The sequence below is a fragment of the Coregonus clupeaformis genome, chromosome 34 (assembly GCF_020615455.1).
Source record: "Coregonus clupeaformis isolate EN_2021a chromosome 34, ASM2061545v1, whole genome shotgun sequence".
NCBI lineage: Eukaryota > Metazoa > Chordata > Actinopteri > Salmoniformes > Salmonidae > Coregonus > Coregonus clupeaformis.
Window position 1 is genome coordinate 180,089 of NC_059225.1, and position 72,089 is coordinate 252,177.

The 72,089-nt window shown below is 43.4% G+C and overlaps 1 protein-coding gene and 2 long non-coding RNA genes across 4 annotated transcripts; all 3 read right to left on the reverse strand.

The window, feature by feature from the left end:
- Positions 1–19,811: 19,811 nt before the first annotated feature.
- On the reverse strand, positions 19,812–23,846 carry LOC121550109. Of its 2 annotated transcripts, none has more exons than XM_041862266.2 (6): positions 23,760–23,846; positions 23,558–23,669; positions 23,246–23,469; positions 22,983–23,154; positions 22,722–22,849; positions 19,812–22,596 (listed from the first exon to the last, which is right to left on the reverse strand). In XM_041862266.2, exon 6 carries the CDS (start codon positions 22,263–22,265, stop codon positions 19,839–19,841), a length of 2,427 nt encoding a protein of 808 aa, XP_041718200.1. In that variant the 5' UTR covers positions 22,266–22,596; positions 22,722–22,849; positions 22,983–23,154; positions 23,246–23,469; positions 23,558–23,669; positions 23,760–23,846; the 3' UTR covers positions 19,812–19,838. The 2 variants fall into 2 exon arrangements, with proteins under 2 accessions (XP_041718200.1, XP_041718201.2); XM_041862267.2 differs by having other exon boundaries at positions 20,267–22,596; positions 23,760–23,840.
- On the reverse strand, positions 23,840–24,255 carry LOC123482486. Its single transcript, XR_006657750.1, has 3 exons — positions 24,221–24,255; positions 23,976–24,112; positions 23,840–23,851 (listed from the first exon to the last, which is right to left on the reverse strand). It is a non-coding gene; the product is annotated as an uncharacterized LOC123482486 (long non-coding RNA).
- A 3-nt stretch (positions 24,256–24,258) lies between these two features.
- Positions 24,259–26,191, reverse strand: LOC123482485. The gene is made up of 4 exons (XR_006657749.1): positions 25,944–26,191; positions 24,878–24,966; positions 24,486–24,632; positions 24,259–24,365 (listed from the first exon to the last, which is right to left on the reverse strand). It is a non-coding gene; the product is annotated as an uncharacterized LOC123482485 (long non-coding RNA).
- Positions 26,192–72,089: the final 45,898 nt, after the last annotated feature.

A 72,089-nucleotide genomic window follows, 5' to 3' on the forward strand; every position in this document is an offset into this window, starting at 1 on the left:
CAAAAAGCTCAATTTTAGTGTAATCTAATAATAATAATAATAATAATATGCCATTTAGCAGACACTTTTATCCAAAGCGACTTACAGTCATCTGACCAGAGTACCTTCTTCCATATGTTTGGGGAGTCTCCCACATGCCTTTTGGCAAACACCAAATGTGTTTGATTATTTTTTTCTTTAAGCAATTGCTTTTTTCTGACCACTCTTCCGTACAGCCCAGCTCTGTGGAGTGTACGGCTTAAAGTGGTCCTATGGATAGATACTCCAATCTCCGCTGTGGAGCTTTGCAGCTCCTTCAGGGTTATCTTTGGTCTCTTTGTTGCCTCTCTGATTAATGCCCTTCTTGCCTGGTCCGTGAGTTTTGGTGGGCGGCCCTCTCTTAGCAGGTTTGTTGTGGTGCCATATTCTTTCCATTTTTTAATAATGGATTTAATGGTGCTCCGTGGGATGTTCAAAGTTTTTGATATTTTTTTATAACCCAACCCTGATCTGTACTTCTCCACAACTTTGTCCCTGACCTGTTTGGAGAGCTTCTTGTTCTTCATAGTGCCGCTTGCTTGGTGGTGCCCCTTGCTTAGTGATGTTGCAGACTCTGGGGCCTTTCAGAACAGGTGTGTATATACTGAGATCATGTGACAGATCATGTGACACTTAGATTGCACACAGGTAGACTTTATTTAACTACTTATGTGACTTCTGAAGGTAATTGGTTGCACCAGATCTTATTTAGGGGCTTCATAGCAAAGGGGGTGAATACATATGCACGCACCACTTTTCCGTTATTTATTTATTTTGAATTTTTTGGAACAGGTTTTATTTTTTTTCACTTCACCAATTTGGACTATTTTGTGTATGTCCATTACATGAAATCCAAATAAAAATCAATTTAAATTACAGGTTGTAATGCAACTGTAGTGTATTAAGATTATGACTTGGCTAATGTTTTCAAGTGGAACCTGAGAGGATGTTTATTTAGTTTCAGAGGGAGCCGTTTTAGAGTGACGCCCCATAGAAGACAGGGAGTGTGTGTTGTAGACAGGGGATTGGACAGTAGAGGGAGCCACCCATATTTTGGGGAATATTATAAGTACTGGGTTTAAACAAAGAAGATTAGAGCAGACATTGTAATTTGGAAAACACTGCTCTCCGGGTGCTCTAGACATCTGTAAACTTATGCTGAAATCTTGTGATATGAATACAACTTATGATCAAAGTTCAGTATAAGCGGACTCCTTTGTTACAGCATAATTAGCAACATTGACTCGACACTACAAATTTGGCGACGAGTGATGAGGCGGGTCTGCGTCTCTTCAGTGTTATATTCATGAGCAACGACGTGACTCTCGCTCAAGACGCCGGCTTAAGGTGAGATTTCTCACGGTCTTGTGTGTGTTTCCTTCGTTAGCTTTTGTGTGTGCGCTCAGGAGATATACCGTACAGGACCGGTGTGTGCTTGTGTTGCTTTTATTGCTGCGAACTAGGGGTCTGGCCTAACCATTCTAAATTTATTTGCACTGGTAAACAGCGCAAAAGGGGGGAGTGTCTATAGAGTGTCTATAGAGATATTTTGCTTGAATAAGAGTTCAAGAACAATCGATTGAGAGGAATAAGGAAGGCACATGTATGTAACTTAGAACCGCTGTGGATCAACGGGAAGCCCTTTGATGAAGGCAACCTCTAAGGTGGGCCAGAAATCCTGTAACACTTTAGGTGGAATGGGTGAGTCCTGGGGACTTGAGGCCGTGGTATATTGGGAATGCATGTTACCGCTCAGCTGGTGGTTGACAAATTGTTTGTTTGATGTAACCACTCGTTTCAATTCCACAGTCCTCGTGGTAGCACAAATTTAGCTAACAAAGACATTTTACGGCACGGCGGAGGGAGAAATGCTAACGTGGCCTGCTAATTATGCTTCATGCTACATGCTAATGCTAATGCTAAATGCTAACTCTTGCTACATGCCAATTTTTGATGCGGGTTATGTTTAATATTTTTTCCTTGGTGGTCCATAGGAATGGGACGAGCCACCAAAAGGTGTGTTTAGATAGTTTGGGCTTGGTGCCTGATGTTTTGTGAGCTCTGTTAAGTGTTATTGTTTGTCTATAAGGGGTAAAGGAGAGGAGCTATAGCAGACTGCATTTTACATTTACGTCATTTAGCAGACGCTCTTATCCAGAGCGACTTACAGGAGCAATTAGGGTTAAGTGCCTTGCTTAAGGGCACATCGACAGATTTTTCACCTAGTCGGCTCGGGGATTAGAACCAGCGACCTTTCGGTTACTGGCACAACGCTCTTACCCACTAAGCTACCTGCCGCCCTAACGTTCTGTTGTCTGGAGTGAAGAGGGCTCCTTCCACTGTGAAATCGTAGTGATGAATGTACTGCGCATGCGTGTGATTTTACGACACTAGAGTGACGTAGGGGTAAATAGGTCACTCCTCTGCTACACTGTGCAAGGGGGGAGACGCAGACGAACATAGAGATTTAGAGTCTAATGGTGTATTCTGGTTGTTACATCGGCTGCTGTTTGAAGATGAAACTGTTTTCTTGAGACCTATTGAATTGATAAATGAGAGAGAGATGTTGACGGATTAAAAATAAAAATAATTAAATAAATAAAATTAAAATGTTATTGAGCTATTTATGGGATTCCTGAGTTAATTCTTAGCGCAAATGTGACTGGAGGAATATTGAATGGTTGAAGTAACTCAGTGATTGCATAAACTACTAAATTCTTGTCTGTTTCTTTGTTCTTTTGTCATATGAGAGATGATAAGAGGAACAACGAGAGGAGAGAGAGAGAAAGAGAGGAAGTGCTGACGTGTACATCATGTGACAGGGTGTGACGCGACAAGAGTCCGCTGCGACAGGATCAAGTCAAATATCAGGCTAGTGCTGTTCTGTTTACAAAGTCTTCCCCTACAGGATATTTGATGTTATGACAATTTGGCAGGGACTTGGCAAAAGACTGATAAAATAAAAATTGCATTTTGGAGTTTTTGTGCATGAGTGGGGTGTCACGATCGTCGTAGAGAGTAGACCAATGCGCAGCGTTAGTTGCGAACATACTTAACTTTATTATCGTTAGTGATAATATATCAACAAAACAATAAACAAAACGTGCAGTCCTACGGTTAACACAGAAACAAACCAAACGGAAACAAGATCCCACAAACACTAAGGGAAACAGACTGTTTAAATATGGCTCCCAATCAGAGACAACCAGCAACAGCTGACACTCGTTGCCTCTGATTGGGAGCCACTCTGGCCAACATAGAAATACCACAACTAGAACTCCCACACAGAACATAAACACATAGACTCTACACACCCTGGCTCAACATAAAAGAGTCCCTAGAGCCAGGGCGTGACAGTACCCACCCCCCCAAAGGCGCGGACTCCGACCGCGCCAACAGAACACCACAGGGGAGGGACCGGGTGGGCACTCCGCCTTGGCGGCGGATCCGGCTCTGGGCATGATCCCCACTCCCTCTCTAACCCCCCACAGTACCCCTGGTCCGGTCTGGCCCTGCTGGCCGGAGCTGGACTGAACACTGGTGGAGCGGATTGCTCTAGCTCCGACGTGGGGCAGCTGACCGGTACCGGACCAGGCACCGGTGGAGCAGGCACGGGCCGTGCCGGACTGACGACGCACACCACTGGCTTGGTGCGGAGAGCAGGAATGGACCGGGCCGGGCTGGCGACGCGCACCACTGACTTGGTGCGGGGAGCAGGAACAGGCCGGACCGGGCTGGCGACGCGCACCATAGGCTTGGTGCGGGGAGTAGGAACAGGCCGGGCCGGGCTGGCGACGCGCACCATAGGCTCGGTGCGGGGAGCAGGAACAGGCCGGGCCGGGCTGACGACACGCACCACAGGCTCGATGCGAGGACCAGGAACAGGCCGGACCATACTGGGGACACACACCACTGGCCCTATGCAGGGATCAGGAACGGGCCGGACCGGACTGGTAACACACCCCAGTACCTCTCGCCGTGCCTCCACACTTTCCCTCTCCTCTGTGACCAGTGGCCCCCTTAACCTGGCGGCCTCCTCTGCACACCCGCTGGACCGCTCCATCGCGGCCTCCTGCTGCCCCGTCGTCCACGGCGTGAGCCCCCCCCTAAAAAAATTCTGGGGGTCTCTCCTCCCCGTGGGCCAGGCCTCTATAGTTCTCGCCCAACTCTCGCTCTTCTGCTTCCAACTCCAGCCATTCTGCTCTTCATTTGGCTTGACCCAGTCGAGACTCTTCCTCCACTGTTCCCAAGTCCACCCTCTCTGCTCTTCACTAGGCTTGACCCAGTCAAGGTTGCCACGGAGATCTGCTAGCGATTCCCCTGGCGATGGCTCCTGGACACGCTGCTTGGTCCAGTTTTGGTGGGATCTTCTGTCACGATCGTCGTAGAGAGTAGACCAAAGCGCAGCGTTAGTTGCGAACATACTTAACTTTATTATCGTTAGTGATAATATATCAACAAAACAATAAACGAAACGTGCAGTCCTACGGTTAACACAGAAACAAACCAAACGGAAACAAGATCCCACAAACACTAAGGGAAACAGACTGTTTAAATATGGCTCCCAATCAGAGACAACCAGCAACAGCTGACACTCGTTGCCTCTGATTGGGAGCCACTCTGGCCAACATAGAAATACCACAACTAGAACTCCCACACAGAACATAAACACATAGACTCTACACACCCTGGCTCAACATAAAATAGTCCCTAGAGCCAGGGCGTGACATGGGGTTTGATTAGAGTTGTGTTGGGAATCGAGTACTGACATTATTCTGTAAAATTAAGATAATAGGGTGCTTATTAAGCAATGGGGTTTATGAGTACTGTAGTGTTGCTGGTTTATAGGTATTTTCTTTTTGGATTGCTCTGAAGTTGTCTACTTTCCTGTACTTTTCCTGATTGAAGGTGGTAAGATAGCCACTAATTGATAAATTAGTAAAATAAAATAAAACATTATTTTTGATTATTCATATTTTTATTGATTAATTTTTATTATTTAGAAGAAAAAAAATGTTTTTAGTTTATATTAATAATTAAAGGGAGGACACTATAAGCTATATATTCTAAAATAATAAAATAATTCACAATAAAGGAATATAAAAGAGTTGTTACAATGGGGAAAAAGGACATAAGGACTATGAAGGTAATTACACCTGTTGATATAGTACAAAATAGTAATCCTTTAGTTAATGGTATTGCAAGGTTATCCGGCAAATGGAACAAACGTTGGCCTGACATTGAACAACCATGGCCAGTGGAAGGGACTCTTAACCCTGATGTAATCAACATAATGAAAGTGCTTCTGTCAATTCATAAAGTAGTTCAAAAGAAAGGGAAAAAAAGGGAACAACGTAAAGAAAAGAGACAAAGAGAGCTGGGTGTTCTTAAGCTGTTTGAGAATGAAGGACAAAAACTGATAAAAGATGCCAGCGATAAAATAAACAAAGGTATAGAGAAAATGGTGAAACAAGGAAAGGCGACAGAAAAACTAATGGCAGAAGTCAGTACACCTTTCTCACATTCGGATTCAGAAAAAAGACCCCCACCTTATGAGAAAGAAGTAGAGCTTAAGGACGTCTATCCTCAGCTTCCGGTGATCGTTCAGGAGGGTGATTATTGCATCAGAGATGAAGATGAACGAATAATAGAGAGAGGACAAGCAGAAACGACCATAAAAATGACTCCAAACTCCAGAAGTAAGAAAAAACCGAGATGTCTGGAAACTAAGGGTAGAATGAGGTTCAGGAGAATGGAACCTGATGAAGAAGATGATGATGATGATGATGATGATCAGAGTGATGCAGAAGAGATCATGGGTGGATATGACCCTGTGATCAGACGGAGGTTGGCAAGAGCGGAAAGAAGGGGTGATGGATGTTTGAAGAAGAAGAATACAGGAGATTCGAGTTCTGATAAAAGCAAAGATGAAGACAGCGATAAAGAGTGGGAGAGTAAAGGTGCTTCATATTCAAGAGGATTTTATCCAGCAATGACTAGCACAGAAGAAATAGAAAGAGATATAGACCGATTCGTATCATGCCTGGATAAAGCGAATGATTTAGGAGAAGTAAAAGAACTGGAGGAACAACTCAAGAAGCTGAAGATACAGAAGAAGAAGCTGCTGAGAAAAGAATCCCAAGAATCTGAGAAAAAATATACATTGAGGCCAAGGAAAGAGGGCACTAGCAAGAAAATTATGCCGGTGATCATTCGAGGTCGAAACTTAGAATATAAGCCTTTGCAAAGTACCGATATGTCAGATATACTTGAGAAGCTGCCTACTCTTCAAGATGGAGCCTATCCTTGGATTTCAAAATTGGAAGAAATTACAGTGGGAACACAGTCTGCTATGTGTTCATGATGACACCTTGCTGTCCCCATGATGACACCTTGCTGTCCCCAGTCCGCCTGGCCTTGCTGCTATTCCAGTTTCAACTGTTCTGCCTGCGGCTACGAAACCCCTACCTGTCCCAGACCTGCTGTTTTCAACTCTTTAATGATCGGCTATGAAAAGCCAACTGAGAGACCTGAGCCCTAGGACCATACGTCGGGACTACCGGCCGTGGTGACTCCTTGCTGTCCCCAGTCCGCCTGGCCTTGCTGCTATTCCAGTTTCAACTGTTCTGCCTGCGGTTATGGAACCCCTACCTGTCCCAGACCTGCTGTTTTCAACTCTTAATGATCGGCTATGAAAAGCCAACTGAGATTTATTCCTGATTATTATTTGACCATGCTTGTCACTTATGAACATTTTTGAACATCTTGGCATGGTTCTGTTATAATCTCCACCCGGCACAGCCAGAAGAGGACTGGCCACCCCTCATAGCCTGGTTCCTCTCTAGGGAGTTTTTCCTAGCCACCGTGCTTCTACACCTGCATTACTAGCTGTTTGGGGTTTTAGGCTGGGTTTCTGTACAGCACTTCGAGATATTAGCTGATGTAAGAAGGGCTATATAAAATAAAATTGATTGATTGATTGCTATAGGAGACATTAAGAGACTTTTGGCTAATCTCCTGGGGATTCCAGGTATGGAAGACATTTTTCAGAGAGCGGGACTGAATAGATATGTGGGGACTGCAGTGAACGAACCTGAATTGTTGGCTGCAAGTAGGAATCGTCTGTGGAGAGCATTGAAAGATACATTTCCAACAAATGTACATCCTGATAACATTCTGATTGATCCACTAGGACAACATGAAAATCCGAGAGCCTATGTGTCAAGAGTTCATCAAGTGTGGAGAAATATTACTGGAAATGATCCAGATGTGAGTCAAATTGAGCAGTCAATTTTGAGAGCTAAATTGCAGATGGGACTGCCCTCACCAGTAAGGAGTAAACTGGCAGAGGTGGTTGGACTTGGAAGCATGACAAAAGGTGTCTATACAGATCAAATAGCCCATCAAGTGGATTTGTACAGAAAAAAGGAACACAACCAGAAAGAACAGGACCAAGAAACTCTCAGAAAACTCAATCAAATACAGCTGGGGGAGAAGAAGAAGGAGAAGAGAAGCTTTGGTTATGAAGAATCAGAGTGAACCGAATCAACAATCACTGCTACAGCTTCAACAGGACCAGTTCCAACCGCAATTGTATCAGCCACCAATAGCGGTTCCAGTTGTTCCATATCCACAGCCAGTTTCTGGACAGACACAGAATTGGAGAGGAAGAGGACGAGAAGGCTTAGAAGGAGGAAGAAGGTTTCAGCTACACTTCCAGCAACGTTCAGAAGTGTGTTATAATTGTGGGCAGGTTGGTCACTTTGCCTGTGAGTGCAATGCGCCAGGAGGAAACAACAGAGGGAATTTCTGAGGAAGACAAAGGAGCAAGTAAATATCATCTGGAGGACAGGTGAACCCTTAAAGGAGCAAGGATTCTAGAGTGCCTAGAAGATCCGAAGGGGGGTGTCAGCTGATAGCACCGATTAGGGAGAAAAAAATATCCAACAATTGAAGTGAAAACAAAGGACTATGAGAAGTGATGGTGATAGAGGAAAAGCTTTTATCTGTGTTGAGCCTAAAGAGGTTAAACATCTCACTATGTAAAATTAACTAATTAGGATAGGGATTTGAGGGAGTAAAACAGCTGATTACTCTTAAGTAACCAATTGAGCTCTGCTATAAAAAATCTAAGAGAAATTAAAATACACATACTGGTATCAGAACATATACCTATTGCATTGTTGGGAAGAGATGCATTGTGAAAATTGAACTGTACAATAAGATGTACACTAGACGGCTGTCTGGTAGAAGATTTAAAAGAGTAGGGTTTTTGGGAATCATATTTGCTTGAAAAGATAATATCATAGGAAGGAGGACAATCTATTAGACTGCCTATTAGACAATCTGTCTGAAAAATAAAGTTAAAAGGGGTGACTGTTATTCTTGGTTACATTCCTACACCAAGAGGGGAAAGAGATTTTAAACTAGGCTAAAAGATGTTTGATCGTTTGCCAAGTCTGTGTGTAAAGAAGTCAGAAGCAGGTGGGGACTTCCCAATCACATATTCTAAAAATAGGTGGTAAAGGGATTTTGTGAATAAATCAGTGGAATGGTTTTTTAAAAGTTAGGAGAAAAGTTAGATTAAAAAAGTTAGGAAAACTAGGGTTGAAGGAACTCTAGAACAGTTAGCTAAGTGTCAATGTTAGTAGTAGGAGAGGGTGATTGCGGTATCTATATTTACAATTCCCAGCAGGAAGATCAAGGTGATTATAAGTGTATTTTTATAATCAACAGTTTGAAAGTGAGGGATTAGAGTTAGGACTGAGAGTGAATGTAGTGACACTAGCGGTGATAGATGGAAATACAAGTCAGGAGTTCAAAGTCTTAGGGAGAATGGATGAAGTAACAACAAGGACATCAACACTTCAGCCTATTATAACAACAGTGAGAAGCAATTTAACTCTTTCAACATTGAGAGTTATTAAAGCCATAAATATATCGCATTTGATTACAAGGGAGCAGATAGCTCCAGCACCAATTTTAGAGGAATTTCTTAGTCTGTGAAGCCTATCATTGGAGGATAAGTCTAAGAGAGAAGTGGGGATTTTTTTCATGGTATGGTGTAAAATTTGGGAAGATAACATAGATAATATTGACTATACTTTGCAGGGTTTTGCAAATGAAACGATAAGAGGGTTTAACCTTCTGTCGAATACTCAAAGAAGTCACAGACTGACGCTGTTGAAACATGATATGGCTCTTGACTATATTTTAGCAAAACAAGGTGGCTTATGTTTGGCTATGAATTTGAGGGGGGGTGATTGTTATACTTTGATTCCAGATAGTTCAGATAATATCACTAGTGTTATAGATGCATTGAAGAATATAAGGGATGCATTTGATAGATCTGAAGGAGCTGGATGGTCAGCGAAGTCTTGGTTGCAAGATCAGTTAGGCCCAGTGGGAGCAGTGATGGTTCAGATTTTAGTAGCAGCTTTGATAGCACTGTGTGTGATGTTTTGCTTTTGTAATTTGTTACTGACCTTTGCGAAAGCTATGATATTGAGATGGGTTGGAGTAGTGATGCCTGGAGACAACACTCAGATGCCGTTGTTGACTGTTCCTGATCTGGATGAAGATGGACAAGTGGGACTGGATGGAGTATTGATGGATAAATATCCTTTTTGATTATTTGATCATTTTTCAAATCTTTTTCAATATTAGTGTGATTTTAGTATTTTGTTATGAATCAAAGGGGGGAAATGTATGAATGATTCATATATCATTTTATATCATTTTTATATTGATTCATATATCATTTTATATCATTTTTTATATTCTTAGTTGATATTGATGTTTTAATTTGAATGTGTTGTTTTGCAAAAGATACTGTTTGGTCTTTTCTTTTCTTCCAGAAGCATTTGGGGGAATATGTAGAGATTGAAATACTCAAACAAGGACAATATGAAGGGACAATATGAAAGGAGAATATGAAGGGAAAGGAGGAGATGGAACAAGGAAGGTGTGGAAATGTTCCAATTCCATCATCGAAGATTCATTGGAAGTCGAGACTGCTGAGAAGATGAAGTGTAGTGGACTACATTCCAGTGTCTGCAATGAAATATAGACATATTTGCATGTGTAATACATAATTTGTGTCATATTCCTAGGTATTAATTTTTGTAGAATGATATTTGATGTTATTGGATACATGTGGGGATCTTAGATGTTTTTGTTTATTTCGTGGAATGCTTAGGGACATGGAGTCTAGGCAGGGATAGAGATAATCCACAGTAGGGTCCGATGGGTCGACCAGCCTGAGAGTGGACATTTTGGATAGTATTTTGTTTGCTGGGGCTTTCATGTGTATTTAATTGCATCATAGTTTCAAATGCATTGATAAAGATTTATGAATTGATCTGGAGTACCTAGGTGGTTGCCTGGGGCAGAGGGGCCGTGAGAGAATTTTACTGTCTTGATTGATGGATGGATATTTGGAAAGAAGGCTGCCAGACAGGTTTTTCGCCCTCACACTTCATAAAGATTTGTTCATATTTCATAGAAAGGTATTTACACTCCAGAGAAAAGTGTTTTGGGTTTATTGTTAAAGATACTCAATAAGAGAAATTGTTACTTGTCATAATCCTATTCTTTTTGTTTTCGAGACTTTTAGTTAGTCTCGAAGGGGGGAAATATGTAGTGTATTAAGATTATGACTTGGCTAATGTTTTCAAGTGGAACCTGAGAGGATGTTTATTTAGTTTCAGAGGGAGCCGTTTTAGAGTGACGCCCCATAGAAGACAGGGAGTGTGTGTTGTAGACAGGGGATTGGACAGTAGAGGGAGCCACCCATATTTTGGGGAATATTATAAGTACTGGGTTTAAACAAAGAAGATTAGAGCAGACATTGTAATTTGGAAAACACTGCTCTCCGGGTGCTCTAGACATCTGTAAACTTATGCTGAAATCTTGTGATATGAATAAAACGTATGATCAAAGTTCAGTATAAGCGGACTCCTTTGTTACAGCATAATTAGCAACATTGACTCGACACTACACAACAAAATAGGAAAAATGCCAAACGGGATGAGTGCTTTTGCAAGGCACTGTAGCTTACTTCTAAAGGTAGGCCTATACCTGAGTTGGATTACATTGTAATGCTTTTTTTGGTGTTGATGAGTTACTCTGGTGATGGGAATATAAACTGTACCATTCCAGCAAATAATTAACCTAGGCTCTGAAGAGAGAGTGAGCTTCCTGCTAGCCAGCTGCACAGCAAGATAGATGGGACACATTTTCAATTCACTGGTATTTAACTATGTTTTCATTGATTGTAGGGCTGTAGCCACAGAATTCTGGTAGTTTTCAGTTGAAAGAATAAACCATCAATAACAAAATTCGCCGCTGACACAATTTGGTCGTGTTCTGCTGTGCAGTACAGTCATATGTACAGTATCTGACAAAAATTATAACATGGTGTCAGAAGTGCTTCAACCTCGTCAAATTCAAGACAGGAGAGATTATTCACAGAAAATAATAATGTTCGATGAGTTTTGTCTGAGTTTAGTGTGACAAAGTAGCTAACAGCTAGCAGAGCCCAAGCAGCCCAAGCAGAGCTGTTGCTATGGATACTAACAGACTCAGAGCGAATGCAGAGCGAGCTGCGTGCAGGAAGCGAGTGACAGACAGAGAGGAGCAGCTAATGGATTTACTAATGGAGGTAGTTATCTGATTTCGGGTTTCGGGCAGGGCTGGGCCTTAAATTTGGCAGAAGCAATCGGGCCTGGGTAGGGTAGAGCCTGAACGTTGCGGGCATGAGTAGGTAGGGCTCGGGCTTAAAATTCATGATTGATTTTTGTAGTATTCTCGCATAGCGTCCATCGTTTGTCGCATCCCCCTATCAAGAGTGTATGTGACATGTCTGTCTGTCTGTCTGTCTATCTATCTATCTATCTATCTATCTATCTATCTATCTATCTATCTATCTATCTATCTATCTATCTATCTATCTATCTATCATCTATCTCCATCTATCTATCATCTATCTATCTATCTATCTATCTATTTTATTATCTATCTATCTATCTATCTATCTATCTATCTATCTATCTATCTATCTATCTATCTATCTATCTATCTATCTATCTATCTATCTATCTATCTATCTATCTATCTATCTATCAGATCAATCACCACCAGTGCTGGTCATCACTGTCACCATCAGGCAGCACAGTGAAACCAGAGCATGGCTGCTACTGCTGGGAATGACCTGGCGATAAGAAAGATAAAACCAACAGTGATCTTTAGGTTTATACTCTGCAGCCATTCAGCCAATGCTATGGACCTCCCACCTCCTATCAACCAGCCAGAGGCCATCGACACACGTGCACACACACACACACACGCGCAGACACACACACACGCACACATGCATGCACAGTCAGACATGCATACACACACCCCTCCTCTCCTTCGTCCAGCCCAGAGGCCATCGATTGACAGGCAGCATTGGGCCCGGGGAATGAGATCCCCTGATAAAGCTACCTGCTGAGGAGCAGGAGGGAGATTGATGCTGACCTCTTGCTTGTTGCTACACAAGTGCCAATTTGACGGACAATAAAAACGTTAAGCCCAGATGTATGATTTGGGGCAGAGATATGGCACATGACATGGTGGTTTATTGGATGTTTAAAGGTTGAGTAAATAAGGTTTTTATCCACAAATGTACCAACATTTAAATTATATGTCAATAGTTTATGATTAGTGAATGCCAGATACTTCTCCCTATTAGCTGAAATCTTTTTTTCAAAGCCATTTTAGCTGTCGCGCTAGCTGTTCGGTCTGAACAGATTCACAAATCATGGGAATTTGTCACGTTATGCAGAGGTTGACTCCCTCAGAGGCACCTGTTGCTAGGCAACTTCCTGCACATGCTGGGGTAGGCCTGCTCCCTCCATGGCTAAAGCCATGGTGAGAAACGTGCTAACAAACGTTTGTGCTATGAAACTATATAAATACTGCACTCTGACCCACAAAACGTATTTGCTAGAGGGTTGTTAGGCAAAGCAAGGAAAGTGAACTTCAAAACATGATGTATTTTTATTGGAATTTGCAGTTGTTATTGGTAAGTAATGAATTAAGTATATTTAAAACCAAATACTTTTAGACTTTTACTCATATAGTATTTTACTAGGTGACTTTCACTTTTACTTGAGTCATTTTCTATGCTCAAGTGTTACAATTGAGTACTTTTTCCACAACTGCGAGAGCTCATCTCCTAACTTTGAGCCAAGTGTGCCCTCTATCCATCTCTATGGTATCCACAAATACTTTGTCTCCTCATAAATTCAACCTGAAACAGAAGCACGTCCATGAGAAACTGTTTGTCAATTGACCAGATAATAGGAAATGACAGCACCAGCTTTGTCCTGCTGCTGCATGTGGAGAAAGATGGCTTCTCATTCCAATGTAGTCTAATGTGATTATTACCTCTCAAATGCACTGTGCAAAATGCATCATTCCGCTCAAACATGGCAGAGAGTTCTTCAGGCTGAGATGCTGGTAGATTCAGTATGATGGCTTTGACAAGCTACCAAAGCGTTAAGGATTGTGTCCAGAAAATTTTGACATTGTAGAAGTCTGCCTCCACCTCTGTCTCTTTCTCTATCTCTCCCTCCATTTTCTCGCTCTCATTATTGAAGGAATATGGCATTATTTAATTAATCTTCCTTAAATGTCCAGGTCGTCATACATTTCAGACATTCAGCTTTGATGACAAGCACATTAAGCTCTCTAGTGGTAATGTAGAAGGTAATGCTATCATGTGCTATCTTGTCTATGCAGATATGTCTGTCAGCCTAACAGTAGGAGGGGTCCCCGATGACTAGAACAAATCTGCCCCCCTTTGGACCAGACATGGTAGAATCCACCGCACTGTGGGACTCTAGAACCCCCTCTAGGTTGGACATGGAACTCCACCTCCGTTTGACACACAGGGCCACAACAGGCGAACTGGGGGCCACAGGGGGAACTCTCACAGTAATTAATTGTGAGAGATTTATTCCGGGCTCACAGCGGCAAGTAGGTGTAAACCTTTTTGGGGGATATCTGAGCTGTCACGCCGAGGCAATCATACTGGCACAGCACATATCACACTCTTCTGAATCAACACAAGCTACTGGGAAGAGAAACTGTTTGCATTTGACCTTCCAGGCAGGCGCCTCCATTCCTCCGCTCCCTCAGGGGCCTAAATGTGGTAGTGACGTTTGGTATGTTTTAACAGCGTTGTGTGTGTGTGTGTGTGTGTGTGTGTGTGTGTTGTGTGTGTGTGTGTGTGTGTGTGTGTGTGTGTGTGTGTGTGTGTGTGTGTGTGTGTGTAGACATAGTGATGGTTTGAACCCACTGATGGGCTGGGCTGAACAAACAGAATCAAGGGAAATTGGAATTAATAATGTAGACTCTAATGTGTTTACTCAACTCAGATTATGGTTTCAATAAAATATGAAGAGTACAGTACACCATCAGAGCTTTCCTCTCACAGTAAATCCTAATACAGAGGGGAAACAGAGAGGTCACAACACTCATTATAGCAGTTTAGAGCTGAGTACCCTCTAACTGTGAACCAAATCACCCACAGACAAAAACTATACATAAAGATATACATATTGTATTGAAAACGTATGATAACATTTCCCACAGGTATACACAGTATTTTAAGTTGTAAACTAGTTTGAATTCCAGCTCCAATTATTTTCCTTGTTCAATGTACACTTCTTCATATTAAGGTCCAGCTCTCTATATTTAGCCTGTTGATGTATAGAGGAAGTTCAGTCAGTTACTTTCACACAGAGTAAGCAGTGTAAATTAAGGATGTGATGTATCAATGTGTGCGGACAGCTTTCCGATAAGCAGTAGACATTGAAATGTTGCCACAGAGTCACTCCGCTGATCCTGAGGAAATAAAAGAGAGAAGGTGGAGGCGGCTCGAAAAAAGCAGCACCCCTCCTCTCTCTATTCCTCTATCTGGCTCCCCCCTCCTCTCTCTATTCCTCTCTCTGGCTCCCCCCTCCTCTCTCTATTCCTCTCTCTCTCCCTCTCTCTGGCTCCCCCCTCCTCTCTCTCTCCCTCTCTCTGGCTCCCCCCTCCTCTCTCTATTCCTCTCTCTGGCTCCCCCCTCCTCTCTCTATTCCTCTCTCTGGCTCCCCCCTCCTCTCTCTATTCCTCTCTCTCTCCCTCTCTCTGGCTCCCCCCTCCTCTCTCTCTCCCTCTCTCTGGCTCCCCCCTCCTCTCTCTATTCATCTCTCTGGCTCCCTCCTCCTCTCTCTATTCCTCTCTCTGGCTCCCCCCTCTCTCTATTCCTCTCTCTCTCCCTCTCTCTCCCTCTCTCTCTCCTCTCTCTGGCTCCCCCCTCCTCTCTCTATTCATCTCTCTGGCTCCCTCCTCCTCTCTCTATTCCTCTCTCTCCCCCTCTCTCTGGCTCCCCCCTCCTCTCTCTCTCCCTCTCTCTGGCTCCCCCTCCTCTCTCTATTCCTCTCTCTGGCTCCCCCCTCCTCTCTCTATTCCTCTCTCTCTCCCTCTCTCTGGCTCCCCCCTACTCTCTCTATTCCTCTCTCTCTCCCTCTCTCTGGCTCCCCCCTCCTCTCTCTATTCCTCTCTCTCTCCCTCTCTCTGGCTCCCCCCTACTCTCTCTATTCCTCTCTCTGGCTCCCCCCTCCTCTCTCTATTCCTCTCTCTCTCCCTCTCTCTGGCTCCCCCCTCCTCTCTCTATTCCTCTCTCTGGCTCCCCCCTCCTCTCTCTATTCCTCTCTCTCTCCCCTCTCTGGCTCCCCCCTCCTCTCTCTATCCCTCTCTCTCTCTCTCCCTCTCCTTTCTCTCTGGCTCCCCCTCCTCTCTCTATTCCTCTCTCTCTCCCTCTCTCTGGCTCCCCCCTCCTCTCTCTATACCTCTCTCTCTCCCTCTCTCTGGCTCCCCCCTCCTCTCTCTATTCCTCTCTCTCTCCCTCTCTCTGGCTCCCCCCTCCTCTCTCTATTCCTCTCTCTCTCCCTCTCTCTGGCTCCCCCCTCCTCTCTCTATTCCTCTCTCTCTCCCTCTCTATGGTTTCCCCCTCCTCTCTCTATTCCTCTCTCTCTCCCTCTCTCTGGCTCCCCCCTCCTCTCTCTATTCCTCTCTCTATTCCTCTCTCTGGCTCCCCCCTCCTCTCTCTATTCCTCTCTCTACTCTCTCTCTCGCTCTCTTTCTTGCAGGGTTGGGTAGGCTACTTTCTAAATGTAATCCATTACAGTTACAAGTTACATGTCCCAATTTTTATCAGTAATGTAACCTTTCAGTAAATGTTGTATTACTTTCCCCTTAAGAGGCAATAGAAGAAGACAAAAGGGATCCATCCAACACATTTGGTGTGTCATCATAGTGGTCTCTGACTTGTGGTCAGTCTCGCTCAAATGGAACAAACTTAAACTTGCACATTTTTTCAATGCTGAATTGAATGTAATTGAGAAAACACAAAGGAGTCATGATTTAAAAAGATCATCGCAAACATCCTTTATGAATTTGATAGTAATCCAAAAAGTAAAGTTTTTCAAAAGTATCTGTAATCTGATTACCATATTTTAGCTGATAACGTAACTGATTACGGTTAGTTTTTTGTAAACAGATTATATGTAATCAGTTACTCCCTAACCCTGCCTGTAAGAAAATTTAGAATTTGTTCAAAGGTCGTAGTAAATCAATGTCATGTTGCATCATGCTACCTGCCAGGCATAGCCAGTAATTACACTTGGCAGAACAGACCGGACTGGTCCTGACCTTGTCAAACTGGACAAGACCAGATCAGACCGGGCCAGACCAGACCAGACCAGACCGGACAGGACTAGGCAACACATTTCACATTACTTACTACCCCCTTATGGTGTGTCACCCCTCCCTCTCTCCCCTTTCCTCTTCACCTCCTGCAGCCTCCCCCCTGGCAGTGGACAGGGGTGTGAGAGAGAGAGAGAGAGAGAGAGAGAGAGAGAGAGAGAGAGAGAGAGAGAGAGAGAGAGAGAGAGAGAGAGAGAGAGAGAGAGAGAGAGAGAGAGAGAGGGGACGAGAGGGAGAGGGGGGACGAGACAGGAAAGAAGCAGGTGGCTGCTTGCCTGGTAATGGAAAGGTTGCTGCACTCTGAGGACAACAGAACAAGCAGACTAACAGTCATCATCTAAATGGATGGTGAAGGGTTCTTCCATCTTGCGGCTCGCTCCCCATTTTTCTCCTCCCTACCTCCATCCTTCCTGAGTTTACAAATTGGATTGTGAGGTAATTTCTCAAGACAAGAGAGAAGGGAAGGAGAGAGGGAGGGAGGAAGATAAGGTAGTCACAGTGAAATAGAACAATGAATGACTGTTTCCACCTCCATTTTCTGCACGTTTCTAGGTAAATCATTGGGTTTCATATTCAGGAATGTAAGACCAGGAGCTTTGAGTATGTATAAAAGAGAATTAAAGCTCAGGAAGTCAGATCAATACTGTGAGATGGGAGAGACATTTGATTGGCTCTCTAAATCTTCCCTAAAGGTCACATGTCTTATTTGATGACCCGGTGGCCTTTAAGTGTCCCTGTGGAGAGTATACCCTCAGTTCCTCACCACTAGAAAAGTGAACGTTATCAAAAATCATACCCAGTATTCCTCCCCAAAGCCCATTCCAGCGACCACTTTGACTGAACACAGGTGCATCCTGTGCATTCGGAAAGTATTCAGACCCCTTGGCTTTTCCCACATTTTGTTACGTTACAACGTTATTCAAAAATTGATTTGATTCATTTTTTTCCACATCAATCTACACACAATACCCCATAATGACAAAGTGAAAACAGGTTTTTAGAAAATGTAGCACATTTATAAACAATTAAAACAGAAATACCTTATTTACATAAGTATTCAGACCCTTTGCCATGAGACTCAAAATTGAGCTCAGGTGCATCCTGTTTCCATTGACCATCCTTGAGATGTTTCTACAACTTCATTGGAGTCCACCTGTGGTAAATTAAATTGATTGAACATGATTTGGAAAGGCACACAGCTGTCTATATAAGGTCCCACAGTTGACAGTGCATGTCAGTGCAAAAACCAAGCCATGAGGTCGAAGGAATTGTCCGTAGAGCTCCGAGACAGGATTGTGTCGAGGCACAGATCTGGGGAAGGGTACCAAAACATTTCTGCAGCATTGAAGGTCCCCAAGAACACAGTGGCCTCTTAAATGGAAGAGGTTTGGATCCACCAAGACTCTTCTTAGAGCTGGCAGCCCGGCCAAACTGATCATTTGGGGGGAAAGGGTCTTGGTCAGGGAGGTGACCAAGAACCCGATGGTCACTCTGACAGAGCTCCAGAGTTCCTCTGTGGAGATGGGAGAACCTTCCAGAAGAACAACCATCACTGCAGCACTCCACCAATCAGGCCTTTATGGTAGGGTGGCCAGACGAAAGCCACTCCTCAGTAAAAAGGGACATGACAGCCCACTTGGAGTTTGCCAAAAGGCACCTAAAGGACTCTCAGACAATGAGAAACAAGATTCTATGGCCAAGATTGAACTCTTTGGCCTGAATGCCAAGTGTCACGTCTGGAGGAAACCTGGCACCATCCCCATGGTAGAGGCAGCATCATGCTGTGGGGATGTTTGTCAGCGGCAGGGACTGGGAGACTAGTCAGGATCGAGGGAAAGATGAATGGAGCAAAGTACAGAGAGATCCTTGATGAAAACCTGCTCCAGAGCGCTCAGGACCTCACACTGGGGTGCAGGTTCACTTTCCAACAGGACAATGACCCTAAGCACACATCCAAGACAATGCAGGAGTGGCTTCAGGACAAGTCTCTGAATGTCCTTGAGTGGCCCAGCCAGAGCCAGGACTTGACGTGGTCCTCTGTAGCTCAGCTGGTAGAGCACGGCGCTTGAAACGCCAAGGTAGTGGGTTCGATCCCCGGGACCACCCATACACAAAAAAAATGTATGCACGCATGACTGTAAGTCGCTTTGGATAAAAGCGTCTGCTAAATGGCATATTATTATTTATTATTATTTGAACCCGATCGAACTTCTCTGGAGAGACCTGAAAATAGCTGTGCAGCGACGCTGACAGAGCTTGAGAGGATCTGCAGAGAAGAATACAGGTGTGCCAAGCTTGTAGCGTTATACACAGTAAAAACAGAAGTGTTAATTTAACTCCTATCGAGTTGAATTTAACTCTGTTTCAGATAACATTTGGTCCCACTCAAAATCAGTGTAAAATGTACTCTTTGGTCAGTGTAAAACTTTTAGAGTTAATTCTACTCCATATTGTGTAAAAAATAACAATGAAATGTGTCAAAATATTTAACACTGTAGTTTAATCACACTGTTGAGAGTAATATGATTACACTGTATAGAGTTAAGTCAACTACAATTTTACTTCAAAAAATGACACTTTAAAGTGTAATGATATTTACTTTTCATTTCTCTACAGTGTTTTTTTTAATTTAATTTAAATCATATGATGTAGTGTTACTGAATTATAGAAATATCAATACTATCAAATAAAACAAAGCACAATAATACAAGATGAGAGCACCCACATTTATTGAAAAAAAAAAGTATAATTTCAATGTCCGTGAATTTACATTGTACACCCATTGCCTTGTCTATGACAGAAGTATAACATCATAAAAATGTTCACCAGAGAAAGCAATATGGCACAACAAGGAGAGCTGGGGCGGCAGGTGGCTTAGTGGGTAAGAGCGTTGTGCCAGTAACCGAAAGGTCGCTGGTTCTAATCCCCAAGCCGACTAGGTGAAAAATCTGTCGATGTGCCCTTGAGCAAGGCACTTAACCCTAATTGCTCCTGTAAGTCGCTCTGGATAAGAGCATCTGCTAAATGACTAAAATGTAAATGTAAATGTAATTTCCTCCATATGACCTTTGTATGTCAAAAGGTCTAGGGTAGTGCAGGTTGTCGACATGAAAAAAAACTAAATCATGCTTTGATCTGATCACCTCATATGCATGGAAATGTTCTTGAAAAGTTACTGTAACTAAAGGCACTGTGAGTAGTAACAGTTTTTCACACATTATCAGAACTGACTCAATCTGATAAAACAAGGGCACTTCAGAGTCAACTTCGCCACAGATAACCAAGTGTGGGCGATAAACATACCCATTATGTTTAGCCCAATTAACCTTCATAACCTGAATGCTACTGGGCACTTGCATTGCCAAAGCAATTTCAGAACCTCCTTTTACCATATTTAAAGCCACCATTTTTCCTGGACCAATATCTAACCGACTAAAAGTTGTTGATCTTCGCCAACTATATGCCATATGATTCTGATGCTTTTTTGCCAGCGTTTTGGTAATATTTTTAAACGATTTAAGCTGTTTTTTGAAAAAATTATGTTTGCCTTCATACCTCATACACCAACTATGAAGTACAGGCCCTATTTTCTGGATGCAGCGGGGATAGTGGATAAGAAAATGGTGCTTTGGTAAAAGTTTTTTCTGAGGATACAACTTCTTAAACAGTGTATGGTGATCAACAATCAAATGTTTTAAATATACACATAGACCTTGAGATAACATGGGCGAGAATATAATGTTAATTATTTGCAATAATAAAAGAAGCAGGCCCCAGTGTTGGTCAGTAGAAGTTACCAAATCTCCAAAGATAAGAGGAACATTCCTAAGTAAGCACCAGGACTGAATTGCATTCAGTCCCAGATCATTAGATCCTTCACTTAAATTAACAGTCACAGGCCTGTTATTTCTCTCTGTGAAACCATAATCAAAACTTTGTATTCTTGAATGTATTTCTCCTGATGTAACATGTTTTTCATTCAAATACAGAAATAATAACTTCAATTCGTACTGGCCAACCCCTTCTAACACATCATGCATCACATCAACTGAGAAGTTCTCAGTTGTGTGAAAATACCTCAATGAATTTAATATGCATGACCTTTTCACACCAAAAACATACGGAAGGGATGGATTACAAGCCATTTCTTGACAGTGAGCAGTATGCATATCTTTGGTGCGTAAAACTATTTTGGAAGAATCTTCAGAGAATTCTGTTTGAAAGTCCTCCTTTTCTGCTAAACAGAACCTGCAACAGTACCTTGCACTGAAAGACTCCACCAGACCAAACAAACTATGCAAACCCAAATTATCACCTGTTACCTGTACTACAGTGCCACGTACATAACCACTGTATAATGGAATCTCAATACCATCGCTCTCTAACACTTTAATGTCTCGAACAATGGGAGCAAAAATTTCACTAAAACCATATCGTTTAACATCTTGAGTATGAAATAAGGCGCACAGGTGTATGTTAGCCAAAAAAGAATTCCATTTTGGAGAGAAGTTTCTTAAAGTAAAATATACTCCACCCAATTTATGAATACCTCGCTTGGAACCCAATGGGTTGGCGACCTCAAAATCATCATAGAACATCTGGACCTGTATTGTCTGCTTCTCAGTTGAGAACAGGGGGTGACTTTTAAAAAAAGATCCATCACAAATATCTCTCAGTCTAGAGTTGCTGGTAGCTGAGCTTTGCAACATTTCTGCAAAATACTGACTTTTAAATATTGACTGCAGTGTAGATAAAATTGGAATATACATGAATTTATCTTGAACTACTACCTGATCATATGTTCCAGTCTTTTTATTTCGTCTTGTGTCAAATCTTGAACCAATCACACATTCAACTGGTTCTACTATTTCCCACTTGGCAGTCATAAATTTTGATCGCTTGTATTCCGAATTTAGAACTGTGAAAGGATTCTCTAACCCCTCAAAACACGCCTCAACTTTCTTGCACATTTCTGTTTCTCTTTCATTACTAAATACATGCTTTATCACTGTTTCTTTAGCATGCTGATGAATATCTTGAACAATCTCTTCCATGGAAATCACTACAGTATTTACTGTACTTTGACCAACACCTGCTGCCTTTAGATCAGAAATAACAGCTGCACAACTATTTACAATGTATGGCGAAGATAACTCTGACTCAGCCTCTAAACATTCAGTCGACACTTCAACATGAGAAATATTACTGGTGTTGACGGTACTTTGAGGGTCTGAAAGATCATCTTCTATAGAATCTACTAAACTTTCTCCGTGGCACTTGTTAAGATGTTTTCTAAAACCAGAAAAGCTACCAAAAGAACGTGAGCATCCTTCTTGACCACATTTCAGAAAAAGAGTCCTGCCTGTACATAGCCCATGAATTATCTTAAGGTGCTTAACAAGGTTGTTTGGACTTCCATGGTCACTTTTGCAAAGAAAACACTTCATAGTTTTATCTCAACTAACGCACCATTCTTGCTCGCAACTCAGCAACTCTAGGAGTCTCCTTTGTTTCCCCCATGTCGATGTTATAGATGGTTGTTTGCACAAAAGTGAAAAAGCTGCTCAAGGAAGAACTGTATGACGTACCAAATACGTAATGGGCTTTAAAGACTTCGTCAAAAGCTCCTACTGAACCTGTTGCCTTGCATGGAAGAGCATGCTTGTCAACCACAATGAAGTAGGAGTGAATGCTGCTCTGTGTGGATCCCTGGGCGAGAAGGTAGGGCTGACTGCTTTGGGTGATGTTGTCAAGATGCTGCTGCACACTGGTTCCAACCTACAAAAAAACACATTCAACAGAATTGTTTTGGTGACTAACCTCTGACAATAGATAAGATCACCTCAAACTGTGCACAAGATTGAGATGATGGAATATATATTTTAAACAACTGTTAAGCATACCTTTTGAAATCTGATGAGCTGATCTACAGCTTGATATGCAGACATCTTTCCCGGCCTCTTTCTACCTTGTGCAGATGGTGGTAGCAAATGTAGCAGCAGCAAGATGGCAGACATGTCACTGTCCCAGCCTACAAATAAGTAAATAAAAACCTGGTTAACATTGTGCCGTAGCATAACATTCTTATTCACAACTTGCACCATTATGGACATATAATGCACACCTACATTATCCACATAAAAAGTAAAACAGTTCATTCATACCATTCTCAACTTCAGCAGCTGACTCAGCATTGCGCATCAAATCCAAGAGTTCTGTGGTGGATACAAGTCCATGGCTTTCCTTTATTACTTTTGCTTTGAAAGTGGTTGGCCACTTCTCCAAGAATTTGTTGGCTGTGGCCTCACCAAACAGAAGTCTGAAATCTTGTTCTATCTGCAATGTAACACACAAAGACAGAAATAATGAGCGTTACCTTATTCTTCATTGGATATTTTTGGTGATGCAGTGAATTAAGTTGTCATACCAGTCCTGGTGTGTCCAGAAATCTTGGGAAGACCGAGAAGACATCTGATGATTTGGCTTCATCGTTGACCATTGCTTGCCGATATATGAAGGTCATTTTCATCTTCTCACGGACAGTGTTTTCATCAGCAGAGTGTCTCAAAACAGCAATAGCTGCTTCCACATCCTCATCAGATGGCTCTCTGTCATAGGTGAAGGGCTGACGATCACGGCCTGGCCCACCAACTTAAGACAAAATACAGTGTTAAGAAATCCTTTCTGTACAATTCACAGGTCACCATTATAATTACATGTCACTGATCAGAAAACATACCTTTAGGAGATTTGCTGACTGAGGCACCTCTTTCCTCTGCTGTTTTTCTTTGTATGGTCTTCAATCGCCATGCAAGGTATCCGGAACCACTCTCCGGATCGTAGTAATGATCCTATATTATTATAAATAAATTATAAAGGAGTACTATTCCCATTTCATAGAGTGAATATGTGCATAATGTTGCAATAACCCATTTACTTACATATCCATGTTGTGAGTATGGGTCTTCTAGATAGGGAAACAAAGCTACTATCCCCTGTGCATACATCACTCTGACACTTTTGGGGGGATGTCCTAGCATATGAATTCAAAGTTAACATCACACTGAATTGATATTGCACAACACATTTTACATAATTAATAACCGGAAAATAATAACAATGTTTCTTTACAGCCCATCTATATGCTTAATGCTTACCCATGTGTTTCTGTCATCTCAGCAGCAAGTATGTTGATCATCTGTCTTCTGGTGGCATCTGTCAGAGATTTGGTTTTTCCATACTCTTGCATAATGCGTTCACCACCAGGCTTTGATGTTAGGATTTTTTCAATCAGCTATAGGTGGAAAGAAATGTGCTTTCCGTAATTGTAAAACAATATGTAATGCTGTCACATGATGAAACAACATTCAGATTGGACTTAACAGCAATGTTCACCACTTACTGCTTTTGCCTCATAGTTTATGTGGCATGGCCTTTAGGCTGGCTTCCTTCGCCAGCCGCTACTTCTTCAACATCGTCACACACAGTGAAATTCAGAATGATGGTGTCATCAGATGTACCCGAGCATGATGATGAATGAGAGGTATCTGTTCATTATGAAATTTGTGCAAAACATAGAAACATATTACAATAAACTGTTATTTTTAAGACAATAAAGGTTCTCATTCTGGCCTTTAAACTAAAAAACTAATTGAATGAATGAATACCAAGTCCATTGCCCAGCATGATTCTGAAAGTTCCAGGTGACTCCTTTACTAATTCTTCAAAAACATCTGAGTCAACTTCTGTGTCAGACTGGTCATACACCTTAATGTCTGGCTTTCTGCTTTCTGGTATGTTGAATTTTAGACACACTGTTAAAAAAAGAAGAAAAAAAAGAAAAACATGCATTCCCTTCTCACAAGAATCCAACTTAAGGTTGCCTCATGTGTTCACAAAATGATGAAAGACAAGGATCTGCACCTGATTTTATGTTACTGAAAATATAAAGCACAGCAGAAATGACTATAGACCTAAATAGATATCATAAGATAATAGCTTAATGCTGTATTATTTTGTCATTAGGGTGATATGTATTGCTTTAACCTATTATACCTACCTTCTTTCAAGAAAGCATTGAATGTCAGCTCAGACAGCTTGACGTATTTCTGCTCTTCCCCGAGCTGAACACGCAACAGCATTTTGCCTCTGTTAACAAAGAAAATATATATTAAAAATCATCATTTAGTGCTGGTTCAACTAAGCGTTAGCTAACTATCCATTTATCTCAGTAGTACTAGCTACGCAATGCACTATGCATTACTTAGACGTTACACTGCAATTACAAAGGCTGAAGTAGACAAAGTTGTGCTGGTTGAATATAACGTTAAGCTGCCATTTTCTGCAGCAAATGGGTGTAGGCTAGTTCAAGTTTAGAGGCACATTGTCCCATTAGCTACCAAATAACTAGCTATGTGTCAAAGTTAGCTAGCTCATTAGCCATTTTAGTTCGAACAGTAGCTAACCATTAAAATGGTTAAGCAATGTTAAACAAACCCGTCATGCAAATCAGTGATCTAAGTTATCGTTTTATAACACCAACATTAGCTGGCTAACTATCAGAAGCATGCTAACATTACCGTTATATATAGCTTTATAAAAAACAGTTAACGTTAGTGTAAGGAAGCCTGGGAAGCTATACAATAACGTTAGCTAACAATACTATCTGTATAAATGTTTTGTTGTTAGCGAACGTTATTTTACGTATTTACCATTCTGACAAACTTCATTCGTGAAAATATTGCAACACAAAGAAAGACAGTTACCGATACTGATTGCAAGCTAGCTAACCGCATGACAAGCACAATCTGCGCTCATGCCAAACGGTGGTGTCCTTCAAACGAACTGATTAGCTAAGTTAACGTTACCTATTTTTAGCCATATGAAACAGCAAGCCATTCACAAAAATATCAAACATATTCCATGGGTATATCATATAACAGTTATTACTGTCAACCATCTGAACTTACAAGCTAATTTAGCTGGCTGATGACGAGGTCACTGCAAGGGGGACCGCCGCATGGAACTCGTGAACTTAAAATATGACCTTGACATCAGCACAACTCTAAAATTATGTAAAGTTAAAAATACCGGTTTGGTGTTGAAAAAACGGGGATGTAACTTACCTAGCAATATCTGTGGCCTAGCTACTCCTTCGCAATCTTCCTCCACCAACGTACGTGCCAAACTTCAGCAAAGCAGAGTGGCGGGTATTCATCACTGCTGTAGAGTTGAAATTGTCACTGCGTATCTGCAGATTTTTACACTCACTTTTAACTCCACTGATAGAGCAACTTTACTCTCAAAAATGTTGAAAATACTCTATCTGGGTTAAAATAACTTTACTCTGAAATATTAACACCCCATTTTTTACTGTGTACCCAAGAAGACTCAAGGCTGTAATTGCTGCCAAAGGTGCTTCAACAAAGGACTGAGTAAAGGGTCTGAATACTTATGTAAATGTGATATTTCCGTTTTTTATTTTTAATAAATTTGCTAAAATTTATAAAAACCTGTTTCAGATTTGTCATTATGGGGTATTGTGTGTAGATTGATGATGGAACAAAAACAATTTATTCAATTTTAGAATAAGTCTGTAACGTAACAAAATTAATGTGGAAAAAGTCAAGGGGTCTGAATACTTTCCAAATGCACTGTAACTCATTATCTGAGTGTTCAATATCACTGCTCTACTGATGACCCAGTCAGACAGAACTTTAACATGTAGCTACAGTCAAAGAGTATCTTCAAGAGAGAGCAAAGAGAAAGAGATACAAAGTAGATATATCGTCTTGGCAGTGATCTTGTGTATGATGAGTGGGTATTTGATAACCCAGGAGAAATCCACATTCAGTCTCTGCATCCCCCCCAGTATTTCTTTATGTACACCCAGGATTACTTCCGACATTGCCTATTCCTGTCAGAGCTCCACCAACCAAAGGGCACTTTGACCTATTCACTCGCTCTGCTTCAGTAGACTCCCTCACCATTTCCCCCTTCCCCTATCCCTCCTCTCCCCAACCTGGCCCTAAATTGCACCCTATTCCCTATATAGTGCACTACTTTTGATCCGGGCCCATAGGGCTCTGGTTAAAAGTAGTGCAATATATAGGGAACAGGGTGCCATTTGAGACGCAGTCCTAAAGATGCAGCATGGTTAATCCCTACTGCCTCTGACATTCTGGCCTGTGGTGAATATATTTCTTTATGATTAATAGACTTGAAGCTCTGCTCAGTTCTACTCAGCTCTGCTCTCCAGAAGCCACTGCAGATAGGGTTCAGTCTACCTGCTAAATACCAGGGTGGTCTGATCTGATAGGGGTAAAGCCTTCTAGGACCAGGCTTGACCCAAATGGCACCTTATTCCCTTCATAGTGTACTACTTTTGACCAGAGCCCTATGGAACATAGTCAAAAGTAGTGCACTATATAAGGAATAGGGTGCCATTTGGGACACAACGACAGTCAAGACAGATCTCTCTCCTCCCCTCTTGGGAGCTGCAGTGTGACGGGCACAGCCGGTGTTAGCGCTAAAGCTCTAGCATATGGAAGAGCTAAACCTGGATGAGATGCAGCGTTTGGGTTGGATAGATTAGGGGTTAGGGAGCTACAGCCTGGGCTGCAAGGACCAGATACCCATGAAGGATTCGGGTCTTCTCTCTCTCTCTCTCTCTCTCTCTCTCTCTCTCTCTCTCTCTCTCTCTCTCTCTCTCTCTCTCTCCTCTGTCTCTCTCTCTGCATCTCCCTCTCTCTCTCTCTCTCTCGGTCTCTCTCTCTCTCTCTCTCTCTCTCTCTCTCTCTGCATATCCCTCTCTCTCTCGGTCTCTCTCTCTCTCTGCATCTCCCTCTCGCTCTCTCTCGGTCTCTCTCTCTCTCTCTGTCTCTCTCTCTCTCTGCATCTCCCTCTCTCTCTCTCTCTCTCTCTCTCTCGGTCTCTCTCTCTCTCTCTGCATATCCCTCTCTCTCTCGCTCTCTCTCTCTCTGCATCTCCCTCTCGCTCTCTCTCGGTCTCTTTCTCTCTCTCTCTCTGCATATACCTCTCTCTCTGTCTCTCTCTCTGCATATCCCTCTCTCTCTCGATCTCTCTCTCTCTCTCTCTCTCTCTCTCTCTGCATCTCCCTCTCTCTCGCTCTCTCTCTCTCTCTCTCTGCATATACCTCTCTCTCTCTGTCTCTCTCTCTCTCTGCATATCCCTCTCTCTCTCTCTCTCTCTCTCTCTCTCTCTTCATCTCCCTCTCTCTCTCTCTCGGTCTCTCTCTCTCTCTCTCTGCATCTCCCTCTCTCTCTCTCTCTCTCTCTCTCTCTCTCTCTCTCTCTCTCTCTCTCTCTCTCTCTCGATGCATCTCCCTCTCTCTCTCACGGTCTCTCTCTCTCTCTGAATATTACTCTATCTCTCTGTCTCTCTCTCTCTCTCTCTCTGCATCTCCATCTCTCTGTGCCTCTCTGCCCCTCTCTCTCTCTCCCATCTCATGGAGTTTTGTTAAAGGGATGAAGTGTTCTGAATAAGTGTGGTTACGCTGTATAGGAGCACCATAATGTGTTTTTTTGAATCAATTGAGATATTGCCTATTTTGGGCCTATATGTATTCTAGCTACTGTACTTCTGAAGCACATGTTGTTCCCTAGAAACTCATATGTAACCCTGTACATTTGTTTATTATAAAAAACAAAAATGTTGATACAAATACCTGTTATTGTCATTTGTGGATTATTAGGTTTCTTCATTGTGTTAAATCACAATTAAGAAGATGCACTCACCTTTTACAAATCAATAAAAAATGATAAAGCTGAAATGTCTTGAGTCACTAAGTATTCACATTTTAAGACCCCTTGAACTATATATATATAAAAAGTTTTTGCCTTATTGCTATCAGCCCACACAAACGCATTGAATAACAGATTCACAACAAGGAACAACAGATAACAAATCAAGAGGAAGTTTGTTCTGAAGTATCTGTCCTATATCTGAGAGATATAAGAAAAGATCAAGAAACATTTATTTAACAATCAATCAATCAATCAATTTTATTTTATATAGCCCTTCTTACATCAGCTAATATCTCGAAGTGCTGTACAGAAACCCAGCCTAAAACCCCAAACAGCTAGTAATGCAGGTGTAGAAGCACGGTGGCTAGGAAAAACTCCCTAGAAAGGCGAAAGCCTAGGAAGAAACCTAGAGAGGAACCAGGCTATGAGGGGTGGCCAGTCCTCTTCTGGCTGTGCCGGGTGGAGATTATAACAGAACCATGCCAAGATGTTCAAAAATGTTCATAAGTGACAAGCATGGTCAAATAATAATCAGGAATAAATCTCAGTTGGCTTTTCATAGCCGATCATTAAGAGTTGAAAACAGCAGGTCTGGGACAGGTAGGGGTTCCATAACCGCAGGCAGAACAGTTGAAACTGGAATAGCAGCAAGGCCAGGCAGACTGGGGACAGCAAGGAGTCACCACGGCCGGTAGTCCCGACGTATGGTCCTAGGGCTCAGGTCTCTCAGTTGGCTTTTCATAGCCGATCATTAAAGAGTTGAAAACAGCAGGTCTGGGACAGGTAGGGGTTTCGTAGCCGCAGGCAGAACAGTTGAAACTGGAATAGCAGCAAGGCCAGGCGGACTGGGGACAGCAAGGTGTCATCATGCCCGGTAGTCCTGACGTATGGTCCTAGGGCTCAGGTTCTCAGAGAGAAAGAGAGAACGAGAGAATTAGAGAGAGCATACTTAAATTCACACAGGACACTGGATAAGACCCCTTATTTTTTGGAAGTAAACAGTCTCCATGTATACTTCCATAACTTTTTTCAACTGGTACAGGGAGACCTTCAGACAAGCCTTGTGAGGCCTGTGGGCGTCCTAGAGCAAAACAAATGACATGTTCGTGTTTGTGAGAGTCTCACCTTTCCACAGGGGGATATTAGTGTGTAGCCCAAACTGTTCGGACCCTACAGACAGAAATGTGCAGATCGGCTGTACCGACTTCAGACGAGTCCCAAGACGCTTGTGGGGGTCATAGAGCACAACGAACACCATCATGTTCGTGAGAGTCTCATCTTTCCATAGAGGGTTCATAATAGTTTATAGGCCAAACTGTTCGGAAGCTACCGACGATTTTGTGAGAAGACCGATTTTCGGGATGTCTCATGGTCTGACAAACACCGCTCTAGCTCTGTCACCATAGGCGGATGGGCGGATGTGGTGCAAAAAAAACAAATATCTCTAGCTTAAACTGACAGATTGTTATGGGGATTTTTATTATTATGCTAATCAGATTTCCGCAGGGGCGCGGACATCGACCTTAGTTAACATGTCACATAATAAGTTGCATGGGAGGGTGGGGGTCGTAGAGCAAAACGGAGAACACTATTGTGTTCGTGAGAGTCTCATCTTTGCATGTAGTGGTCATATTAGTTTGCCAAACTTTTCGGACGTGTTGTGGAAATTCTAATCAAGTGAGAAAGACTGTCATTTCTTCAAACAATTAATCTTTATTTGATATCGATTCATTATTGAAATAATGGAGCTGGTCAATGAACCACCCGTAGGTGATTCATTGAGAGCCCAACAAACAGGAAATGCTGACGTCTTATATAGTGGACCTAAAAATGCTTAGTCATGGCTGATTCCACCCCTCCCCGGCAGCTCAGGGCATCATAAGCTACCTTGTTTTCTTCCTGTGGCTATGTGTATTGGGTCATAGCGCACAAACAAGTGATAACGTTGGTTCTGTTACTCCTCTCTGTTCAAGACAGGCTCTGTTCACCACATATCTCCACACAGCTGTGCTCTTGAAAGATATGAGAAGAAACAGGATGGGCTGAGATACTCTCAGAGGGCCTTTGTCTTGACCATGTGTCTAAGTTGAACAGAGGTAGAGTGGAAAAATACCAACTCCTTCTTAAAAGACCTTCAAACAGACAGTGGAAATGTACAAGTTTAAGGCTCATACATCGCATGTGCATAACAAAGTTTAGCATTAAGAACTATTAAAGTAATTCTTCATTACATTGTCTCTGCTATACAAGCTTAAAGAGACAATTTTCGGGATGTCTCATGGTCTGACAAACACTGATGTAGCTCGGGCACCTTCCACCGCAGATGTGGAGGCCAACATAGGCGGATGCAGTGGATTGAAATGCAGCCCATGCAGAAAACATATCTCTAGCTTAAACTGATGGATTTTGATGGGGATTTTTTAAAATGTTATTACTTAGATTGAAGCACGGGTTAAGGAATTAACATGATTTTTGCATGACTACCTCATCTCTGTACCGCACACATACAATTATCTGTAAGGTCCCTCAGTCGAGCAGTGAAATTCAAACACCAATTCAACCATAAAGACCAGGGAGGTTTTCCAATGCTTTGCAAAGAAGGGAACCTATTGGTAGATGGGTAAGAAAAAAAGCAGACATTGAATATCCCTTTGATGGTGTATCAATACACCCAGTCACTACAAAGATACAGGAAGTTAGAGGTAGTTTCGCGAGCCAATGTTTAGCATGCTAGTAGTGCTGAGCGATTAACGGAAATGTTGACAATATTTGGTTTTTTAAATAACTTATTGACTGATGTCTGTTCAATTATTTGAATTCCATTTCATTCGTTTTTTTGTCTGTGAGCTAGATGCTCAGTTACTGTAGAGATAAATCAGATCAAGCCCGAACGAATTGTGCGATGTAGTAGGGAGTTGTAGTTTCCAACAGGCCAAAGTTCTACATAGTTTAGATCAGAAAACGTGGCAATGAACTACAATGACCATAATCCATTTTCCGCTTTCTTGTCTGGTCTGTGTGGAGAAAGCAGTTGCTTTGCAAGGTATCTCTAGCTGAAAATACATGATCTAAGTGATTGATAGTTGGCAGTGCTGAGTGATTAACCGAAATATCAGTTATTTTTCAGTTTTTAAACAACTAATTGACCTACATCGATTCAATTATTTGTTTCCATTTCGTTCAGGTTTTTTCTGTTAGCTCCATGTGCAGTTTCTCTAGAGCTAAATAAGATCAAGTCTGAACTGTGCAATGTAGTAGGGAGTTTTAGTTTCCAACAGGCTAATATTCTACATCGTTTAGTGCTGAAAACGTGGTAATTAACCATAATGACCATAATCCATTGTGTGCCTGCTTAAGCTTGTCCGGTCTGTGAGGTGCAGACATGGAGACTGAGAGAACAGAGAACACAAGATCAAGAGGGATAGAAAGCAGTCGTGTCACGAGCCTGAAAATACATTATCTAAGTGATTGATAGTTGGTATTCAGCAGTCATAAAAGTATGCCTTATTTACTTTGAAGAACTACTAAAATAGTGATTTTGTCAGAGAGCATAGGCAGCAGCTCTATAGAGATGAGATGATGACTTGGAATGAAATAATAGTCATCAAATAAAACAAATATTTTATTAAAGTAATGTGAATAAATGATGGTTAATAAGTCATAAGCAGTATCATGGGACTTTTACTAATTGTTGTATTCTATGTTGTTACAGCATTTAACCCACATAATGCATAGTACATTCCATGTCTAAAAAAATAACCAAAACCGAGAAAATAAACGGTGATCATTTTTAAAATAATCTAACCGAAACCAAACCGACCTCAAAAAGCACTAATCACTCAGCACTACATGCTAGATGTACCTGCTAGCTGTACCTAAAGACTAGCGCTAACACTAGTTAGCATTGGCTCGCAAACTACCTCTAGCCCGGGACATTACATCTCCGCTTGTCCCCAGCGCCCGTTAAACTGCCCGGCTCGCTAAGTTTGGGAGGACTTTTAGCAAGCCAGTTTCAACCTCTCAATAGCCCTGTCAGACCTCGTTTTCCTGCAACCCTCATGAACAAGAATTAGAGTTTAGCGATTAACGCTTTTATCGATTCAGGTGCCGATGGCAGCTTTATGGATGCCGACTTGGTGGAACAGCTGGGGCTTTCCAAGGAGCAATTACCGGAAGCCATTGAAGCTACCACTCTGAACGGCAGTAGTCTGGCACGTATCACTATGAGGACTGAACCTGTTAAGATGCTGTTGTCAGGGAATCATTCAGAGGTTATCTCCTTCTTCATTCTGCCTTCTCCTCATGTTCCTCTGGTTCTTGGATACCCCTGGCTGAGAGAACACAATCCCACGTTCGATTGGGTGTCTGGCAAGGTAAATAGTTGGAGCATGGAATGTCATGCTAACTGCCTTAAGACTGCCTGTTCCCATTCTGTTCCCAGTCAGGTCATTGATTCTACCCCCCCCAGATTTGTCCCTGGTTCCTGAAATATATCACGATTTGGGTGAAGTGTTCAGTAAACAGAAGGCTCTGTCACTTCCTCCCCACCGAACATATGATTGTGCGATTAACCTGTTCCCTGGAACTGCCTATCCCAAGGGACGTTTATACAGTATCTCTCGACCTGAACGTGAAGCTTTGGAGACCTACATAAAGGAGTCTCTAGCTGCTGGTCTCATTCGTCCCTCGTCATCACCCCTGGGAGCAGGTTTATTTTTTGTGAGTAAGAAGGATGGCTCTCTTCGACCGTGTATTGATTATTGGGGTTTGAATGATATTACGGTCAAGAACAAGTATCCCCTGCCTTTGATGAGCTCTGCTTTCGACTCCTTACAGGGTGCTACTGTGTTCACTAAGCTGGATCTACGTAATGCATATCATCTGGTCCGGATCAGAGAGGGGGATGAGTGGTTGACTGGGTTCAATACACCTATGGGACACTTCGAGTACCAAGTGATGCCGTTTGGATTGACCAATGCTCCAGCAGTGTTCCAGAGCATGGTAAATGACGTTCTGAGAGATATGATCTATTTGTGTTTGTGTACCTGGATGACATTCTCATCTTCTCTAAGGAGCTTTCCAGCCACGTCCAGCATGTCAAGCAGGTTCTGCAGCGATTGTTGCAGAACCGCCTGTTTGTGAAGGCAGAGAAGTGTGATTTCCACGCCCACACTACATCCTTTCTCGGGTACATCATCTCCAGGGGAGAGATTAGGATGGACCAAGAGAAGGTTAGGGCGGTTCTGGATTGGGCACAGCCCGGTACGAGATTGCAGCTCCAGAGGTTTCTGGGGTTTGCGAATTTATATCGTAGATTTATCCGTGATTACAGCCGTGTGGCCACTCCATTAACTGCCCTGACTTCTAGCACCAGAACCTTCTGTTGGAATCCTGAGGCAGACTGAGCATTTCTGAATTTAAAGAGTCGATTCACCAACGCCCCGATTCTCTCTCAACCTGACACTGCCCGTCAGTTTGTCGTTGAAGTGGACGCGTCTGATGTGGGGGTTGGCGCCATCCTGTTCCAGCGACACTCCACTGATGGAAAACTCCATCCCTGTGCCTTCTACTCTCGTCGTCTCTCGTCTGCGGAGAGAAACTATGATGTGGGTAACCGGGAGCTTCTCGCGGTGAAACTTGCCTTGGAGGAGTGGCGCCACTGGTTGGAGGGGGCGGAGCAACCGTTTGTCTGGACTGACCACAAGAATCTTGCTTCTGTGCAATCGGCTAGACGTCTCAACTCCCGTCAGGCCAGGTGGGCTTTGTTTTTTGGACGCTTTAATTTTTCCCTGACTTTCCGACCGGGTTCTAAGAACGGCAAGGCGGACGCCTTGTCCCGGATGTTCTCCAAGACGGAGGAGAGTGGGGCCAAGACTGAGACGATTCTTCCCCAGAACCTCGTCGTGGGAGCAGTTACGTGGAGGATTGAGGAGGAGGTTATGGCGGCCCTTCGGACGCAGCCCGGTCCCGGTAACGGTCCACCCGGTCGGTTGTTTGTGCCTGAGTCCGTCAGTTCTGCTGTCCTCCAATGGTCCTATGCCAGCAAGATGGCTTGTCACCCTGGCGTGGCTCGGACGATGGCGTTACTACGCAGACGATTTTGGTGGCCTGCCATGGGTGAAGATACCCGGAGGTTTGTTGCTGCCTGTCCAGTTTGTGTGCAGAATAAGAGTACCAATCGGCCCAGCTCTGGACTTCTTCACCCCCTACCTATTCCCCGGCGACTGGACTTTGTCACTGGGTTGCCCTCTTCTGATGGGAACACGGTCATTCTGACGATTGTGGACAGATTCAGCAAGTTCACCCACTTTGTGCCCATCTCCAAGCTTCCCTCTGCCTCTGAGACGTCCGAGATCCTTGTTAGGGAGGTTTTCAGGGTCCACGGGTTGCCCAGTGACATAGTTTCCGACCGTGGTCCTCAGTTTACCTCTGCTGTCTGGAAATCCTTCTGTTTGGCCATTGGAGCTACAGTCAGTCTCACATCTGGATTTCACCCCCAATCTAATGGTCAGGCGGAGAGAGCCAACCAGAAGATGGAATCCACGCTGCGCTGCCTTGTCTCCTCCAACCCCACCTCTTGGGTCTCTCAGTTGCCATGGGTCGAGTATGCCCACAATACTCTCCCTACATCTGCCACTGGGATGTCTCCCTTCCAGTGCCTGTAGGGCTATCAACCTCCCTTATTTCCTCCTCAGGAGAAGGATCTCTCGGTTCCCTCTGTCCAGGCCCACATTCGTCGTTGCCACCGGACTTGGCATCGGGCCAGAAAGGCCCTCCTTAGAGTTTCTGACCGGTATCAGCTCCAGGCGAATCGTCGCCGTATTCCAGCCCCCGCTTATGCCATCGGAGATAAGGTCTGGTTGGCTACACGGGATCTTCCTCTGCGGACTGAGTCGAAGAAGCTGTCACCGAAGTTCATTGGTCCGTTTGTGGTGGAGAGAGTGATTAATCCTGTTGTGGTTTGACTCAAATTGCCTAGGACGCTCAGAGTCCATCCCACCTTTCATGTCTCCTGCCTCAAGCCTGTTCTCTTCAGCCCTCTGCTGCCCCCTCCGCCTCCTCCTCCTCGGATGATCGGAGGTGGTCCTGTCTACACGGTGCGCCGCATCATGGATTCCAGACGTCGGGGTTTCCAGTATCTCGTGGACTGGGAGGGGTATGGTCCTGAGGAGAGGAGTTGGATTCCTCGGCGTCAGATCCTTGATGCTGACCTCCTTAGTGACTTCTACCGCCTCCATCCTGGCGCTCTGGGTAGTCCGCCCGGTGGCGTTCGTCTGGGGGGGGTACTGTCATGAATCCCGCTTCCTGAGTCTGTTTCTGCCTGAGTTGCCTGTTCTGTCTTGGCGTCTGTTTCCTGAAGGTTCCTGAATGCACCCTGTCTGGTTGCCGGGCGACGAAGCTAGGCGGGAGATCTCTCGATTGCCCGCACCTGCATCTCATCAGCTATCTGCACACCTGGTCCTGATCATCACCTCTTCATAAGCTCTGACCTGACATCCATTCCCTGCCGGATCGTTAGCCATGAACAGTATGTTGCGTCAGCGTATCAGCCTCAAAGTTACTAGAGTTAGTTTTGTTGTTTTGTACTTTTTGCTTGCCGTGTACTTACCTTCGTTTACTCTGTCTACAGTCATTCTCCCGGAACATTCACCCCACCCCTGCCTGGTCGTCGGTGGCTTCTGTGCAATCATTGGATCTGCCTATTCACTCCCACCAACTCACCTCCGCTGCCCGCTCCGTCTCCTGGATTATTCTGCTTCCACATTTGAATCTGTAAATAAATACTCACCTTCGTTCTACTCACCTTGTCCTGGTCTGCTTCTGGGTTCTGCTTTAGAGAATCGTGACACATTTAGGTGGGTGCTTATATTTGTCCTGTTTCACACATGTACAAGTGTATATTATATACGCCTGTGTGAATTGGAAATGTGCTTTTTGGATATCCCAACTCCCCCTGAGACACCCTCGGAGAGTGGGGTCACGACCAGGGTGTGTCCCAGCTAGTGTATGACGTTCTGAGAATCATATGTTTCTTAGAGCTTGGTAATGTTCTTGGAAGGTTCTCCAACTGGTTTGACATTGGGAATGTGGTAATGTTCTAGTAACGTTCTTCAACTGGTTTGACATTGGGAATGTTCTCAAATAGTTTAGAGAACATTAAGAAACAACGTTCTTCTGTGGGAATTTCAGTACTTCAGCATAACGTTTCCTACAGGTTTCCTCATGTTCCGAGAACATTAAGAACATTTTCCATAAAAGCCACAAGAGAACTTTAGTAACATTCAGAGAACATTCTAAGAATGATATTTAAAACATATACATTCCGTTCTCAGTATCAACTAAACTCTGTTGGATGGCCACACCTGATCTTAGTGAGTGCTTGTTTCCTTAGAAATGGGGTCTGTTTGAACAGCTTTGTATGCGTAAAAAAACATGACATACTAGCTCCATCCTTGTGGTGCAGTAGACTAATTCCATAGATAAGGAACAGAAGATCATAGGTTCAAATCTCACTGACGCCATGCCACCATAAAAAAAAAAGAATGGTTTGGCATTATGTGTTTCTATCTGTGCTTGGAGTTCAAAACAGTTAAGCTAAGCTAGCAGTGTTATTGAAACATCTTCCATTCTCAGAACGTTTAAAAAATGTTCACTTTTACCGGTCAGGAAAAGTATGGCTTCATTCCCAGAACCAATGGGAAATCAGAAACTTACTTTCACTCAACTTCCAAAGAACCAAATGTGCCAGCTGGGTGATCATGCAGCTTCTTGAGCTTCATTATTGTACATCATATGCTGGGAGTTTTGCGAGTGGAGTGTCCCTTTAAAGATCCCCATGGTAATGTAAATGTTTTTTTTTGTGCCTTTCCAAATATATGTCTTGTTTTTATGTTTGCTGATATCAACATTGTAATTAAAATAAGTCACATGCGCAACTGCTTATTTGTCTCCCTGATCATCTTTAGTCTTAAGACACAATCACCAATCTAACAATCTCTATGTGCAGCCCGTCATAGAGAGCTGACTACCAATACCTTATCAATACTGCACGATATATTACTACACTGACATACTGACATACACACAGTTTATTAGGTACATCACCCCATTCACAAAAAAGGTTTGCCCCTACAGACAGTGAGTCACGTGGCCAGGGCTTGCTATATAAAGCAGGCAGACAGGCATCGAGGTATTCAGTTACTGTTCGACTGAACGCTAGAATGGGCAAAACTAATGACCTAAGCGACTTTGAGTGTGGTATGATCGTAGGTGCCAGGCGCACCGGTTCCAGTATCTCAGAAACGGCCGGCCTCCTGGAATTTTTACACACGACACTGTCTAAGGTTTACCGAGAATGATGAGAGAGGTCAAAGGAGAATGGCAAGAATCATGTAAGCTAACAGGCAAGCCACAAACAGACAAATAACGGAGCAGTACAACAGTGGGGGTCCAACCCGGTACAAGATGGGTGTACCTAATAAACTGGGTGTACATTATATTGTGTGTTTATGTGTGCTGTAGGCTAATGCTATTAGTGAGCGGATTAATGTAATGTATTGTATGCAAAAACTGGTTGCAGTTGAGAGCAGTTGACTTGTTTTGAACCATGAGCTCAGGGAAATAAACAATGTAGTTAGATTTTCTTTGGATTTCATTACCAGCCTCAAGTCTGTGTCAGAGGGCAAGGATGAGTCAATTTAAAAGCAAAACAACTCGACTTCCAGAATAGTGAGTCAGTAACCAGGTTTCCATCCAACCTTTTTATGCAAGTAAAGTACATGTCGGGAAAATATGTAATGACAGGCCTGATGGAAACAGAAAATGGTTCAGTCTTTCCAAACTTTCCAAATGTTGACAAGACAAAATACGCTAGACAAGGTGGGATCTTTTTGTGTTTGTAAAATGAATTATGCGAGAAATGTCAGTGGAAACACTTTTATTCACAAATATTTACATAATAACCATCATATTAAAGTAAACTTGGAGTCACGCGATGACATGTTGTGTGGTCCTCCCACTACGACTCATCAGGAAAGCATGACGTTTATTGGGCTACAGATTAAATCAATTATGATTAACTTCACAGGGTGGTGAAAGTGCAAGGTGATGAGCTTGATGCTCCTTTCCAATAAATATCGAGGGTCTTATTCTGGTGACGTGATAATCGATGCTTGGCTGCCGTTTGACAAATATAATAATCTCGCTCTTTTGTCCATATTATATAATCTCATCATGTAGGCTATACGTGCATTCGCGCTGTTGGCCCCAGATAGCGCTATTGGCTAAAGCGCACATGCTAATACCACAGTGGGCACATTCACCATATTACAAAAATAAATTGGTGAGAAAACCATCAGTAGAGTACCAATGGAAGCCCATTTAACTTGCTTTTTATTCGGTACATGGGAATTTAACCGTAAAATGTATTTTTATGTGCACTACATCATCACGCACAGCCTTTGCTCGGAAACAAGTTAATTTGATGGAAAATCTGACGCCAATTGGATGTAAACCTAGCTAGTCAGTCAAAAAGTTGTCTCATTAAACAATAATCTTCTCTCGGTGCAAGAGTCAACCTGTACATAGCCTCTTCTTCTGAAAAGACTGTTGCGGTTTTCTCCTCCCTTTAGCTGTATTACCTGGCTTGACTTTAAAGCACACCTCTGTTACAAGTCACACTCTCTCCCATTCTCCCCCATTATGCTACAAATGTGTGGACTGGCTAACTTTGTTGTTTGCCATTGATCAGCCAGCCGGTTAGTGGCGTAGTTGGCTATAAAGATAGCCCTGGCCTGGTTTTATTTTGGTAAATGCCAAAGTCAGACGTCAGGGGACCTGTATGGGGCAGGGCATCAGGGCTAAGGGCCTAATGACCTCTACCAGGCTTGATGGGAGCCTGTCTGCATTCACTTTCACTGCCCATTCAAATCTCCTTTATAGGACTACCATTTGTAATAAAGTCTGTGTTCACTGGCCATTCAAATGGCCTTGCCATACGTAATTACAAGGATATGTGGAAATCAATCCACTGTGAAACGTTATGGATCCCAGATACAATCTATCTACCACATCATAGCCAGTCTGCTCATCAGCCATGAATCTCATTTTGAATATTAGAGCAGGTATGAGGCTTGGTGGAGATAACCATTTAGTTTAGCCATTTAGTGCTTCCATAGTATAATTTGCCTCTCATATCCAATCTGAGCTTTGATCATGGTTTTGATACAGCAGATGCATCGCTTACATGCATTAACGATTCAATTTTGAGGAATGCTTTTTTCTTAATTTGTTTTACAATGTATTTCATGTTGTCTGGTTGTATTCCATCTCACATAAAATGTAAGGGATAAAACCTGAAATCTATACTTTCAAGGCAGTAAGCCAGAGATATAATGCTAGTCATGATTTGCCATCAGGCCACAGCTTGTCCAGATGCATCGTATCTTGTAAACTGACATGGCTTGTCACCTTTCCCCACAAATAAACATTCCATGGCCAGTAGGGTTAAGCTTTCCGGATTACGAGGGAACATTCATTTTCAAGAGAGGGTTTGAAAGAAAAAATACAACGATTTCATTTTGACTCTTTCAATCATGGAATGAAGGACCTTGGACTGAATGCACTGCATGGATCCATTCTCCCATTCAACACTTTTCCCTTCCGTCCTTCTCTGCTGTGAATTGCTTCAGCATTTTCCCCTGAGTGTTGCGCCGTAATCCTTTCTCTTCCATTTTTGTCTTATTATCTAGTGCAGGGAGAGATAATGGAGTGACATGGTATTAACAGTGTTGCCTAAAGCCCCCCCCCACACACACACACACATACAAACAATACCTTCCAGGTCCCTGCACTCCTCTCCTGCCTCCCCTCATCCCTGCACTCCTCCCCTGCCTCCCCTCATCTCTGCACTCCTCTCCTGCCTCCCCTCATCCCTGCACTCCTCCCCTGCCTCCCCTCATCTCTGCACTCCTCTCCTGCCTCCCCTCATCCCTGCACTCCTCGCCTGCCTCCCCTCATCCCTGCACTCCTCTCCTGCCTCCCCTAATCCCTGCAGTCCTCTCCTGTATCCCATCATCCCTGCACTCCTCTCCTGCCTCCCCTCATCCCTGCACTCCTCCCCTGCCACCCCTCATCCCTGCAGTCCTCTCCTGTATCCCATCATCCCTGCACTCCTCTCCTGCCTCCCCTCATCCCTGCACTCCTCCCCTGCCCCCCCACATCCCTGCAGTCCTTTCCTGCCTCCCCTCATCCCTGCAGTCCTCTCCTGCCTCCCCTCATCCCAGCAGTCCTGTCCTGCCTCCCCTCATCCCTGCAGTCCTCTCCTGACTCCCCTCATCCCTGCAGTCCTCTCCTGCCTCCCCTCATCCCAGCAGTCCTGTCCTGCCTCCCCTCATCCCTGCAGTCCTCTCCTGACTCCCCTCATCCCTGCAGTCCTCTCCTGCCTCCCCTCATCCCTGCAGTCCTCTCCTGACTCCCCTCATCCCTGCACTCCTCTCCTGACTCCCCTCATCCCTGCAGTCCTCTCCTGCCTCCCCTCATCCCTGCACTCCTGTCCTGCCTCCCCTCATCCCTGCACTCCTCTCCTGCCTCCCCTCATCCCTGCACTCCTGTCCTGCCTCCCCTCATCCCTGCACTCCTGTCCTGCCTCCCCTCATCCCTGCAGTCCTCTCCTGCCTCCCCTCATCCCTGCACTCCTGTCCTGCCTCCCCTCATCCCTGCACTCCTCTCCTGCCTCCCCTCATCCCTGCACTCCTCTCCTGCCTCCCCTCATCCCTGCACTCCTCTCCTGCCTCCCCTCATCCCTGCACTCCTGTCCTGCCTCCCCTCATCCCTGCACTCCTGTCCTGCCTCCCCTCATCCCTGCACTCCTGTCCTGCCTCCCCCCATCCCTGCTTCCTCTCATCCAACATCCTCGCTACATAATGGAACTCATATGCAGTACATAACAAAAGCTAGAATGGGCAAAAAAATATATGCTTCTTTAATAGGCTCTAGGCTGTTAGAAAGGCAACAATAAAAACTCCTGTTCTTTACAACAACAATAAAATAAAAATTTGCCCATCAACAAAATCCCAATTGACTTGAATCTTTAATGTGTATCATTTGGTTGTGTTTGTTTTGTTAATCAATGTGCTGTTGATGTCTTTCCCAGAGTGCTCTGTTTAGCTCAGCAAAACTATAAACACACACTGACGAGGATCTAATACAGTCGTTAGTACTGTTGCTTTAAATAATGAATTTGTCCAATCACAGGCCAGGTTTGGCACACACACACGCGCACACACACCATTCCCCTCCCCCCTGCGTGTGTGTGCAGGTGGGTGGGCGTAAAGTATGTGGGTGGGTATGTGCGTGCGTGTGTTACCTTACTTTAAGGACGACTGTACAGTGAGGGAAAAAAGTATTTGATATCCTGCTGATTTTGTACGTTTGCCCACTGACAAAGACATAATCAGTCTATAATTTTAATGGTAGGTTTATTTGAACAGTGAGAGACAAAATAACAACAAAAAAAATCAAGAAAAAAGCATGTCAAAAATGTTATAAATTGATTTGCATTTTAATGAGGGAAATAAGTATTTGACCCCTCTGCAAAACATGACAGTACTTGGTGGCAAAACCCTTGTTGGCAATCACAGAGGTCAGACGTTTCTTGCAGTTGGCCACCAGGTTTGCACACATCTCAGGAGGGATTTTGTCCCACTCCTCTTTGCAGATCTTCTCCAAGTCATTAAGGTTTCGAGCCTGATGTTTGGCAACTCGAACCTTCAGTTCCCTCCACATATTTTCTATGGGATTAAGGTCTGGAGACTGGCTAGGCCACTCCAGGACCTTTAATGTGCTTCTTCTTGAGCCACTCCTTTGTTGCCTTGGCCGTGTGTTTTGGGTCATTGTCATGCTGGAATACCCATCCATGACCCATTTTCAATGCCCTAGCTGAGGGAAGGAGGTTCTCACCCAAGATTTGACGGTAAATGGCGCCGTCCATCGTCCCTTTGATGCGGTGAAGTTGTCCTGTCCCCTTAGCAGAAAAACACCCCCAAAGCATAATGTTTCCACCTCCATGTTTGATGGTGGGGATGGTGTTCTTGGGGTCATAGGCAGCATTCCTCCTCCTCCAAACACGGCGAGTTGAGTTGATGCCAAAGAGCTCGATTTTGGTCTCATCTGACCACAACACTTTCACTCAGTTCTCCTCTGAATCATTCAGATGTTAATTGGCAAACTTCAGACGGCCCTGTATATGTGCTTTCTTGAGCAGGGGGACCTTGCGGGCGCTGCAGGATGTCAGTTCTTCACGGCGTAGTGTGTTACCAATTGTTTTCTTGGTGACTATGGTCCCAGCTGCCTTGAAATCATTGACAAGATCCTCCCGTGTAGTTCTGGGTTGATTCCTCACTGTTCTCATGATCATTGCAACTCCACGAGGTGAGATCTTGCATGGAGCCCCAGGCCGAGGGAGATTGACAGTTATTTTGTGTTTCTTCCATTTGCGAATAATCGCACCAACTGTTGTCACCTTCTCATCAAGCTGCTTGGCGATGGTCTTGTAGCCCATTCCAGCCTTGTGTAGGTCTACAATCTTGTCCCTGACATCCTTGGAGAGCTCTTTGGTCTTGGCCATGGTGGAGAGTTTGGAATCTGATTGATTGATTGCTTCTGTGGACAGGTGAACTTTATACAAGTAACAAGCTGAGATTAGGAGCACTCCCTTTAAGAGTGTGCTCCTAATCTCAGCTCGTTACCTGTATAAAAGACACCTGGGAGCCAGAAATCTTTCTGATTGAGAGGGGGTCAAATACTTATTTCCCTCATTAAAATGCAAATCAATTTATAACATTATTGACATGCGTTTTTCTGGATTTTGTTGTTGTTATTCTGTCTCTCACTGTTCAAATAAACCTACCATTAAAATTATAGACTGATCATTTCTTTGTCAGTGGGCAAACGTACAAAATCAGCAGGGGATCAAATACTTTTTTCCCTCACTGTATATCTGCAGGTGGAGAATATGGTAGTGGGATATTGATTGAGAAGGTGGTTATGCATTGCTATACATTTTGATGGATACATTCTCAGACAAATTAAGAGAACGAAAATGATTAATCCAAATAATATAATGAAAATGAAATATTGAATCAGATGTCTGTCAGGGTTAAGCACACATCTAGCATCCATTGACTCGCTTTCCATCATGTTGTGCATTGTTGTAGTTTCGTTTGAATGTGGCCCCCTGCTTGATGTTCACGTCGCAAGACGACAATGAGGAACTTCCTTGGTGACCTTTTTGTGTGATTCTTGTGGAACCGTGGGGTTCCCTGTAAACGTCAGTGGATCCGATTCTGAACCTGGTTCCGCGGCTTAGGGGTATGTGTGTTGTGTGTCTATGTGTGTGTGTGTGTGTCTGTGTGTGTGTGTGTGTGTGTGTGTGTGTGTGTTGTGTGTCTGTTTCTGTGTGTGTGTGTGTTTTCCTGGGGCTGAGGTGTGTGTGTGACAGAGAGACACAGTGACAGGGAGAGGGACCACCAACGTCTTCCAACAAGCAAATAGACAGACCTAAAGGTCACCTCTGACGCTCTGTACCGTTGTCACCTGGTGTTCTCCAGTCTGATATTGGCCTCGGACATTGAGTCAACACTTGAAGGCTATTTTAACACACCCCATGGAGATGGTATCCGCTCTCGACGAGATTGAAAACCCTTTTAGAAGATGGGCGAAAACAAGCACTACTCTGTTTGCTTTTACTTTGATATAACATAAATTGAGGGTGAAAAATAAGATAAGGCAACCAGGGTTTGAAGATAAAACTTTTGGAGCAAGTTCCTAGGTTGGGGTTTGTGTCTGGAGATTCAACATTGTCCCTTGATATTCAACCTTGCCCCAAAGTTACCCACAGTATATTGCTATATCTTTTTTTTTTTTTTTTTTGCTATATTCTGGTTTTAGGTATTCCCCAATGTAACCCTTGATAAGAAAATTACATTTTGACATAATAATCGCAGGGAATGTACAATGTTAGGGAATATTTTCAAGGTTGTTTTTGGTTTATACAGGATTTTTCCCACAAAGTCTTGATTTGAGTGAAGGGTCTAGTACTATACAGCTGCATTTCTATTCAGCTGACAAACACCTTATGCTTTGAATTCAGTCTCAAACATGATTTCAAATGTTTCACTGTGATTATATCCAACCTTGTCGTTTTGAAACAGTGTTTCCTGTGATTGTGTCCAACCTTCTCGTTTTGGAACAGTGTTTCCTGTGGGTAAGATTAGTGTTAAAAGGTTCAGAGTCACACACCAGAATGGAGACTGATTGAAGAGTTGTAGATGTTTTGTAACTTGAACGAATTGTCTCAAGTGTTTCTCTTACAGGATATGTTGTATGTTGATTGCAACAACAAGTTCCATTTATTTCAACCTGCCTAAATTGGAAATTCATTTCAACACAATAAACCTGAACTCAGGTTTTTAACAACTGCTCCAACATTTCTGTCTGACTGCATAGTTACAGTGTACAGTTACATTGAAATTATGTCTAAAGAGAAGGAGGAAGGGGTGTAATAAGCTATTATTATTAAACTTATAGTTCTATAGCAGAGAGAACGTCATTTATCCTTGAGCATTCAGCACAGTCTAAGAATGGACTGCAGGACCTAGTGTGCTTTTGATAGCGCTTCCAGGAAAGGAGAAAGGCAAGCTGAGCCATGGACATTGAAAGACGTGAACTCGGACAGCCTTGACAATGCAGTAACCCTCGCAACAAGCTTTAAAAGAGACATAGATTTTGTCAAGTTTCTTATTTTATTTCGATATAATTGTTAGATTATCCACATAATTTGTTCATCAACATGTATCCCAGTCGTGTTTCAGTGGTGATACATTTCACAGTTTGATCCCCTAACTTGAATCTGGTAAATAATTAAATATCTTTAGCTTGAAAAGGACTAAAATAGACAGGGATTGGGCTAAGCTCCCATCCCTAATAACCACTATCACTAACATGGGTTGTTGTAGCTCCCTTACCTCCAAAACAGACCCAAACATATTTAGCAGGATCAATCATAGATAATATAACGTACGGCTCTATATCTGAGGGTTCAATCTTGTTGATCAGTGCCTGTCATTGCATGTATAAAAAATGAACCGCAATACCATAAGGCCTATTTGAAATCAATGTGGTCATAGCTGTGTGGTAAATAGATAGAAAATTGGTCTGCTTGAAAGGGCTAGCAGAGTGAGCATCCAACATCAATAGCTACGCATGCCACCATCAGGAGCCTGATTGGAAAAGCAGTGCCCTTGAAATGGTGGCTCCAAATTGAATTCTATAGATAAATAAATAAATATATTGCTCAAACTGACGGAGAGGACATGAACGCCTAAACTGTGCTTCTTTTTGAGATTCACATACATTGCATTTTTCTCAATATTGGGACATTGGTTTTTGTTTACAGTACTGTGTGTTATATTCTACAATGAGAGGAGGCAAAATGACATGCTAAAAGAGAAGTAGTAGTTGAATCCGGTGCTTGGGTTGGGCTGTAGTTTCGCTAATAATCGGAATAATGGCGGTAAGAATGGCCTAAATCAGAGTTCACATCTACAGTGCTGTGAAAAAGTATTTGCCCCCTTTCTAATTTTCTCTATTTTTGCATATTTTTGATACTGAACGTTATCAGGTCTTCAACCAAAATCTAATATTAGATAAAGGGATCCTGAGTGAACAAATAACACAACAATTATATGCTTATTTCATTTATTTCACAAACAAAGTTGTGCAACATCCAATGCCCCTGTGTGAAAAAGTAATTCCCCACACTCAATAACTGGTTGTGCCACCTTTAGCTGCAATGACTCCATTGCATGGGTCCCATTATGCCTGGCGAAAAACCAAACACTGCATTCCACAGTAAGAACCAACGGTCAAGCATGGTGGTGGTAGTGTGATGGTTTGGGAATGCTTTGCTGCCTCAGGACCTGGACAACTTGCCTTAATAGAAGGAGCCATGAATTCTGCTCTGTATCAGATAATTCTACAGGAGAATGTCAGGCCATCCGTCTGTGAGCTGAAGCTGATGCGCAGCTGGGTCATGCAGCAAGACAATGATCCAAAACACACAATCAAGTCTACATGAAAATGGTTAAAAAGCAACACATTTGAGGTTTTGGAATGGCCTAGTCATTGCATCTAAAGGTGGCACAACCAGTTATTGAGTGAAAGGGGGCAATTACTTTTTCACACAGGGGAATTTGGTGTTGCATAACTTTGTTAATTAAATAAATAAAATAAGTATCAATTTGTTATTTGTAAACTCAGGTTCCCTTTATCTAATATTAGGTTTTGGTTGAAGATCTGACAACATTCAGTATCAAATATATGCAAACATTTAGAAAATCAGGAAGGGGGCAAATACTTTTTCACAGCACTGTAAGTGGTTATGTGCGGTCTCCCTTTTTCAAGGTGTTTTTGCATACTTTTTTCCCATCCATATTTGAATGAAAACTAGCAAGTAGGCTTCATAAATCTTTTGTGATTCAGTCTCTAATACCTTGTGTGCTTTTGGTTATTTTAACCAGGGTTGGGTAGGTCACGTTCACAATGTAATCTGATATGGTTACTAGTTACCTGTCCAAAATTGTAATCAGTAACGTAACTTTTGAATTACCTAAACTCAGTAATGTAATCAGATTACTTTCAGTTACTTTCAGATTACTTTACCCTTAAAAGGCATTAGAATAAGACAACAAGGAATATTACCAATTGGACGACATCTATTGCTAGATAATTGAATGTTAGAGTTTACTCTACATAGCTGGCCATAAATGGTTCTTGCATTTCACTTTATGGGTTATGTAGGCTTCTAACCTATTTCTACTTCAATGCAGATAATAATAATAATACAATTAGGCTATATATTTACATTAAAAACCAAGGTCTGTCAGATTTCCAGCCATTCCAATTAATTTAATGCACCCTGATCTTCAAGAATATGTCTTGGAAATATAGATTAGTAAAATTATTTTACCTGAACATAACCCAGAAACGAACATTTCTCCCGTAGGCTACGCCACTACTGTCGTCCTTAACTCCAAGTGTTCATTCAAATTCGATGTATAATATTTGGATGCCGACAGCAGTCACGCCATTGGAAGACATAGCTTGCAGCGAAGCCTACAAAAGCCTGTTTTCCTGCGATCCCATCAAATGCATTTGGTGTGTCATGATAACGGTCTCTGACTTGTGGTCAGACTCGCTCAGGTGGAACAAACTTAAACTTGCTCCTTTTTGCCCCTGCAAACATCCTTTCTGAATGTAAAAGTAATCCTACAAGTAATCATATCGTTTTTTCAAGTAGAAATCGGTCCACCGCTGAATCTAGTTGATGATCCCTGGGTTATAGTGTATATTGGAAGGATGCAGTGTCTCTGAGTGTTCAGAACAACATTATTAATAATGTTTTTTTCTCAAATCTCAAAATAGACTAAAATCTCACTGAAATCTTTTCCATAGGGCTATGACTGTAGATTTACCATGCATAAAACACTGTTTTCACTCCTAGATTACTCTCTGCGGAATCTAGTGATACTCTTCATCGTCGTGTTTTCACACTGTTTCATTCATGGAGGGATTGTCCATACTCACTCAGCAATAGGCGTAGCCTGGGCCTACCTCTAAAAGCTGGCATCAACAAGTCGTGGGCCACACATCACTTTAAACACCAGCATCCGGTCACTGACATCTAATACCACAATGGATGTCCTGGCATCTGGGACGTCAACTTGTGGTGAAACGATACTTTGGGCCCTGCAAAGTTTTGGACAACCACAATTCAGCGCCCACTCTATTGACTTTGCTTCACCAGAGAGGCCTGTTGAGACTCTTAGTTCCAAATGGATGTCTTGCAGGGAGAGGACCCATCTTTTATGCTCAGTTGAATCCCACTGTTGCAACGAGAGGCTATGTCTTGAAAATGCCCTTCTTGGATTCCCCCTTGTGCCCACACCAGTCAGGGTACAAGAGTCTCTTATATCTGTATAAAATGTGTTCATGAATTATCAATATAACAGAAAAATATAAACTGTTCAGTGTTATTATTATGTTACATGGTACCTATGGATATGTTTTGATTATGGTAAGCTGTCTTTCTAAAAATAAATATGAAATACAAAAATTTATTTGAGCTGAATAGACATCAACAGTGGTATCTAAGGTCACTTAAACTGGGCAAATTCCCTTGGGTATGCCGTTGTCATAGAAACACATTCTCATCAACAACAGGTTTGTCATACCTGAATGCACACTTTATTGCAGCCTCCAAAATGGAGTTGACAGATTACATGCTCATTCAAGTTCTCTATAATGAAAAATAAAAGTTATCTGGAGCCAGAGACCACAGAGTGTTGAAAGCAGAGCAGAGTTTATTGACACTAACTAACTGAATGGGAATTAGAGAATTATCTGTAATCTCCATATATTCATATACTTTCTAAAGTTCTTATAGTTTCCATAGTTTCCATATGATATTTAACCATTTAAACCTCTTCCCTCTCTTCAATACACATATACATATAATCCTAGCAGTTATCAATACACGTTACATTTTAGTCATTTAGCAGACGCTCTTATCCAGAGCGACTTACAGTTAGTGAGTGCATATCTTTTCATTTTCATACTGTTCAATGGTTTCCACAACTTCATATTTTGAACTTCCATGGCTTTGCTAAGCCCTTTTTCCTGAGAACACTTATGTTTTTTGTCCCTTTGGGGAAAGAAAAAGTCTGTAGGGCAGACAGTGGCTATTCAGTTGTGTTATCTGCTCACTGCTATAAATTACATTGTCTTAATACCTATAGATATACCTACTGTACATGTATTAGATGCACAATGCAGTCTCTTCTCAACTGTACTGAGGGAGTATTTAGTACTAGCATACCTGTGTCTATTTAATACCTGTCAAAATCCTGATTTTTTCCCCCTAGGTTTATAAAGCTAACAAAACCAGAGGGGGGAAATTATAGTTCAGACGCAATAATTGTAGGTAAGCTGTTTTCATGTGGCATTGAGTTATTCCGCTCGAAAAGGTCCTATATTCCAGGCAGCGGCTTGTTAAATGCATTCAGATAGACGCAGAGTTGAGTCTCAAATGGCACCCTATTCCCTTTATAGTGTACTGCTTTTGACCAGAGCCCTATGGGCCTTGGTCAAAAGTAGTGCACTATATAGTGAATAGTGTGCATTTTGGCATGCACACACACAGACACACACAGACAGGACAAGTAGAGCTATTGATGAGCGGCCTCTCATTCTGTCATGCCACAGCGATGTTTGTTGAGGTAGAAGTACTGATGTGACGTTGAGGGGGAGCAAATCAATATGCTTCAAAGCATTTAGCGACTCACAGTGAATGTAACTTAGATGGTTGAAAGAGCACTTGATTTTACTTCAAGAAATCACACAGGCTAAAGTTGAACACCTGAATGTAATTTTAAATAGTAACTTACACTTTTGACTTTGCACGATATTGTACAGTAACACAGATTTTGTACTAAAAGGTTTACAAATATGGAAATGATCGGCTATTTTTGAGACTGTAGAAATTAAAATGGTTTAGAGGATATTTCAGACCTCCTTGGTGTTCATAATATTAACATAGAGTATATCTAGATTGAGACCAAATCATCTGAAAATCCTCTCATGGATGTTAATGGACCATCCAGCCACAAAACATATTTAGTTGATGATGTAATGTCCACAGATTTTTGTTCTGTCTAAGTTATGATCGCATGAGGTTGAAAGGTCCATCGTTCAAGATTTAAACCCATACTGTACATACACTCTAAGATGGCTTATTTAATCATGATGACTTTAAGTGATAGTGGGCAATAAAGCTAATTTACAAGCCAAGAACACAGGGCATTGATGAGAACCTCATGAGACAGATTCAAATGACTGAGCCTGTAGCAATTACAATGCCATGACAACCTAGGTTCATGAGTATTTTAATCACTCTGATTTTTTTATCTTCAAAACGCAGAACTATATAAAATGCAGAAAAAAATACACTATACATGTTTCGTCTATGTCATTAGTGAGAGGTGAGGAGAATATATTCAAATGTTATAGATGGCAGCCTATCTATAGAACCATTCCAAACGCAATATTAGATTATACTGGATTACATTTTAATTAAAAACATATACTGTATACTGTGTGTTTTTCCTTATATGATGACTCATATTGGGCTCACGAGTGGCGCAGCGGTCTAAGGCACTGCATCTCAGTGCTTGAAGCGTCACTACAGACCCCCTGGTTCGATTCCAGGCTGTATCATAACTGGCCGTGATTGGGAGTCCCATAGGGCGGCGCACAATTGGCCCAGCGTTGTCTGGGTTTGGCCGGCGTAGGCCGTCATTGTAAATTAGAATTTGTTCTTAACTGACTTGCCTAGTTAAATAAAGGTTAAATAAATATTGAGAATATTGCTGCTAGCATTGAACAAACCCTATACTTGAGCGCATGCCCTGGCTGTGTGTTCTATATTAATCAGCAGGCAGGCACAGTAGATTGCAGAACTCCATTGTTTGCTGTGTGATGGTGAAAGAGCCCCTCATTTAGTTTAGTTTTACTCTATGCTATACAGCTTCAGGGAGAATGTGAGATGAGACTAACTTCCATCCTGTAGCCATGGGTCCTGCCAACACTGGAGCTCAAGGAGAGATGAAGGGACAGACGAGGGGAAGAGGGGAAGGGAGGATGATGGGTGATGTGTTACAGTGTGACTCTTTTGATTAACACGTCCCACCTACAGAGGACTAATCTACCGTCACTCCAGGTATCACCTGGCGGAGGGAGATACTGTCACCCACGGTGCGATCGCAAGCTGTCTCTCCCTCTCTCCGATGAGCTCTCCTTCATTCCTCAGACATATTTATACTAAACAGACATAACTAGGAAAGGAAAGACATTCATGTGTGTTTGCAATTCAGTACCTTACTGTCAATGGTGCAGCCCTTAATTGAGCTTTACATTACATTTCTACCTCAGCATTGACCTTGCTTTCCTGCTGAGAGAGAGAGAGAGAGGGGAGAGAGAGAAAGACAGAGAGAGAGAGAGAGAGAGAGAGAGGGGAGAGAGAGAAAGAGAGAGACAGAAAGACAGAGAGAGAGAGAGAGAGAGAGAGAGAGAGAGGGGAGAGAAAGAAAGAGAGAGAGAGAAAGACAGAGAGAGAGAGAGAGAGAGAGAGAGAGAGAGAGAGAGAGAGAGAGAGAGAGAGAGAGAGAGAGAGAGAGAGAGAGAGAGAGAGGGGAGAGAGAGAAAGAGAGAGAGAGAAAGACAGAGAGAGAGAGAGAGAGAGAGAGAGAGACAGAGAGAGAGAGAGAGAGAGAGAGAGAGAGAGAGAGAGAGTGAGGGGAGAGAGAGAAAGAGAGAGAGAGATTTAATAAGTAAAACCATACTGGCAGTGTTAATGAACTGGGGAGGGGGGTTGACAAGCAGAAATTAAATAATAATGCAGTATTATTTCAGTAAGTTCACATATTTCCCATTTCTAATTTCAGAATCTGTTTAATTGCCATCCACATATATGCCTTGTAGGCTCCCTGTATAAGAATCATATTGGGCCTCTGCAATGGGAGGGACTGCTGCTCTTCACTTCTCCATCCTTCAGCTCAGTTCAGCTTACATATTTTCCATTTCCTTCCAGTGGATTTATTCTGTCTCCTTTCTCTAAATCTCAGCCTCCCTCCTGGGATCCCAGTGTCCTATCCAGTGAGTGACTGAGATTGCATTTCAGAGAGACAGAGAGGGATCCCAAGGAGGGATCAGAGTGTGTCAGGTTCTCAGGTCTGCGGGTGGCAGCAGGCAGCAGGGTCTTCGAGACAAACACTTAAAGAAGAAACTGTTGGGGTTGTTGGATGAGGCGACAGGCAGACCTGTCTGTCTAGGGTTGTGTGTGTGTGGGGGTGATGGGGAGATATAGTTTAAGATGTGGTTCGCTGGGTCTCTTCAACACTGGCCTTCGAGTCTCACAGCTGTTTGAGAGACTTGCTGCACACACACACACACAAACACACACGATTATGAAACAGGGTCACTCAGGACCAGAGGAGAACATTCACAGCCTCTCAGTTGACTATCATCACTCATCTCTCCATTCTGTGTACTGCAGTGGCATATCATAACAAACACCTTGCCTGTGGACCCTTCCAATACAGGAGTCTCTGGCCCAAAGCCATGTATTATGGAGATGTTTGTCATTCTGTTGACTGACAGCTTAATATTGTGTAATGTCTGCCTTAAGCTGAGGAGTGTCGCAGAGGATGTCATTGGTTTTTTCTTGTGTTTTGATTGACAGTATGTATTTACAGTATGTGGCAGAGAGCGGTGTGGTTTTGGAGGTTGGAAATCACCTTGCATAGCAAACACCAAAACAATGGATTAATACATGAGGAAGGAAATTAATGAATTAATTGATAAATTGATCAATCCAACCGATCAATGCAGGAGTCAATGAAAAGGTCACAGTAGTATTCTCGGACTTGGTGACATTGATACCAGTTCTAGAAACAATCATTGAAAGTGGTCTTGTGACACATTTAGACTTACACACAAGCAAAATCACAAGCACACACAGATGCACACGCACACACACACACAACCTGCACGAAGAAGAGGTAAACAGCTACACTATATATACAAAAGTATGTGGACACCCCTTCAAATTAGTGGATTCGGCTATTTCAGCCACACCCGTTGCTGACAGGAGTATCAAATCGAGCACACCGCCATGCAATCTCCATAGACAAACATTGGCAGTAGAATGGCCTTACTGAAGAGCTCAGTGACTTTCAACGTGGCAGTTCATCAAATTTCTGCCCTGCTATAGCTGCCCCGGTCAACTGTAAGTGCTGTTATTGTGAAGTGGAAATGTCTAAGAGCAACAACGGCTCAGCCGCGAAGTGGTAGGCCACACAAGCTCACAGAACGAGACCGCCGAGTGCTGAAGCGCTTAGCGTCTGTCTTCGGTTGCAACACTCACTACCGAGTTCCAAACTGCCTCTGGAAGCAACGTCAGCGCAATAACTGTTCGTCGGGAGCTTCATGAAATGGGTTTCCATGGCCGAGCAGCCGCCCACACAAGCTTAAGATCACCATGCGCAATGCGAAGTGAGGGCTGGAGTGGTGTAAAGCTCACCGCCATTAGACTCCGACGGACTAATCTGGGTTTGGCGGATGCCAGGAGAACGCTACCTGCCCCAATGCATAGTGCCAACTGTAAAGTTTGGTGGAGGAGGAATAATGGTCTGGGGCTGTTTTGCATGGTTCGGGCTAGGCCCCTTAGCTCCAGTGAAGGGAATTCTTAACGATACAGCATACAATGACATTCTAGACGATTCTGTGCTTCCAACTTTGGGGAAGGTCCTTTCCTGTTTCAGCATGACAAATCCCCAGTGCACATTGCGAATTCCATACAGAAATGGTTTGTCGAGATCGGTGTGGAAGAACTTGGCTGGCCTGCACAGAGCCCTGACCTCAACCCCATCGAAAACCTTTGGGATGAATTGGAACACAGACTGGGTGCCAGGCCTAATTGCCCAACATCAGTGGCCGAACTCACTAATGCTCTTGTGGCTGAATGGAAGCAAGTCCCCACAGCAATGTTCCAACATCTAGTGGAAAGCCTTCACAGAAGATTGGAGGCTGTTATAGCAGCAAAGGGGGGATCAACTCCATATTATTGCCCATGATTTTGGAATGAGATGTTCGACGAGCAAGTGCCCACATACTTTTGGTCATGTAGTGTATATTCCAATAGGATTCACATGAAAGAGTGTTTATACGGTTATACAACACTTGATTTGAGGATTTATAAATTGAACTCAGGGTGCAAATAGGAGAGCACAAAGCCATTATATTGAAATGTCACTCTCCGCTACTGAAGTCATTGTTTATGAAATCTCTTCTAAAGGATCACAATGGGGTTTTGTTGTGCTAGCATGAACTTACACTGGCTGACGCTCCTTGTGAAATACAATGTCTGAACTCCTCCTACCCCCTGCTACAACTCCAACCTCCCCTCATTGCACGCAACATTGACAGCACTTATTTTTCTCTTCAGTAAGCATATGGAGACATGAGGTAGCCCCCATAACCATCAAAGTCATAGGGAAAATTATTCATGAAAAGAGTGAGAGAGAGAGAGCTCTGCAATCCACTTGTGACATGAACTCCCTGAGTGTGTGTGTGTGTGTGAGTGTGTGTGTGTGTGTGTGTGTGTGTGTGTGTGTGTGTGTGTGTGTGTGTGTGTGTGTGTGTGTGTGTGTGTGTGTGTGTGTGCGTCTGTGTGTGTTTGTGCGTGTGTGTGTGTGTGTGTGTGTGAGAGAGAGAGAGTATGTGTCTTGGATGAGGTAGGGCACAGGGATCAGATGTATGGTTTTCCCTGCTGCGTCGACATCACCATGCTTCAGATGGGCTATTAGTCGAACACATGTGCGCTCGCTCGCTTGTTCACATACACTCAATTCAATTTCAATTCAATTCAATTTCAATTTAAGGGCTTTATTGGCATGGGAAACGTGTGTTAACATTGCCAAAGCAAGTGAAGTAGATAGTAAACAAAAGTGAAATAAACAATAAATATTAACAGTAAACATTACACTCAGAAGTTTCAAAAACACTCTCTCTCTCTCTCTCTCTCTCTCTCTCTCTCTCTCTCTCTCTCTCTCTCTCTCTCTCTCTCTCTCTCTCTCTCTCTCTCTCTCTCTCTCTCTCTCTCTCTCTCTCTCTCTCTCTCTCTCTCTCTCTCTCTCTCTCTCTCTCTCTCTCTCTCTCTCTCTCTCTCTCACACTCTCTCACTCTTCAGTCTCTAAGGGGCTATAAGACAATACGGTCTCCACATGCTATGTGGCATGGTGGTCAAAGCCATATGTGGTTTCTGAAATGGGTGATTATCTGTAGTGTACTTAAAGATGCAGCCCCGGATCTTAAGCACTTGGAAATTTGTAACATATTGTACGAATTGGAATTCGTATCCTATTATACGAATTGCAAAACAAATATTTATCTCCCGAGTGGCGCAGTGGTCTAAGGCACTGCATCACAGTGCTAGCTGTGCCACTAGAGATCCTGGTTCGAATCCAGGCTCTGGCTGCGACCGGGAGACCAATGGGGCGGTGCGCAATTGGCCCAGCGTCGTCCAGGGTAGGGGAGGGAATGGCCGGCAGAGATGTAGCTCAGTTGATAGAGCATGGCGTTTGCAATGCCAGGGTTGTGGGTTTGATTCCCACAGGGGGTATGAAAAAAATAATAATAATGTATGCATTAACTGTAAGTCGCTCTGGATAAGAGCATCTGCTAAATGACTAAAATATATACAGTATACATTTTATTTTTGCAGGGCATAACATATCATGTGAAATGGATAACCTAGGACATAATTGTCAAACATTTTCGGGGACCTGTTTTGGCTCGTGAGCACTACTTTCAAAACTACTGGCTGAAATTATACAAAAGCTCTGCAGCATCGCCTTAATGACACAAACATGTTGTTTTAATGTTCCTATGAAATGTTTACTGTTGCTATCAGCTTACTGCAGTGTCCCCACAACAAGGTCACTGTCTTCAAATAAAAATCAAATCAAATTTTATTTGCCACATGCGCCGAATACAACAGGTGTAGACATTACTGTGAAATGCTTACTTACAGCCCTTAACCAACAATGCATTTATATTTTTAATAAAAAAGTAAAATAAAACAACAACAACAAAAAAGTGTTAAGAAAAAAAGAGCAGAAGTAAAATAAAATAACAGTAGGGAGGCTATATACAGGGGGGTACCGGTGCAGAGTCAATGTGCGGGGGCACCGGCTAGTTGAGGTAGTTGAGGTAATATGTACATGTGGGTAGAGTTAAAGTGACTATGCATAAATAATTAACAGAGTAGCAGCAACGTAAAAAGATGGGGTGGGGGTGGGGGGGCAGTGCAAATAGTTCGGGTAGCCATGATTAGCTGTTCAGGAGTCTTATGGCTTGGGGGTAGAAGCTGTTGAGAAGCCTTTTGGACCTAAACTTGGCGCTCCGGTACCGCTTACCACAGTCTATGACTAGGGTTGCTGGAGTCTTTGACAATTTTGAGGGCCTTCCTCAGACACCGCCTGGTATAGAGGTCCTGGATGGCAGGAAGCTTGGCCCCAGTGATGTACTGGGCCGTACGCACTACCCTCTGTAGTGCCTTGCGGTCGGAGGCCGAGCAGTTGCCATACCAGGCGGTGATGCAACCAGTCAGGATGCTCTCGATGGTGCAGCTGTATAACTTTTTGAGGATCTGAAGACCCATGCCAAATCTTTTCAGTCTCCTGAGGGGGAATAGGTTTTGTCATGCCCTCTTCACGACTGTCTTGGTGTGTTTGGACCATGATAGTTTGTTGGTGATGTGGACACCAAGGAACTTGAAGCTCTCAACCTGTTCCACTACAGCCCTGTCGATGAGAATGGGGGCATGCTCAGTCCTCTTTTTTTTCCTGTTGTCCACAATCATCTCCTTTGTCTTGGTCACGTTGAGGGTGAGGTTGTTATCCTGGCACCACACGGCCAGGTCTCTGACCTCCTCCCTATAGGCTGTCTCATCATTGTCGGTGATCAGGCCTACCACTGTTGTGTCGTCGGCAAACTTAATGATGGTGTTGGAGTCGTGCCTGGCCATGCAGTCATGGGTGAACAGGGAGTACAGCAGGGGACTGAGCACGCACCCCTTAGGGGCCCCCGTGTTGAGGATCAGCGTGGCAGATGTGTTGTTACCTACCCTTACCACCTGGGGGCAGCCCGTCAGGAAGTCCAGGATCCAGTTGCAGAGGGAGGTGTTTAGTCCCAGGATCCTTAGCTTAGTGATGAGCTTTGAGGGCACTATGGTGTTGAACGCTGAGCTGAAGTCAATGAATAGCATTCTCACGTAGGTGTACCTTTGTCCAGGTGGGGAAGGGCAGTGTGGAGTGCAATAGAGATTGCATCATCTGTTGATCTGTTGGGGCGGTATGCAAATTGGCGTGGGTCTATGGTTTCTGGGATAATGGTGTTGATGTGAGCCATGACCAGCCTTTCAAAGCACTTCATGGCTACAGACGTCAGTGCTACGGGTCGGTAGTCATTTAGGCAGGTTATCTTAGTGTCCTTGGGCACGAGGACTATGGTGGTCTGCTTGAAACATGTTGGTATTATAGACTCAGTCAGGGACATGTTGAAAATGTCAGTGAAGACACTTGCCAGTTGGTCAGCACATGCTCAGAGTACACATCCTGGTAATCCGTTTGGCCCTGCGGCCTTGTGAATGTTGACCTGCTTAAAAGTCTTACTCATATCGGCTACGGAGAGCATGATCACATAGTCATCCGGAACAGCTGGTGCTCTCATGCATGCTTCAGTGTTGCTTGCCTCGAAGCGAACATAGAAGTGGCTTAGTTCGTCTGGTAGGCTTGTGTCACTGGGCAGCTCACGGCTGTGCTTCCCTTTGTAGTCTGTAATAGTTTGCAAGCCCTGCCACATCCGACGAGCGTCAGATCCGGTGTAGTACGATTCAAACTTAGTCCTGTGTTGACTCTTTGCCTGTTTGATGGTTCATCGGAGGGCATAGCGGGATTTCTTATAAGCGCCCGGGTTAGAGTCCCGCTTCTTGAAAGCGGCAGCTCTACCCTTTAGCTCAGTGCGGATGTTGCCTGTAATCCATGGCTTCTGGTTGGGGTGTGTACGTACGGTCACTGTGGGGATGACGTCTTACCGCAGAAACCAACGTTTGTCCATAAACTTAACAGTGGATCTTGCGCGACCTGGATAGTCCCTAAGGGCCAAGCAATGGTAACATGTGCACACATACACACGCACAAGCACACACACACGCACTCCTGTAGTTGTTGCTTTGCAGCTAAATATTCCACGCCGATTATGAAACCCAAAATGATGTTCAATTTACATCCCAGTATGCATTGATAAAAAGAATGGCATTGAGAGTTTACTGAATGCACAGTATTGATATTGGAGACAACTGGTTGAAACATTTCACGATGTCTTTGTGCTGGTAGCTACGGCTGTGGGACCAGGCAGCTCATACTTGGTGGGTTTGAAGTGTTACCCCACACATCCTAATTACAGCTTTCACAAACAAGGAGAAATAATTGAGTAATGAACCTGTGATTTTGTATGCTCTCCAACATAGTGAGTGTACGAGTGTGTGTATGTGTGTGTGTGTGTGTGTGTGTGTGTGTGTGTGTGTGTGTGTGTGTGTGTGTGTGTGTGTGTGTGTGTGTGTGTATGTGTAGGCTCTTCAACAGAGTGGATTGTCCTTTATTGCTCTTCCCCTCCCTTTAATTGAAGGGCAGTGTCGGCATGTTGGGGTTTGAAGATGCCAAGCCACAAATACCACGCATCCTTCTTTGATGAAGTGATGTGTGTGTATACGAGAGAGAGTGTATGTGTGTACGCAAGTGTTTCCGTGTGTGTGTGTGTATGCAGGCTCATGTGTGTGTTGTGTTTGTGTGTGTACATGTGCATGAGTGTGTGCGTGTGCATTTGTGGCTTTTAGCAGAGAAATCTGTTGGACCTGGAGCTGCAGAGAGAGAGAATCGAGAATCTCTCACAGCTAATGCCTTTGCGACTCACAAGGTCAATTATCATACAAATCTGACTTCACGCTTTCTCTTTGAGAAGCCCTCTACTCTCCTCAGCACACGTGCACATTTTGGCAACCATTACCACAACCCCCCTTCACTCTCTCCTCCCACGCCCATACTCTGCTCAGAGCTGGATCCAAGAGGGAATCTGTGAGGTTTTACACTTGGTAAGCTCATTTCAGTGGTGTCCAACATGGCAGCCGTTCACTTGTATGCTTCAGTCCTTCAATCCCACCCCCGTTCAGTTTGACATGTAAATGGAAGAGTCTAGGCTCTGGTTACCCATAATGTTCTGCTCATGGCCGTTGAAGCATAAACTCCATGTTAATAGCATTTACTCCCTGTTAATGGTTACAAGTACTAGCAAATCACTTTTAATATGAATACATTCATAAAAACACATGTATTTAAGTAAAATAACTCTTGCCAGAGTGCATGAGGAGGAGGAAAGCATCTTGAAACAGCATGGACCTGCTTTCGGAAGCAGCAATGTGACTGAGCGTTCTTTCTGTGATCATGTTGGATTGAAGTCTGTAGCCCATCGGCTACTCACCGTGCACCCATGTGATACACACACACACACACACACATGCACACACACGCACACACAACACCAACTCCACCATCAAGTTTGCTGGCAGCACCACGGTTGTAGGCCTGAAAACCAACAACGGTGAGTCAGCCTATAGGGAGGAGGTAAGTGAGCTGGCATTGTGGTGCCAGGACAACAACCTCTCCCTCAACGTCAGCAAAACAAAGGAGTTGATCATTGACTTGGGTAATTCCACATTAACGGAATGTGCTGAGACTCAGATTTTTAAATGTAAATGTATGCCAAACAAAAAGCATTGATTTCAAAGTTTAACAAACTCTATGCACAAGGACTACTTTTAACAATTTCCCCTAAACATTTTACAAAAACACATTTACTAGAAGAACTGTGCAGATGCAAATTTTGGTAACAGAATTTCGGTAAAATCGCCCTCAGTTTTTTGTGTGAACTTGTGAACTAATTAAGATTAAAAGGTGTCTGCAGAAAGAATGGGGTGTCAGCTATGACATGATACCTTGAGTTAAAAATATATATATTTTAGTTAGTGAAGTGGATTTACACCCGGTAACAGAATTTTGGTAACAGAATTTAATCATCTGTCCCTGATCTGTACTATACAGAAATGCATAATTATGGATATGAAAGTCATTCTCTTCATGGTGATGTATCCTAAATATGTACAGTGGCTTGCGAAAGTATTCACCCCCTTTGGCATTTTTCCTATTTTGTTGCCATTTGATTTACACAACACACCTACCACTTTGAAGATGGAAAATATTTTTTATTGTGAAACAAACAAAAAATAGGACAAAAAAACACTAAACTTGAGTGTGCATAACTATTCAAAGTCAATACTTTGTAGAGCCACCTTTTGCAGCAATTACAGCTGCAAGTCTCTTGGGGGTATGTCTCTATAAGCTTGGCACATCTAGCCACTGGCAAAACTGCTCCAGCTCCTTCAAGTTGGATGGGTTCCGCTGGTGTACAGCAAACTTTAAGTCATACCACAGATTCTCAATTGGATTGAGGTCTGGGCTTTGACTAGGCCATTCCGATACATTTAAATGTTTCCCCTTAAACCACTTGAGTGTTGCTTTAGCAGTATGCTTAGGGTCATTGTCCTGCTGGAAGGTGAACCTCCGTCCCAGTCTCAAATCTCTGGAAGACTGAAACAGGTTTCCCTCAAGAATTTCACTGTATTTAGCGCCATCCATCATTCCTTCAATTCTGACCAGTTTCCCAGTCCTTGCCGATGAAAAATATCCCCACAGCATGATGCTGCCACCACCATGCTTCACTGTGGGGATGGTGTTCTCTGGGTGATGAGAGGTGTTGGGTTTTCGCCAGACATAGCGTTTTCCTTGATGGCCAAAAAGCTCAATTTTAGTCTCATCTGACCAGAGTACCTTCTTCCATTTGTTTGGGGAGTCTCCCACATGCCTTTTGGCGAACACCAAACGTGTTTGCTTATTTTTTTCTTTAAGCAATTGCTTTTTTCTGGCCACTCTTCCGTATAGCCCAGCTCTGTGGAGTGTACGGCTTAAAGTGGTCCTATGGACAGATACTCCAATCTCCGCTGTGGAGCTTTGCAGCTCCTTCAGGGTTATCTTTGGTATTTTTGTTGCCTCTCTGATTAATTCCCTCCTTGCCTGGTCCGTGAGTTTTGGTGGGCGGCCCTCTCTTGTCAGGTTTGTTGTGGTGTTGTGGTGCCATATTCTTTCCATTTTTTAATAATGGATTTAATGGTGCTCCGTGGGATGTTCAAAGTTTTAGATATTTTTTATAACCCAACCCTGATCTGTACTTCTCCACAACTTTGTCCCTGACCTGTTTGGAGAGCTCCTTGGTCTTCATGGTGCCGCTTGCTTGGTGGTGCCCCTTGCTTAGTGGTGTTGCAGACTATGGGGCCTTTCAGAACAGGTGTATACATACTGAGATCATGTGACAGATCATGTGACACTTAGATTGCACACAGGTGGACTTTATTTAACTAATTATGTGACTTCTGAAGGTAATTGGTTGCACCAGATCTTATTTAGGGGCTTCATAGCAAAGGGGGTGAATACATATGCCCACACCACTTTTCTGTTATTTTTATTTTTTATTTTTTTGAAAAAAGTTATTTTTTTCATTTCACTTCACCAATGTCCATTACATGAAATCCAAATAAAAATGAATTTAAATGACAGGTCGTAATGCAACAAAATAGGAAAAACGCCAAGGGGGATGAATACTTTTGCAAGGCACTGTATATTGCAAATGATTGCCTGTCATATGTTTTCCCCTGAATCAACACCTACCCTAAATGTTAATTACTATAACAGGGCTCCTAACCTCGTCCCAAGGCTATTGCGCACACCACATATAAGCCTGGGATATCAACAATTCAAAGTTAGCCTTAGTGGGAGTGACCATAGAATTCTACGGGAGTGACTTACTGAGTAAAGTATTTGTCATCATTTAATTTTTGTGAAGGCTTATGCGCCGGGAGTTTCTCCCGGTCTTTCTGTATTGGCTAACGAAGGCCAAGTTTGATGCGTTGGTCCACCAGACTCTTTGTGCAATTGGGCAGAAGTGTCTGAGAAAGAGCTTGCAGGGCTCCAGGCTAAAATTTTCCCCTTGTGTCACTGGTGCCACAAACTTTTACAGTTGGTGGCACCAGCCCATGATTCAAATCATGAGTTTCCATCTTATAAAGTAATTCATAGTGTTTTATTAAGAAGCGTAATAAATAGACTACTGAGTTATTCAAGAAATAACTTGTTTAATCTAACATGTCCAAGCAGGAATGCATGATTCAAGATATTTTTATGTGCAACCTAATCCAGTGATTGTCATGAATTTTGGGTTGACAATTAGACTATAGTTGCTATATTTTACTTTGTCACGATTGTTGAGAGACGGGTCAGACCAAGGTGCAGCGTGGTATGCGTACATGTTTATTAATACGAATAAACACTTGACAAAATAACAAAACAACGAAATGTGAAGCTCAAACAGTGGCTACAACACAACAAGCCAAACGCGAGTCAAGATCCCACAACTAAGGTAGGCAACCAGGCTACCTAAGTATGATCCCCAATCAGAGACAACGAGCGACAGCTGCCTCTGATTGGGAATCACACCCGGCCAAACATAGAAATCTCAAACTAGATCTACAACCTAAAAATACAATAACATAGAATTCAACAGAAACTCACACCTTGACCCAACCAACAAGAGTTATCTCGATCAGGGCGTGACATACTGTCAAAATAGGACTCCAGAATGTCCAGATATTTTTTGTTCATTAGAGATTAATTACTGTAAATGCACTAACTAATATCATAGGCTAATTAATTTGAGGTTCAACACCTGCCCAGACAGCACACATACATCTCGCCGACGTCGGCCTGACAGCGCTATATCGTTAGTAGATCGCATTCCAATTAGAAGGTCTGCAGGAGGGCGGCTGTGAATGTGGGAGGTCGAAATGCATGCGCTCAGCATCACAGAGTCGGCCGTAGATCGTAGACATCGAAATTGGGACCCAGATAGCACAGATAGTGGGGAGAACAAGTATTTGATACACTGCCAATTTTGCAGGTATTTCTACTTACAAAGCATGTAGAGGTCTGTAATTGTTATCATAGGTACACTTCAACTGTGAGAGACGGAATCTAAAACAAAAATCCAGAAAATCACATTGTATGATTTTTAAGTAATTAATTTGCATTTTATTGCATGACGTAAGTATTTGATACATCAGAAAAGCAGAACTTAATATTTGGTACAGAAACCTTTGTTTGCAATTACAGAGATCATCCGTTTCCTGTAGGTCTTGACCAGGTTTGCACACACTGCAGCAGGGATTTTGGCTCCTCCATACAGACCTTCTCCAGATCCTTCAGGTTTCGGGGCTGTCGCTGGGCAATAAGGACTTTCAGCTCCCTCCAAAGATTTTCTATTGGGTTCAGGTCTGGAGACTGGCTAGGCCACTCCAGGACCTTGAGATGCTTCTTACGGAGCCACTCCTTAGTTGCCCTGGCTGTGTGTTTCGGGTCGTTGTCATGCTGGAAGACCCAGCCACGACCCATCTTCAATGCTCTTACTGAGGGAAGGAGGTTGTTGGCCAAGATCTCGCGATACATGGCCCCATCCATCCTCCCCTCAATACGGTGCAGTCGTCCTGCTCCCTTTGCAGAAAAGCATCCCCAAAGAATGATGTTTCCACCTCCATGCTTCACGGTTGGGATGGTGTTCTTGGGGTTGTACTCATCCTTCTTCTTCCTCCAAACACGGCGAGTGGAGTTTAGACCAAAAAGCTCTATTTTTGTCTCATCAGACCACATGACCTTCTCCCATTCCTCCTCTGGATCATCCAGATGATCATTGGCAAATACAAATGTCTGCTTCATATACCTACAGAAAGCTGAGGCCCTCCTCTATTTGACAAGGGCAAATGGACAAAGCTTTCAAATATGTGTATTTCTCTGGCTTGCATTTTGAAATGTTATACAATCAGAATGCTATTTTCACTCGAGCGCATGGGAGGAGATGAGAGTGGCTCGCTCATCACAGCAGCAGGCACCAGCGAGGGAAGAGGCACAGGGGCAGACACTTTCATTACAGGAATCATGAGGATAATGCACTTTACTGTTTGATCAAATCATGGGACGTTTTGAGTGAGATGACAATGTAGAATGGCCAATTTCTACGTTTATAGGCACCCTTACTGTTATTTATGATCCATGATCTTGGCTATCTAACTGATGACAGAGTCAGAGCAGGTCTCTTTGCTGATGCCACGTTTGAATTTGAATGTGAGTTTGCGTGACCTCCACTCAGCCTATCAGAAAACCAGGCCAGCCCGTCTTGGTAGTGGGGCCAGCCATTGCCCATTGATCAGCCAAAGGCTCATTACAGATTAATACTTTTTTACAAATTGCGCAAACATATTTTAAAAAAATCTAAACAGGGCCATGGGCCGCCGGCCATGTCACCTTTTTCATTGTTTTATTTTTATATATACAAATATATTGTTGTGTGTACAGTTTGACCAGCCCACCCAACAAAAAAATGGTCCAGCCCATTTGGCATTTGCGAGAATTTCCAGATGGCCAATCCGCCCCTGCTCCTATGAACTTAACATGTTGGTGCTCATGGGTCCTTTTACATGGAAATGACCACTTCAGGAAGCAGAGGAGGCAACATACCCCGATGCACAACAACAGGACTGCAGTAGAGACAGTCAGCAGTTTTAAGTTCCTCTGCGTCCACATCTCCGAGGACTTGACATGGACCAACAACACCACTAAGGTGGCTGAAGAAATTCGGCATGCCACCCCGGGCCCTCTCCAAATGCTACCGCTGCACCTAGAGCGCCCTGACCGGTTGCATCAGTCAGGTACGGGAATTGCTCCGTCCACGACCGTAAGGCCCTCCAGCTGGTGATGAAGATGGCCCAGTACATCACTGGGACTGTGCTCTCACCCATCCAGAACATCTACTCGAAACTGTGTCTGAGGAAGGCCACAGCATCATCAAGGATCCTACACACCCCAGCCACGAGCTGTTCACTTCCTTACCATCGGGCAGACTGTATCGGAGCATGAGGTCTGATACCAATAGACTCAGAAACAGTTTCTATCTACAAGCCATCAGACTGCTGAACACTTGAACTGGACTGACCACCTGCACTGACTCTCCACACCTTAGCACATATGCACTCACACCCACACAGACATAGACATCCACACACAAACACACATTTACAGTACATTCATGCTACACACACATCACAACTGCTGCTACCAGACTCTTAACATGATTGCTAAATACTGCCCCCAAAGTAAATATTGGACTATAAATTGTGCCTTCCTATATTATACTTATGATATATTGTTTATTCTATTCTACTGAGCCATTTAATTTCTGTTCGTATTCATTTTATCGAGAAGGAACCTGCAAGTAAGCATTTCGTTGGATGGTGTATGCCATGTTTATCCCATACATACAACAAATAAAACTTGAAACACACACACTATTGCATTCACACACACCACACATGCACACGCACACACACACACACACACACACACACACACACACACACACACAGACACACACACACATACACACACACACACAAATACAAACAAACAACACACACACCCACACACACCATCACCAGCCCACTGTGGTGCCGAAGGGAATGGCAGACGTTTTATGTGCTCCTGACCAATTGTGCTATTTTTTCTTCTTTTTTTTCACTGATCTTAACATTTTTTGTACCAGCGGAGGCTGCTGATGGGAAAACGGCTCATAATAATGTCTGGAACGGAGCAAATGGAATGGCATCAAACACATGAAAACCATGTGTTTGATGTATGATTCCGCTCCAGCCATTACCACAAGCCACTTTCAATGAGCGGGACACTAAATCCTGCTACGTCCCCTACAACGAACCATCAAACAGGCAAAGTGTCAATAAAGGACCAATATGGTTCCCATCGTCTTAATCCCTCTGAGAGGAACTACGACGTGGGAAATCGGGAACTTCTTGCGGTCAAGATGGCGCTGGAGGAGTGGAGACACTGGCTAGAAGGGGCGGAACATCCATTCTTAGTGTGGACCAACCGTAAGAATCTGGAATATCTCCACACTGCCAAGCACCTCAACTCAAGGCAGGCTCGTTGGGCTCTGTTATTCACTTGTCTTAATTTGACCATCTCCTACTGCCCTGGGTCCAAGAATGTGAAGCCTGATGCCCTCTCTCGCTTGCATAGCGTTGCAGCTACACCGTCTGACCCAGTGACCATCCTCCCTACCTCCTGTCTGGCAGCTACACTCGTCTGGGGTAACGAGAGCCTGGCCGCAAGGTGCAGCGCTCCGCGGCAAGCTGCGGCAGGCCTCCTCAAACCACTCCCTGTTCCTCACCACTCCTGGTCCCATATATCCCTGGACTTTGTCACTGGTCTACCTCCGTCCGATGGCAACACCACCATCCTTACGGTGGTGAATAGGTTTTCCAAAGCCGCCCATTTCATTCCCCTTCCCAAGTTACCCTCAGCCAAGGAGACGGCCCAGCTCATGGTTCAGCACGTCTTCCGGATCCATGGACTTCCGGTCGACATGGTCTCCGATAGTGGTCCTCAGTTCTCGTCCCGATTCTGGAAGGCGTTCTGCACCCTCATTGGGTCATCCTCAAAAAGCTCTACAGCTGCTCCATCTTGACTGGCTGCATCACCGCTTGGTATGGCAACTGTTTGGCATCCAACCGCAAGGCGCTACAGAGGGTAGTGCGTATCGCCCAGTACATCACTAGAGCTGAGCTCCCTGCCACCCAGGACCTCTATACCAGGCGGTGTCAGAGGAAGGCCCAAATAATTGTCAAAGACTCCAGCCACCCAAGTCATAGACTGTTCTCTCTACTACCACACGGCAAGCGGTACTGATGCACCAAGTCTGGAACCAACAGGACCCTGAACAGCTTCTACCCCCAAGCGATAAGACTGCTAAATAGTTAGTTAAACATTAGTTAACCAATAGCTACCCATAATATCTGCATTGACCTTTTTTGCACTAATCTCTTTTGACTCATCACATACGCTGCTGTTACTGTTTATTATCTATCCTGTTGCCTAGTCACTTTATCCCTACCTATATGTACATATCTACCTCAATTTCCTTGTACCCCTGCACATCGACTCTGTACTTGTACCCCGTGCAAGATATCGTTACTCATTGTGTATTTATTCCTTGAGTTATTATATATATATTTTTAAAAAATTGCCATTGTTTGGAAGGGCTCGTAAGTAAGCATTTCACTGTTAGTCTACACCTGTTGTTTACGAAGTATGTGACAAATAACATTTTATTTTATTTGACTGTCTCTGTGCACCCATGTCGTTCTGTCTGTCCCTATAGCCTATCACCCCATCACTAGCCCACTGTATAGCAGCCACAGGGGACTGGCTGTTTGTGCTTAGGCACATCAACGTGTTCCCACCCCAGTCTCCGTGTCAGCCAGTGATGCAATTTTAATTGTCGAACTTTTAAAGGTCAGATTTGCAACACCCACTCACTGCTTGCATCATGTGATCTCCATTGAGTGGCAATTACTGATGCTTCGTTGCACTCTGCGGGCTACGGTTTCCCTTCTCTGCAACCTCACCATCCATACCATCCGTAACCCCAAACTGGCCCTCCTATCACAGCATTGATTGGACTCAGATGAGGTGGTGTATTATTAAAACAAATTGGGTTTCTTTGCTCAGGAGTCATATCTGTTATTAAAACCGTGTCTCTCATCCCCTAGCCAATGGTGCATGGTGCATGGCCTGCCCAGGAATTATACCTCCCGTGCTGTGCAAGGAAGATAAATATTATTCAGCGCTTGCCTTTAACAAATGATGTCTTCATAATGATGGATGGCCACATTAGAGCGTGTACATTACTGATCTATGAGAGATAGGGTAGTCATTCACAGTATTGATTAGGTCATGGCGTAGTCCACAGAGAAACATATGTCCATCCGAGTGTGTCTTACTGAGTGAGTGGGTTAGAGAGGGGAATGTATGTGCATGTGGGGTGTGTTTGTGTGTGTGTGCCTGTGTGCCTGTGTGCGGGTGTGTTTGTGTGTGTGTACAGTATGTGTGTGTGTGTGTGTGTGTGGTGTGCATGTGCATGTGTGAAGGGGGAGCATGGGGGCTCATGCTCTTTCTACAGTTGAGAGAAAGCTCTTCGCAAATGTATTTTTCTTCTCACGTAGTAATGAATGTAGAATAAATCTGAATTCTCATAATATGAATATTATTCATTAAAAAAAGATATAAAAAGAGCCTCCGTTGCTTTTCTTGTGAACTGTTGGTATACATATGAATTACCTGATGTTAAGTGTGTAAAACAATTTCAGTTGCAAATTGATGGCACTGCTATTCGAAAATATTAGAAAATATGCAATCCACATTTTGAACTAAGTGTCTCTTAAAAGGTCTAGAATTGGTCAGCTTAAAGGTCCAATGCAGCAATTTTTATCTCAATATCTAAACATTTCTGGGTAACAATTAAGTACCTTATTGTTTTCAATTAAAGTGGTCAAAAATAAACCAAAATAGCTTCTTAACAAAGAGCAATTTCTCAAACAATAATCTTTCCAGGTCTGTCTGGGAGTGGTCTCAGTGGGGACGGGAAAACTGAAAACTAGAGGTTTGGAACTCTCTTTCTTATTTGTCTATTAACTAACTTACCGCCTGGTGATGTCAACAGGCAGGCCAAAACTCCATCCCACCAAAACAGGTAGAATTTTCTGCCGGTCTTTTCAAACAGTCTCACACTAGAAGGGCATTAGCATCATTTTCACAATTACACAGTATTATTCCAACCTCATAGTGCAGAAATATATATAAGACACAGGGAAAATCACGTTTCAGACTGCACTCGGCCTTTAACAAAATATAAACAACTTCTGGAAAGTTGTTTATTTATTGAACCTTTATTTAACTAGGCAAGTCAATTAAGAACAAATTCCTATTTACAAAAGGCCTCCTGCGGGGATGGGGGCTGGGATTAAAAATAAAAATGTAGGACAAAACACACATCCTGACAAGAGAGACACCACAACACTACATAAAGCGAGACCTAAGACAACAAGACAAAATGGCAGCAACACATGACAACACAGCATGGTAGCAAGTAGCAACACAACATGACAACAACGCGGTAGCAACATAACACAGTAGCAACATAATGCTGGTATTACGGCAAACAAGGTTATCCTTGTCCTGTTTCAGAAAGCTGTGTCTGTCATGGCCTTTCTATTCCCCCTCAGCTGTGGAAACATTCAGAGCCAGTAGCTTGTCCTTCAGCTAACTACAGGCCAGATGACAGCCTTCTACTCACAATATCCTGGGTGAATTGAATGTTTCCCCCCTCTCTGCAGTCATAAATTGCCTTCAGATGATGTTCACTTTGTCACAAATAGATTGTGAGTTTTCCTTCCTTCGGTGGCCAGTGAGAATGAGTTCCGAGCAGTACTCTGAGGTACAAAGGTTTCCTCATCTTGTCACCCTCGTTTACCTCCTCTCCTCTCCATCTCCCCTCCTCCCTTCCTGTTGTCTGTCTTTGGTCTGTGGGGTCGGTGACGTGACATGATGCGGTCATTCAGGCACCTCTGTGGGGAGGGAGTAAATCTCCATTAGGTTTAATGTGTCTCTGCCTTTTTGGGTTTATGAGAGCTACTGAGTGTTGGGTGATGGATGATCAGCCCCAGCTCCCCTAGCTCTCTCCTCCCTCTTGTCTGGTCTTTCTCTAACTGTAGCAGTGCATGTGTGTGTGTCTAATGAGTGTCCTCTTGTCTCCCCTCCATGGTGCCACCGTCTAATTACTCTCCAGCACCTGGTCCTTTTTAATTATCACCTGATCATCTCTTAATCGACTTGGAACATTAAGAAACAAAAGCTTCTGTCTCCAGGGGGAGGCAAGGGGGAGGGATTGTGTGTGTGTGTGTGTGTGGGTGGGGGGGGCAACAGGGGTGAGTGAGGCACCAGGGGCATCATACTGATGGCAACCAGGGAGCACACCCTCCACTAATGACCAATGGCTTTGGGGTGACACACACTCATGCAGCACACACACACATACACACAGGGTAGGATAAGGTTCCTTCATCTGTTGCCATATAATCACCCAACATTTTGATTTTTCTCTATTGTCTCATCAGTGATCAAGGCACGTTGGAAGTGTAGGGAACGAGGACAGCGGGAGACGAGTTCTGATCCCAAAGGGTTTAAGGAGTCAGGGGTTACTGGAGAAACCATGGAGATTCATCTTCAGTCAAATATTAACGTCTAGATGAAATAATGTGACCGTCTGCCAGAAAGTCAGTCGTCTGGGAATCATAGGCCAAGTTTGAGGAAGAACAGAAAGTTCGGTGTTTAAGTCACAGATTGATATTTCTGTTCAACAGGTCAGAAAGAAGTAGAGAGCAAAGGTAGAGTAGAAAGAGTAATAATGAAATGTCCTATAGAGGAGAAATTTGCTTTGCTTTAGTTTTTGACTGTAAATTATTTTTATCTGTCTTATTCCATATTTAATATATTATCCATTGTGTGTCTTTTTTCATTATACAGTATGTTTTTGTCACTATATAGCAAGCATGCTCTACTGATTGAAATCTTCTCTCAGTCGGGGTGTAATTTCATCTGAAGCCTCATATCGATGGATTTGATGTGCGGTCCACTTTCAAGTCCACATCAGATCAGCCAGAGCCAGTCAGCCGCTGTGTTAGCTCATCTCCAGTCATATTATCTAGCAGCCCCATGTGAAACCACTTGCTAAGTATACACCACAGGGTAGAAGAGGAGAGGAGCTGTCCACAGTACAGGGGGTGCTGATCTTACAGCCAGACTACACAGTCTATTGAGCGACTGTGGCTTTCTGTGTACACTGTGATCTTACCGATTCCAGTTATTCTATATCCACCCATCCATGCATTCTTCTCCCTGTCTGTCTATCTGCAATACGGTAAAAAAAAGTTTGCAATAATGGGGTAAAAATCTAATTGGGATGCGTGTTTAACTGTCCCTTTAGTAATCAGAGATGTGTGTATTGTAATAGCTTTCCATCTATTGATCTTGGAGCTGGGCTGTGCAAATGGCACTATTAGCCGAGGTGGCCCAAGCACACTGCAATAGCAGAGTGCACATCAATCGAGATGGTCAATCAACCTGCCACTCATCTCCTCAACTCAGCCCCCTCTTCTCCTCTGTCCTTCCTCCCCTCCGCCTATACTGCTCCTCTTCTCCCCTCCTCTTCTCCTCATCTGCCCCCTCCCATCTTCCCCACCTCCTTCTTCCTCCCCTGTCCTCCACTCCTCCTTCCTCTGCTCCCCCCTCCTTCCCTCCTCTCTTCTTCTCCCCTCCTCCCCTCTTTCGCCCCTTCTCTCCTCTCTTCCCCCCTCGTCCTCTCCCGCACCCCTCCCCTACCTTACCCCTCCACCCCGGCCCCCCCTCTTTTCACAGGGAAACCTGCAAGGGAGGCCAAATGTTTCGAGATTAGACTTGCAGTATAAGGAATAGGGATTTACTTATCCTGATTCACTTATCACCATTCACATATCCTGATAGGACAGGAGTTTATTTAATTTGGTATTTTCTTTAAATCGATCTTCCTTGATTAAAAACATTCTATTTACGACATCTTCAATCATACCACCTTTCTGTTAAATGACAGAGCTGCTGAGGTGAGGTTCAAACTCACTACCACTGTGATTAATAAAGAGGTAGTATAGGCCAAGGAGTTGTGGCAGCAGAA

Bases quoted from the DNA above. Each gene is read 5' to 3' on its own strand.
- LOC121550109 (XM_041862266.2), bottom strand. From the start codon at position 22,265: ATGAAGTGTTTTCTTTGCAAAAGTGACCATGGAAGTCCAAACAACCTT.